This window comes from Macaca fascicularis, chromosome 1, assembly GCF_037993035.2.
Source record: "Macaca fascicularis isolate 582-1 chromosome 1, T2T-MFA8v1.1".
In the NCBI taxonomy this organism is placed as follows: domain Eukaryota; kingdom Metazoa; phylum Chordata; class Mammalia; order Primates; family Cercopithecidae; genus Macaca; species Macaca fascicularis.
In genome coordinates this window covers 114876162-114948250 of record NC_088375.1, presented here as the reverse complement: position 1 = coordinate 114948250, position 72089 = coordinate 114876162, and the positions used below count along the sequence as shown (strand labels likewise).

General features: G+C 41.7%; 2 protein-coding genes and 2 pseudogenes across 2 annotated transcripts in view; 2 read left to right on the top strand and 2 right to left on the bottom strand.

Moving 5' to 3' along the window:
• LOC102133592 (3 beta-hydroxysteroid dehydrogenase/Delta 5-->4-isomerase type 1) overlaps positions 1-5968 on the top strand; it is a 7908-nt gene extending 1940 nt beyond the window's left edge. Inside the window, exons 3-4 of the mRNA XM_045364633.2 lie at positions 2333-2497; positions 4747-5968. Coding sequence (XP_045220568.2) covers positions 2333-2497; positions 4747-5558 — 977 coding nt within the window. The 3' untranslated portion in view covers positions 5559-5968. The remainder of the gene's footprint in view (positions 1-2332; positions 2498-4746) is intronic.
• A 21568-nt stretch (positions 5969-27536) lies between these two features.
• Positions 27537-28773, bottom strand: LOC135968659 (glyceraldehyde-3-phosphate dehydrogenase pseudogene; annotated as a pseudogene).
• Positions 28774-32371: 3598 nt separating this feature from the next.
• On the bottom strand, positions 32372-53310 carry LOC102123700 (RNA polymerase II subunit A C-terminal domain phosphatase SSU72 like protein 2). The gene has a single exon (XM_065547044.2). The coding sequence runs from the start codon at positions 47469-47471 to the stop codon at positions 46887-46889; it is 585 nt and encodes a 194-aa protein (XP_065403116.1). The 5' UTR covers positions 47472-53310; the 3' UTR covers positions 32372-46886.
• LOC102124084 (3 beta-hydroxysteroid dehydrogenase/Delta 5-->4-isomerase type 1-like) lies at positions 47473-56402 on the top strand (annotated as a pseudogene).
• Positions 56403-72089: the final 15687 nt, after the last annotated feature.

The window sequence follows — 72089 nt, the reverse complement described above, 5'->3', positions numbered from 1 at the left end:
AAACAGAGAGGTTAATTAACTTGTCGAAGGTCCTACAGTCAGAATATGGCAAATCTGGATTTGAACTCAGACAGACTAGTGCAGCATCTGTGCTCTTAAGCGGTAGTTTGTCTTACAGCTTCTTTGGGCCTTCCTCTAGCTCAGCTTAAACCATAAAAGTGACTCCATTTAGTCTACATAAGACACTTGCCAAGTCTACGGTGCCTTGGAGAAGAAGAGCCATGACTTCATCAACAAAGTCCCCTTTCCTAGTCCCTCTAGATCCCTGGGAACTCACTGGGGAAGAGTCCTTTTCTCTCAGCTTTGAACTACTTCCACTTTGACACTCCTTTGAGCCAGTCTGTCTGAAGTGGCAGCAAAGAAGAAGCAGAGGAAGGCAGCAGGAAGGGCAGAGGTGGAAATAGAACCAGAGAACATCCCACTCTCAGGTTGTTACCCACATGGCCACCAGCAGCCTCTTCCCTGACTCCCCCACTCCAGGACCTTCTTGGAGTTGCCTGACAATGGGAAGAGGTTGGGAGTAGACAAAACACGGCAGAGGCATCAGGAGAGCAAGTAGTTCTGCTTGTACCCAGGAAGGAATTTCTCCAGCTTTGAATTTTTCACTCTGAATTTTGCTCTCACTGGTCTTTGGTCTTTGTTGCCAATTTCAGTTAAACTGGCTAATTCTTTGGAAAAGAATGATTAAACAACAGAAAAGTTGGTATTAAACAGCCAGTCCTGCACCTGGCGTACAGGGTACAAGCTTGGAGGCAGGGTGGGCATGTTTAAGCCTTCAAAAGAAACGTGACCTTAGATCTGTCCCTTAACCTCTCTGAGACTCAGTTTCCTCACTGATAAAGTGGGACTCAGAATACCTAACTCATGAGATAGCGGTAAAAAGAAATAAACCTCCTGTAAGTTGCATACAGATTATAAAGCACAAATGAGTGTAGAGTATTTATCTGAGCTCCATGTAAAATGGTGTTCATTTTAGGAGCTAATTCCAGATGATAACCTTACTGGCAGCATCACTTCCTGTGGATTTCAGAGGAACCTGAAGACAATGATGTTGTAACCACTGCCTCTGGCTAGACAGCTGCGATGTTAGTTCATTGGTGGTTAACTCATTTTCAGCTTGGCTACCTGCTTTTGATGATACCTGATAAGAGTTTTTCAGAGAATTTCATCATTGAGGCCCACCCACAATTCCTGAGTAATGGCTCCACTCTCCTCCCAGTTGCCCAAGCAGGAAAGTGTAGGTGTTATTTTATATTATCCTTTTCCTCTCAGCCCAGCTCCAATAGGTACCAGGACCTTCAAGGTAAGGTCTGAAATTCAAACCTGGTGTTTCTCTCCCCTCCTCTGCTTCCACTGCTTCCAGTCCTCACCTAAACTTTGGCACCGACATTCTGATTAATCTCTTGATCACCTGGCTTTCTCATATGCCCTATACCAGTCCATTTTATATCCTCAAGCCAAGATTAACTTCCTACACCACAATCCTGCTTCTGTTTCTTTTTCTTGTTTGTGTTTTTGTTTGTTGGTTGGTTGGTTTGGGGTTTTTTCTTTTTTCTTTTTCTTTTTCTTTTTTTTTTTTTTTTTTTTTTTTTGAGACAAGGTCTTGCTCTACCACCCAGGCTAGAGTGCAGAGCTGTGATCGCGGCTCACTGCCAGAAGCCAGAGACTCCAGCCTCCATTTATCCTCCCACCTCAGCCTGCAGAGTAGCTGGGACTGCAGGCACACGCCACCATGCCCAGTTATTTCATGTATTTTAATAGAGATGGGGTTTCCTCCTGTTGTCCAGGCTGGTCTCAACCTCCTGCACTCCAGTGATCCATCCATCACAGCTTCCCAAACTGTTGGGATAACAGGCATGAGCCATGGGGCTTGGCCTTTTTGTTATCTTATTCCAAATATAAATACAGGGTTTTCTTTAACGTGGTGCTGGTGTCCCAAAATTATGATTCCATACATGATTTCTCATTACTTACAGAATTAACTTCAAATTTTCCCTCATACTCTCTACAATCACCCTACTCTCCTTAGAAAATTTGATGAGCTTCCCATGACTCTAGAATGCTTATATTCTAGGCATACCTGACAGCTCACTGCTCAGATTACTTTTCTAAAATGAGATGGGCAAGAAACAGATGTTTGCTCTTTCCAAATAAATTTATACATATGCTGATTTCTGTGCCTTTTTTACTTGTTCCTTCCAAAGAATGTACACCCTCCTCTTTAACACCCTGCTCTAACCATTCTTGAACACCTGTGTAACATCACCTTTATCAGAAAACTTCTCAGCCAGATACAGAAATCATTCCAATGACCTGACCCGTGTTCACACAGAGCTCCAGAACAAGACCAAGCTGACAGTGCTGGAAGGAGACATTCTGGATGAGCCATTCCTGAAGAGAGCCTGCCAGGACATCTCGGTTGTCATCCACACCGCCTGTATCATTGATGTCTTTGGTGTCACTCACAGAGAGTCCGTCATGAACGTCAATGTGAAAGGTACGGTAGGCTGGGGAGGAGATGAAGCAAGGTGGGGAATTAAGGATCACAAAGAAGGTCAGGAAGGGAAGAGAAGTTCCCTCCACTGAATACCTGCTGTGCTCTGGGCCAAGTGCCTTTGTTGATCACTACCAACTAGGGAGTTTAAGCCTGCTAACTTTAGTTTTTTAGATGATAAAACTAGGACTGAGAGATGGCAAGTAACTTGTCCAAGGTCTCCCAGGCAAGTAAGCAGGTAGGAGAGCTAGACTTTAAACTCACCCCTATGTGACTCCAAAGGCTGTGGAAGCTCTTTCTACTGTGGTTCCAATCAAAAGTCAACTAATCTCTGACTTCAGACTCTCGATATTCAGCCACCCCTTGCCTCCTGGGCAAGAATCAGACCTTGGAGGTGCAACTGTAGTCACCATTTTGAACCTTGTGTGTAGGCTGATGAGAACATTCAGAGCCCTCCTGCCCACTTCAAAAAAGAAGTCCTCTCAAGAGAACTAGCAAAGCTGGTTCAGAGGTCTGTCAGGACAGAATTATCCGGCACATGCCTTCCCACAAAATTTTTTAACAATAAGATTTTTCCAGTATCAAGAATACAATCTCTTCAGCTCACCACAGGGCCCACTATTCCAGAGCCATTTCCAGCCAGGTGCCCAAAGTGCACCCTCATTTAATCCTCATCCCTTAAATGCTTGAGGTTTCCTTTCAAAGTATGGCTTTCCAACTACCTTAAATTCAGACACATTTCCTTAAGGAATCTTCTCATAAAGTCTCACCCTCTGATCTCCAGAGTCCAGCCTCTTCAGCACCATAGCACCCCAAACTCCAATCTGGCCCTCCATATTCAGTCTACTCTGACTCTTTTTCCAAAGCAACCAATTGCTTTTGAGTCTCCAGCACTGAAAGAAAGAAAGGAAGAAAGAAAGAAAGAAAGAAAGAAAGAAAGAAAGAAAGAAAGAAAGAAAGAAAGAAAGAAAGAAAGAAAAAAGAAAGAAAAACAAACAAAAACAACTTCCAGTTTCTACTTACCCATACCTCTAGGTACCCCTACTGTGCAAGGAGGGTGCTAAGAGTAACCAGTTTTTTATTTTAATTACTACCCTTAACAGCTCCCAAAAGGAAGGGATATGAAATGACAGGGGAAGTGTTAGAGGCATCTGTTTGCTAGAACCATTACCACTCCCAGGCTTAGAAAATACTTCAAAATGTTGGTCATTTCCCCCTTGAAAGTAAACTAACTGCAAATTTTCTCTGCCACAAGATTAATTTTTGAAAACATGAGGCTGTCTCTTCAGAAACTCAAATTGCACGGAGACATTAAAATGGCTAAGAATACAAAAATTTGTAAATAAAAATGATCCTTTGCCTGGGAAATCCCTTCCTTCTTCAAGGGAAGGCACTATGGATACCTTCATGAGCTTGGCTTCTACACAACTCAGGAGAGGTTGCAAGCTCCTCCCAGTGCAGGTGTTACCAGCAGAGGGCACACTCCTCTCCCCAGTCCTCCACCAGGCTCCACAGGAAACACCAGGACAGGGTTTAAAAGGAAGGTTTATCACCTCCACTTTACCTAACTGGGTGAACAGAGTCACAGCCAGAATTGGGAAGCAGCTTTCCTAGGGAACACACAATCAGGAAAAGAGTGTGGGTTTCCAGCAGCTCCCCACAACCCACTGTTTGCTCAATGACTCCAGGATGGTCCTTGTGACAAAGTTTTATTAGAGCCCAGCGACATGAGAAAAGTACCAGCAATTTCATATATATTGAAGAGTTTATATTGCCCATATACAATGGTGTACGTGTGTGTGTGTGATGTGAATTCAACTGCCCATTTTTGCCTAAGGACTGGAACTGTCCATATTTGCAGAGTATAGCCTCCCGATTTTTCAGATTTCAAACGATCTGACTTCAATGCTACTGATTACAAATTATAATTTTTCAATACCTTTACTTGGCAAAATAAAAAGTGATAACCCTAGGTCCCTTTGCAAAGTTAAAGTACACACACACACGTCCATGAAACCCAAAAGTCTAGAAATTCTTACCTCCAGAACCCACATGTCAGTTCCTCTTCGTTTCGATGTTTTTCCTATGGCTGTAGTATGACCCGATCTCAGTCAGAGACACAGAAGAATGTGCCCTCAGTCTGTTACAACCATTATATTTGGCAGTAGGGAGTGGGGCACATGGATCTGTGCTTGTGGTTGGACCCTCTTAGGGATATATACTGACACTGACAGTATGCTCTTCGTGGGCAGGTACCCAGCTCCTGTTAGAGGCCTGTGTCCAAGCTAGTGTGCCAGTCTTCATCTACACCAGTAGCATAGAGGTAGCCGGACCCAACTCGTACAAGGAAATCATCCAGAACGGCCACGAAGAAGAGCCTCTGGAAAACACATGGTCTGCTCCATACCCATACAGCAAAAAGCTTGCTGAGAAGGCTGTGCTGGCAGCTGATGGGTGGACTCTGAAAGACGGTGGCACCTTGTACACTTGTGCCTTAAGACCCACGTATATCTATGGGGAAGGAAGCCAATTCCTTTCTGCTGGTATAAATGAGGCACTGAACAACAATGGGATCCTGTCAAGTGTTGGCAAGTTCTCCACTGTTAACCCAGTCTATGTTGGCAACGTGGCCTGGGCCCACATTCTGGCCTTGAGGGCCCTGCGGAACCCCAAGAAGGCCCCAAGTGTCCGAGGACAGTTCTACTACATCTCAGATGACACGCCTCACCAAAGTTATGATAACCTTAGTTACACCCTGAGCAAAGAGTTCGGCCTCCGCCTTGATTCCAGATGGAGCCTTCCTTTAGCCCTGATGTACTGGATTGGTTTCCTGCTGGAAATAGTGAGCTTCCTTCTCAGGCCAATTTACACCTATCGACCACCCTTTAACCGCCACATGGTGACATTGTCAAATAGCGTGTTCACCTTCTCTTACAAGAAGGCTCAGCGAGATCTGGCATATGAGCCACTCTACAGCTGGGAGGAAGCCAAGCAGAAAACCGTGGAGTGGGTTGGTTCCCTTGTGGACTGGCACAAGGAGACCCTGAAGTCCAAGACTCAGTGATTTAAGGATGACAGAGATGTGCATGTGGATGTTGTTAGGAGATGTCATCAAGCTCCACCCTCCTGGCTTCATACAGAAGGTGACAAGGGCACAAGCCCAGGTCCTGCCTCCTCCCTTTCACCCAATGGCCAACTTATTGTCTTCCTCATGTCATCAAAACCTGTGGAGTCACTCGCCCAACAGGAAACTTTCTGTCTTAATCATATACCAGAGGAAAGACCATGTGATTTGCTGTTACCAAATCTCAGTAGCTGATTCTGAACAATTTGGGATCTCTTTTAACTTGACTGTCTCTTTTGACTACCGTAGCTCCATTTCCCCTCTTAAATGAGAAATGATTTCCTTTCTTTTTAATCTTCCATTTCTTCACATAGTGTGACAAAAAGATCAATAAATGTCTGAATGTTTAACATGGAGGGAGGTGTGAGTTATGTTAATACATACTTTCCTCCTTTCTCCTTCTGTTTTAAGGTGTTGCCATCTCCAATTTAGAAGAGTAGAATAAAACCTGGGCTGGGGAGAGGGCAGAGTAGTAGGAGGGCCAGAAAGGGCAGATGAAGACTGAATAAGCTCTACTAACTTTCAGGCATGTACCACATGACCTACATATGACATATATTATCTCATTTAATACTCATCAGAAACCTGTCTGGTGGGGGTGACTAATCCCATTTTACCGCTGAGGAAACTTGTTCACAGTCACACTCTGATTAGCGGCTATAACTGCTACCAGGGAGTTGGCCTTGAAAGTACTTATCTTTCCACGGAATCACGCAGCCTGAACTGGTCTTGTCAGTGGTACAGCAGAGCACTGGAGCATGGGGTACTGATACTTGGAAGAGACCCATCTCCCTTGGGTTACCTCCTTCTTGCCCAATCCCATGCAGGGGACTCTCTGGAACCCAGGAGAATCCCTGGGGAGCATCTGGAAGGGTTTGAATGTCTTACCAAAAGGCCCTGAGCAGGGGTGAGTGAAGCAAAAATGCCTCCAGCCTCCACCTTCAGTGCCGATTTCCTTGAAGGTCTCTAGAACACACCTGGCTATATGTGTGTTAGTCATTCTGATCATACATAACCCTGCATTTCACCCTTTCAAATCACATAGTGAAGCCACACCATGTGTTCCTGAGTAAGTAAAGGGAACAATTTAAAAATTCCCCCAAAATGTGCTTTCTATTCAGCCCAAGAAGTAGAAGTCTACTGTCCCACATCCCCAGATTTAACTGCCTCTCTCTTCTTTCTCCTTCTGTCTTGAGATCACATCCTTTCCTCCTTTATTCTTTCATCTCCTTAGCCTCTTTCCTTCCCTCCAAATCCCCTTAAATCATTGACTCTCTCATTCTTCTCAATTTCCCTGAGGAGAGGAGACCAGTCAAGACAAGCTTAGGGACTTCAATGATGACATAGTCATTAATCAACCAAAGGAGCAACAGTCAAAACAAAAACAAAAACAAAAACAAAACCACTGTCAGGGCATCAGTGACAGAGCTGAACTGAAGCGGGTGAGGAGGTTGCTGTGGGTCCAGAGTGTGGGGAGAGGAAAATTGTCTCCCTCTGGACCTGGGTGTATCACAGTCATGATGAGAGTCATATCCAACTTCAAGATGCCTTCTTTCTCACACACGAAATTTACAGAATATTAATCAGTTGAATTTGATTACTGCAAAGAGATAGTTTCAGTACTCATTCTGAAGGGAAAAGGTAAACACATTCTGGTCCAGAAGAACAGGTTTCCACCACCATTAACATGTCAAGAGTCAGATAATCAGCACCAGCATCGGGGGGAGTGGCCCCAGGCAGTAGGGTAACATGGAAAATGGAACACCATCCTTCCCCAGTGCTGCACAAAATGCAAGAGCCAGCATCTGTCCAGCTCTTGAAACGTATGCACACCGTCTATATGTTAATGCAAAATAGCAGTGGAAGGAAAGGAGGGTGGCGGAATTTTGGAAAAGGGCCCCTTTGGGTCCCTTTTCTCCACCTGGGTGGCTCTGCAAGGCAGCTGGCAAAGGAATGAATGAAAGCACCAGCCAGCACAGCCTGAGCTTTTGCTGAATGTACCATCTTGCCCTAGCATAACATGGGAAACCTTGATATGAAGACATTTCCCCTGTCCACCTCCCACCCCCTGCAGCCCCCAGCCCAAAATTCCTAAAGTCATACTTACAGTTGGCAAAATAATTCACCACAAGCAGGTTGGGCAGGCAGGGAACAAAATCAGCCTTCACCTTCACCCTTAAATGGTGTTGAAATGTGTAAGCATTTCTATCTCTCTCATGCCTGTCTCCCTAGCACTGAGCACTATGCCCGGCACTTGCCCACTCAGCTGAGGGGTGAACTTCCTAGGAGCTCTGCTCCTACTGAGACATAGCCTTGGTTCCCGGGGAAGGCCAGCCATTCACAGATGGTATCAGAACACCCAGGCAGAACCACTCCCTACTTCAGCTATAGTAGGTCCAGAAAGGCATCTCAGTGGACTGTCTTCAGTGAATAAAAAGAATGCATGGAACTACTTTCAATGAATCCCCGGTCTCCAGGAACTGAACTCTGTCAATCCTTTTACTTGTGTTGAACGTTCTTGAAATAGATGTATGGGAATGCCAGCTTGAACGCAGCATGTACAATGATACCTTTTTCAAACTTCTTAAACAGAGGGAAACATGGGATATGGAACAACTTGCTGCCCACCTCATTGACTTCCAAAGCTGAGCACTCCCAGCTCCGGAATGAGGCAGGGCACCAGCTGGGTATAGAGGGCACTGAGAACTGTGGCCTGGATCTCAGGGGAGCAGATGGAAATTGAAATACATTGGAATGTGCTTTGGGTTAGTAGAGGTGACCTTGACAACACAGTCTGGCAGCAGAAAACTGCAATCTGCGTGGCACTTGAGATTGTGACAGGGAGACAGGGGAACAAGCATTAACAGCAAAGTTAGAGATAGCTGGGCACTAAGGCTCATGTCTATAATCCCAGAATTCTGGAAGGCCAAGGCAGAAGGATCACTTGACCCTAGGATTTCAAGATCACCCTGGGCAACATAGAGGAGACTCCATCTTTACAAAATTAAAAATGTGTTAAAAGCCAGTTAGGGCTCGGTGGTGTGCACCTGTGGTCCCAGCCACTCCCAAGGCTGAGGTAGTAGAATCACTTGGCCTGGGAAGTTGAGGATCACGCCACTGCACTCCAGTACTCTGGGTGACAGAGAAAGACCCTGTCAGAAAATAAGAAAACAATAAAGAAGAAAAAATGGTTAGAGGAAAAAAAGAATGTCTGAATGAATAATGTCAGCACTGGATTCCCCATGATCTTTTGCTACTTGCCACACTCTGTTCTCCATACAGAGATGTTTTTAAGTAAATTCAAATCCTATGTCCCACCTATATAAAACCTTTCTGGGGCTTCTCATTCCATTTACTATAGACTCTAAACTGATCTCCAGCTCTCCCGGACACTACATGATCTGCTCATCCTTCCAACTCGTGTCCTCATCACTCTCCCTTTTACTCATGATGCCTCAGCCAGATTGGCCTTCCTTCTATTCCACAAACAAGCAAATCTTTCTTGCTTTTGGATGTTCACATTTATTATTCCCTTACATAAAATGGTGTTCCTCATCTTCTCATGGTTGGCTCTCTGTTGACATGTGGATCTCAGCTGAACTGTCACGGCCCTGATGAAGTGAGACGTCCCTGTCCATCCTCTCCCGAATAGGCTCTGCTTCACTCATCACATCACACTGTTTCTCCCCTCCTGGCTGTTACCACAGCCTACAGCTAACTTACCTGTTGTCTGTCTTATTGTTTATCTGTACCTGCATAGAGACCTTAGACAGTCTTGCTCCCTGCTACATTCCCAAGAACCTAGAACCATGCCCAATGTCATAGAAAGTTCCATAAATATTTATTAAATAAATTAATCCACGAAGGCAAAGCTGGATCAAATACATCAGCACATCTGGAGAATTATAGCAGTCAGAGGAGGAAAACAGTGAGTTAGGATGGAACGCAGCAGAATGGGTCACTACCTAAGCCAACAGACATGAAAAGTCTTCTATCATTCCTCGACTGGACACTTTCCTGCATGAACCCATGCCATAGTGCAGGTCCACTTTTGCCCAGATTAACCCACAGAGCCAAGAGTTGGGTCAAGGAAACATTCGCATGGAAAACACCAAAAGAGAAAGCAGTCCCACGAGGAGTTGCTCTGGTAGTAACTTTTAAGGCCTATTTGTTTAACCCAAATATATGTATAGGACATATACCACCCACATATTTGTACAGGAAAAATAAACTACCATTGTACAGCTCTGCTTTCACATGACTGCGATTCAGAACACAGAATTCAGGAAAGGGAACATCAAACTTTCAAATCAGCAGTCACTTAAAAAATTGTTCTTCATAAAGTGTCTGATTCAAAGCAGCTCCTTTGATTCCTCTCAGAACAAAAGATCTTAAAAGAGCAGATCAGTAATGACTGAAACAGCCAGTGGATTATAATTTTTTTCACATCCTTTCTATGGCTAGGAGATAACTATGGAACGTTGCACTCTGGACAGAAGAGCAACACTTATAAAATATTCCCCAACAAAAATCATACTCTCTATCTATTTTTTATGTTATTTTATTTTTTTATTATACTTGAAGTTATGGAATACATGTGCAGAATGTGCAGGTTTGTTACACAGGTATGTATACACGTGCCGTCGTGGTTTGCTGCGCCCATCAACCTGTCATCTACATTAGGTATTTCTCCTAATGCTATCCCTCCCCTTGCCCCCATCCCCCAATAGGCCCTGGTGTGTGATGTTCCCCTCCCCGGGTCCATGTGTTCTCCTTGTTCAACTCCCACTTATAAGTGAGAACATGCTGTGCTTGGTTTTCTGTTTCTGTGTTAGTTTGCTGAGAATGATGGTTTTCAGTTTCATCCATGTCCCTGCAAAGTACATAAACTCATTCTTTTTTATGGCTGTATAGTATTCCATGGTATATATGTGCCACATTTTCTTTATTCAAGCTATCACTGATGGGCATTTGGGTTGGTTCCAAGTCTTTGCTGTTGTAAATAGTGCTGCAGTAAACATACATATGCATGGGTCTTTATAGTAGAATGATTTATAATCCTTTGGGTATATACCCAGTAATGGGCTTGCTGCATCAAATGGTATTTCTTGTTCTAGATCCTTGAGGAATCGCCACACTGTCTTCCACAATGGTTGAACTAGTTTACAGTCCCACCAACAGTGTAAAAGGGTTCCTATTTCTCCACATCCTCTCCAGCATCTGCTGTTTCCTGACTTTTTAATGATCACCATTCTAGCTGGAATGAGATGGTGTTGCGTTGTGATTTTGATTTGCATTTCTCTAATGACCAGCAATGATCAGCATTTTTTTTCTTATGTTTATTGGCCATATAAATATCTTCTTTTGAGAAGTATCTGTTCATCTCCTTTGCCCACTGTTTGATGGGGTCATTTATTTTTTTCTTGTAAATTTTTTTAAGTTTCTTGTAGATTCTGGATATTAGCTCTTTGTCAGATGGATAGACTGCAAAAATTTTATTCCATTGCCTGTTCACTCTGATGCTAGTTTCTTTTGCTGTGCAGAAACTCTTTAGTTTAATTAGATCCCATTTATCAATTTTGGCTTTTGTCACAGTTGCTTTTGGTGTTGTAGTCATGACATCTTTGCCCATGCCTATGTCCTGATTAGTACTGCCTAGGTTTTCTTCTAGGGTTTTTATTGTTTTAGGTCTTACATTTAAGTCTTTAATCCATCTTGAGTTAATTTTTGTATGAGGTATAAGGAAGGTGTCCAGTTTCAGTTTTCTGTATATGATTGACCTGTTTTCCCAACACCATTTATTAAATAGGGAATCCTTTCCCCGCTGCTTGTTTTTGTCAGGTTTGTCAAAGATCAGATGGGTGTAGACGTATGCTGTTATTTCTGAGGCCTCTGTTGTGTTCCACTGGTCTATATACCTTTTTTGGTACCAGTAGCATGCTGTTTTGGTTACTGTAGCCTTGCAGTATAGTTTGAAGTCAGATAGTGTGATGCCCCCAGCTTTGTTCTTTTTGCTTAGGATTGTCTTTGCTATATGGGTTCTTTGTTGGTTCCATATAAAATTTAAAGTAGTTTTTTATAATTCTTTGAAGAAAGTCAATGGTAGCCTGATGGGAATAGCATTGAATCTATAAATTACTTTGGGTAGTATCACCATTTTCACGATATTGATTCTTTCTATCCATGAGCATAGAATGTTTTTCCATTTGTTTGTGCCCTCTCATTTCTTTAAGCAGTGGGTTGTAGTTCTCCTTGAACAGGTCCTTCACATCCCTTGTAAGTTGTATTCTTAGATATTTTATTCTCTTTATAGCAATTGTGAATGGGAGTTCACTCATGATTTGGCTCTCTGCTTGCCTATTATTAATGTGTAGAAATGCTCATAATTTTGCACATCGATTTTGTATCCTGACACTTTGCTGAAGTTGCTTATCAGCTTAAGGAGTTTTTGGACTGAGATGATGGGGTTTTCTACATATACAATGATGTCACAAACAGAGAGAATTTGACTTCCTCTCTTCCAATTTGAATGCCCTTTATTCCTTTCTCTTTCCTGCTTGCCCTAGCCAGAACTTCCAATACTGTGTTGAATGTGAGTGGTAAGAGAAGGCATCCTCATCTTTTGCCAGTTTTCAAAGGGAATACTTCCAGCTTCTTTCCGTTCAGTATGATATTGGCTGTGGGTTTGTCATAAATTTCTCCTATTATTTTGAGATGTGTTCCATCAATACCTAGTTTATTAAGTGTTTTTAACATGAAGGGATGTTGAATTTTATCGAAGGCCTTTTCTGTATCTATTGAGATAATCATGTGTTTTTGTCATTGGTTCTGTCTATGCGATGAATTACATTTATTGATTTGTGTATGATGAACCACCCTTGCATCCCAGGGATGAAGCCAACTTGATCATGGTGCATAAGCTTTTGGATGTGCTGCTGGATTCGGTTTGCCAGTATTTTATCGATGATTTTCGCATTGATGTTCATCAGGGATTTTGGCCTGAAATTTTCTTTTTTATTGTTGTATCTCTGCCAGGTTTTCATATCAGGATGATGCTGGCCTCAAAAAACTAGTTACGGAGAAGCCCCTCTTTTTCTGTTGTTTGAAATAGTTTCAAAAGGAATGGTACCAGCTCCTCTTTGTACCTCCAGTAGAATTCGGCTGTCAATCTGTCAGGTCCTGGGCTTTTTTTGGTTAGTAGGCTATTAATTACTGCCTCACATTCAAAACTTGTTATTGGCTTATTCAGGAATCGGAATTTTTCCTGGTTTAGTCTTGGGAGGGTGAATGTGTCCAGGAATTTATCCATTTCTTCTAGATTTTCTAGTTTATTTGCACAGAGGTGTTTAGAGTATTCTCTGATGGTAGTTTGTATTCCTGTGGGATCAGTGGTGATATCCCCGTTATCATTTTTTTATTGTGTCTATTTGATTCTTATCTCTTTTCTTCATTTGTCTGGCTAGAAGTCTATCTATTTTGTTAATCTTTTCAAAAAACAAGTTCCTGGGTTTATTTATTTTTTGAAGGGCATTTCATGTCTCTATATCCTTCAGTTCTGTTCTGATCTTAGTTATTTCTTGTCTTCTGCCAGCTTTCGAATTTGTTTACTTTTGCTTCTCTAGTTCTTTTAATTGTGATATTAGGGTGCTGACTTTATATCTTTCCAGCTTTCTCATGTGGGCATTTAGTGTTATAAATTTCCCTCTAAACACTGCTTTAACTGTGTCCCAGAGTGTCTAGTATGCTGTGTCTTTGTTCTTATTGGTTTCTAAAAACTTATCTATTTCTGTCTTGATTTTGTTATTTACCCAGTAGTCATTCAGGAGCAGGTTGTTCAGTTTCCATGTAGTTGTGCGGTTTTGAGTGAGTTTCTTAATCCTGAGTTCTAATTTGATTGCAGTGTGGTCTGAGACACTGTTTGTTATGATTTCAGTTCTTTTGCATCTGCTGAGGAGTGTTTTGGTTCCAATTATGTGGTCAGTTTTAGAATAAGTGCTTTGTGGTGCTGAGAAGAATGTATATTCTGTTAAGAGTGGAGATTTCTGTAGATGTCTATCAGGTCCATTTGGTCCAGAGCTGAGTTCAAGTCTTGAATATCGTTATTAATTTTCTGTCTTGTTGATCTTGCTGATATTGACAGTGGGGTGTTAACATCTCCCACTATTATTCCGTGGGAGTCTAAATCTCTTTGTAGGCCTCTAAGAACTTGCCTTATGAATCTGGGCGCTCTTGTATTGGGTACATATATATTTAGGATAGTTAAGTCTTCTTGTTGCATTGATCCCTTTACTATTATGTAATACCCTTCTTTGTTGTTGTTGTTTTTATCTTTGTTGGTTTAAAGTCTCTTTTATGAGGGACTAGGATTGCACCCCCATGCCCCCCATCTTTTTGTGTGTGTGTGCTTTCCATTTGCTTGGTATATATCCCTCCACACCTTTATTGTGAGCCTATATGTGTCTTTGCACATAAGATGGATCTCCTGAATACAGCACCCCAATGGGTCTTGAATCTTTATCCAATTTGCCATTCTGTGTCTTTTAATTGGGACATTTAGCCTATTTACATTTAAGGTTCATATTGTCATGTGTGAATTTTATCCTGTTATCATGATGCTAGTTGGTTATTTTGCGCATTAGTTGATGCAGTTTCTTCATAGTGTCATTGTTCTTTATATTTTGGTACCTTTTTGCAGTGGCAGGTGCTGGTTTTTTCTTTCCATTTTTAGTGCTTCCTTCAGGAGTTCTTGTAAGGCAAGCCTTGTGGTGACAAAATCCCTCAGCATTTGCTTGTTCGTAAAGGATTTTATTTCTCCTTCACTTATGAAGCCTAGTTTGACTAGACACGAAATTCTGGGTTGAAAATTCTTTTCTTTAAGAATGTTGAATATTGGCCCCCACTCTCTTCTGGCTTGTAGGGTTTCTGCTGAGATATCTGCTGTTAGTCTGATGGGCTTCCCTTTGTGGGTAACCTGACCTTTCTCTCTGGCTGCCCTTAACATTTTTTCCTTCATTTCAACCTTGGTAAATCTGATGATTATATGTCTTGGGGTTGCTCTTCTCGAGGAGCATCTTAGTGGTGTTCTCTGTATTTCCTAAATTTGAATGCTGGCCTCTCTTGCTAGGTTGGGGAAGTTCTCCTGGATAATAAACCGATGTGTGCATTCCAACTTGGTTCCATTCTCCCCATCACTTTCAAGTACACCAGTCAATCGTAGTTTTGGTCTTTTCATATAGTCCCATATTTCTTGGAAGCTTTGTTCATTCCTTTTCATTCTTTTTTCTCTAATCTTGTTTTCATGCTTTATTTCATTAAGTCGATCTTCAATCTCTGATATCCTTCCTTCTGCTTGATCCATTCGGCTCTTGATACTTGTGTATGCTTCACAAAATTCTCATGCTGTGTTTTTCAGTGCCTGCCGGGGTCATTTATGTTCTTCTCTAAACTGGTTATTCTAGTTAGCAGTTTCTCTAACTTTTTATCAAGGTTCTTAGCTTCCTTGCTTTGGGTTAGAACATGCTCCTTTAGTGTGGTTCCAAGATGGCTGAATAAGAATAGCTCCAGTCTGGCCGGGCGCAGTGGCTCAAGCCTGTAATCCCAGCACTTTGGGAGGCCGAGACGGGTGGATCACGAGGTCAGGAGATCGAGATCATCCTGGCTAACATGGTGAAACCCCATCTCTACTAAGAAATACAAAAAACTAGCCGGGCAAGGTGGTGGACGCCTGTAGTCCCAGCTACTCGGGAGGCTGAGGCCGGAGAACCCGGGAGGTGGAGCTTGCAGTGAGCTGAGATCCGGCCACTGCACTCCAGCCTGGGAGACAGAGCGAGACTCCATCTCAAAAAAAAAAAAAAAGAATAGCTCCAGTCTACAGTTCCCAGTGTGAATGATGCAGAAGACGGGTGATTTCTGCATTTCCAACTGAGGTACTGGGTTCATCTCACTGGGGCTTGTCAGACAGTGGGTGCAGGACAGTGGGTGCAGCCCACAGACTGGGAGCTGAAGCAGGGCAAGGCATTGCCTCACCTGGGAAGTGCAAGAAGTCAGGGAATTCCCTTTCCTAGCCAAGGGAAGCTGTGACAGATAGCACCTGGAAAATCGGGTCACTCCCACCCTAATACTATGCTTTTCCAATGGTCTTAGCAAACAGCACACCAGGAGATTATATCCTGCACCTGGTTTAGAGGGTCCCACACCCACAAAGCCTTGCTCACTGCTAGCACAGCAGTCTGAGATCGAACTGCAAGGCAGCAGCAAGGCTGGGGGAAGGTCGCCCACCATTGCTGAGGCTTGAGTAGGTGAACAAAGCGGCCAGGAAGCTCAAACTGGGTGGAGCCCACCACAGCTCAAGGAGGCCTGTCTGCCTCTGTAGACTCCACCTCTGGTGGCAGGGCATAGCTGAACAAAAGGCAACAGAAACTTCTGCAGACTTAAACGTCCCTGTCAGACAGCTTTGAAGAGAGTAGTGGTTCTCCCAGGACAGAGTTTGAGATCTGAGAATGGACAGACTGCCTCCTCAAGTGGGTCCCTGACCCCTGAGTAGCCTAACTGGGAGGCATCTCCCAGTAGGGGCCAACTAACACCTCATACGGCCAGGTGCCCCTCAGAGATAAAGCTTACAGAGAATGATAAGGCAGCAACATTTGCCATTCTGCAATATTTGTGGTTCTACAGCCTCTGCTGGTGATACCCAGGCAAACAGGGTCTGGAGTGGACCTCCAGCAAACTCCAACAGACCTGCAGCTAAGGGTCCTGACTGTTAGAAGGAAAACTAACAAACAGAAAGGGCATCCACACCAAAATGTAAAGACCATCGATGCTAGGAAGAAACTGTGTCAACAAGAGAAAGCAGGAAAGATCTAAAATTGACACCCTAACATCACAATTAAAAGAATTAGAGAAACAAGAGCAAACACATTCAAAAGCTAGCAGAAGGCAAGAAATAACTAAGATCAGAGCAGAACTGAAGGAGATAGAAACACAAAAAACCCTTCAAAAAATCAATGAATCCAGGAGCTGGTTTTTTGAAAAGATCAACAAAATTGATAGACAGCTAGCAAGATTAATAAAGAAGAAAAGAGAGAAGAATCAAACAGATGAATTAAAAAATGATAAAGGGGATATCACCACCGATCCCACAGAAATACAAACTACCATCAGAGAATACTATAAACACCTCTACACAAATAAACTAGAAAATCTAGAAGAAATGGATAAATTCCTGGACACATACACCCTCCCAAGACTAAACTAGGAAGAAGTTGAATCCCTGAATAGACCAATAACAGGCTGTGAAATTGAGGCAATAATTAAGAGGCTACCAATCAAAAACAGTCCAGGACCAGATGGATTCACAGCTGAATTCTACCAGAGGTACAAAGAGGAGCTGGTGCCATTCCTTCTGAAACTATTCCAATCAATAGAAAAATAAGGAATCCTCCCTAACTCATTTTATGAGGCCAACATCATCCTGATACCAAAGCCTGGCAGAGATACAACAAAAAAAGAAAATTTCAGACCAATATCCCTGATGAACATCGATGTGAAAATCCTCAATAAAATACCGGCAAACTGAATCCAGCAGCATATGAAAAAGCTTATCCACCATGATCAAGTGGGCTCCATCCCTGGGATGCAAGTCTGGTTCAACATATGCAAATCAATAAATGTAATCCATTACATAAAGAGAACCAAAGACAAAAACCACATGATTTTCTCAATAGATGCAGAAAAGGCCTTTGACAAAGTTCAACAACCCTTCATGCTAAAAACTCTCAAAAACTAGGTATTGATGGGATGTATCTCAAAATAATAAGAGCTGTTTATGACAAACCCACAGCCAATATCATACTGAATAGGCAAAAATTGGAAGCATTCCCTTTGAAAACTGGCACAAGACAGGGATGCCCTCTCTCACCACTCCTATTCAACATAATGTTGGAAGTTCTGGCCAGGACAATCAGGCGGGAGAAGGAAATAAAGGGTATTCAATTAGGAAAAGAGGAAGTCAAATCGTCCCTGTTTGCAGATGACATGACTGTATATTTAGAAAACCCCATCATCTCAGCCCCAAATCTCCTTAGGCTGATAAGCAACTTCAGCAAAGTCTCAGGATACAAAATCAATGTGCAAAAGTCACAAGCCTTCCTATACACCAATAACAGACAAACAGAGAGCCAAATTATGAGTGAACTCCCATTCACAATTGTTTCAAAGAGAATAAAATACCTAGGAATCCAACTTATAAGGAATGTGAAGGACCTCTTCAAGGAGAACTACAAACGACTGCTCAGCAAAATAAAAGAGGACACAAACAAATGGAAGAACATTCCATGCTCATGGATAGAAGAATCAATATCATGAAAATGGCCATACTACCCAAGATAATTTATAGATTCAATGCCATCCCCATCAAGCTACCAATGACGTTCTTCACAGAATTGGAAAAAACTAGTTTAAAGTTCATATGGAATGAAAAAAGAGCCCGCATTGCCAAGACAATCCTAAGCAAAGAGAACAAAGCTGGAGGCATCACGCTACCTGACTTCAAACTATACTACAAGGCTACAGTAACCAAAACAGCATGGTACTGGTACCAAAACAGAGATACAGACCAATGGAACAGAAGAGAGGCCTCAGAAATAATACCACACATCTACAACCATCTGATCTATGACAAACCTGACAAAAACAAGAAATGGGAAAGGATTCCCTATTTAATAAATGGTGCTGGAAAACTGGCTAGCCATATGTAGAAAACTGAAACTCGATCCCTTCCTTACACCTTATACAAAAATTAATTCAAGATGGATTAAAGATTTAAATGTCAGACACGAAACCATAAAAACCCTAGAAGAAAACCTAGGCAATACCATTCAGGACACAGGCATGGGTAAGGACTTCATGTCTAAAACACCAAGAGCAATGTCAACAAAAGCCAAAATTGAGAAATGGGATCTAATTAAACTAAAGAGCTTCTGCAAAGCAAAAGAAACTAACATCAGAGTGAACAGGCAATCTACAAAATGGGAGAAAGTTTTTGCAATCCACCTATCTGACAAAGGGCTAATATCCAGAATCTACAAAGAACTTAAACAAATTTACAAGAAAAAATCAAACAACCCCATCAAAAAGTGGGCAAAGGATATGAACAGACACTTCTCAAAAGAAGACATTTATGCAGCCAACAGACATATGAAAAAATGGTCATCATCACTGGCCATCAGAAAAATGCAAATCAAAACCACAATGAGATACCATCTCACACCAGTTAGAATGGCAATCATTAAACAGTCAGGAAACATCAGGTGCTGAAGAGGATATGGAGAAGAGGCAACACTTCTACACTGTTGGTGAGACTGTAAACTAATTCAACCATTGTGGAAGATAGTGTGGCGATTCCTCAAGGATCTAGAACTAGAAATACCATTTGACCCAGTCATCCCATTACTGGGTATATACCCAAAGGATTATAAATCATGCTGTTATAAAGACCCATGCATATGTATGTTTATTGTGGCGCTATTCACAATAGCAAAGACTTGGAATCAACCCAAATGTCCATCAATGATAGACTGGATTAAGAAAATGTGGCACATATACACCATGAAATACTATGCAGCCATAAAAATGAATGAGTTCATGTCCTTTGTAGGGACACGGATGAAGTTGGAAACCATCATTCTAAGCAAACTATCGCAAGGACAGAAAACCAAACACTGCATGTTCTCACTCAAAGGTGGGAATTGAACAATGAGAACACTTGGACACAGGGCGGGGAACACCACACACCAGGGCCTGTCATGAGGTGGGGGGAGGGGGGAGGGATAGCATTAGGAGATATACCTAATGTAAATGATGAGTTGATGGGTGCAGCACACCAACATGGCACATGTATACATATGTAACAAACCTGCACGTTGTGCACATGTATCCTAGAATTTAAAGTATAATAATAATGATAAAAAGAACACGCTCCTTTAGTTCAGAGGAGTTTGTTATTACCCACCTTCTGAAACCTACTTCTGTCAATTTGTCAAACTCATTCTCCATCCTGTTTTGTTCCCTTGCTGGTGAGGAGTTGTGATGCTTTAGAGGAGAAGAGGCATTCTGGTTTTGGGAATTTTCAGCATTTTTGCACTGGTTTTACTTCATCTTCATGGATTTATCTACCTTTGATCTTTGATGCTGATGACCTTCATGGATTTATCTACCTTTGATCTTCATGGATTTATCTACCTTTGATCTTTGATGCTGATGACCTTCATGGATTTATCTACCTTTGATCTTCATGGATTTATCTACCTTTGATCTTTGATGCTGATGACCTTCATGGATTTATCTACCTTTGATCTTCATGGATTTATCTACCTTTGATCTTTGATGCTGATGACCTTCACATGGGGTTTTTGTGTGGGTGTCCTTTTTGATGATGTTGATGTTATTGCTTTCTGTTTGTTAGTTTTTCTTCTAACAGTCAGGCCCCTCTTTTGCAGGTCTGCTGGAGTTTGCTAGAGGTCTACTCCAAACCCTGTTTGCCTGGGTATCACCAGCGGAGGCTGCAGAACAGTAAAGATTGCGGCCTTCTCCTTCCTCTGGAAGCTTCATCCCAGAGGGGCACCTGCCAGATGCCAGTCAGAGCTCTCCTGTATGAGCTGCCTGTTGACCCATGCTGGGACGTGTCTCCCAGTCAGGAGGCATGGGGGTCAGGGACCCACTTGAGGAGGCAGTCTGTCCCTTAGCAAAGCTCGAGCGCTGTGCTGGGAGATCCTCTGCTCTCTTCAGAGCTGGCAAGCAGGAATGTTTAATTCTGCTGAAACTGCGCCCACAACCACCCCTTCCCCCAGTGCTCTGTCCCTGGGAGATGGGAGTTTTATTTATGACCTTCTGACTGGGGCTGCTGCCTTTCTCTCAGAGATGCCTTGCCAAGAGAGGAGGAATCTAGAGAGGTAGTCTGGCTATAGTAGCTTTGCTGTGCTGTGGAGGGTTCCACCCAGTCCGAACTTCCCAGTGGCTTTGTTTACACTGTGAAGGAAAATCACCTACGCAAGCCTCATTGATGGCAGACACCCCTCCCTCCACCAGGCTCTAGCTTCCCTGGTTGACTTCAGAATGTTGTGCTGGCAGTGGGAATGTTAAGCTATTGGTTCTTAGTTTGCTGGGCTCCATGGTGGTGGGGCCCACTGAGCAAGACCACTTGGCTCCCTGGCTTCAGCCCCTTTCAAGGGAGTAAATGGTTCTGTCTTGCTGGTGTTCCAGGCACCACTGGGGTACAAAAAATAACTACTGCAGCTAGCTCGATGTCTGCCCAAATGGCCGCCCAGTTTTGTGCATGAAACCCAGTGCCCTGGTGGTGTAGGCACCAAAGGGAATATCCTGGTTTGCAGGTTGCAAATTCTGGGGAAAAAGCGTGGTATCCTGGCCAGATAGCACAGTCCCTCATGGCTTCCCTTGGCTAGGAGAGGTAGTTTCCTGACCCCTTGTGCTGCCTGGGTGAGGCGACACCCCACCCTGCTTCTGCTTACCCTCCGTGGGCTGTGCCCACTGTCTAACCAGTCCCAATGAGATGAACCGGGTACCTCATTTGGAAATGCAGAAATCACCCGCCTTCTGCATTGATCTCACTGGGAGCTGCAGATTGGAGCTGTTCTTATTTGGCCATCTTGCCAGATCCCTATACTCTCTATCTATTAAACAGTGCAGCAGAGGAAAATCAGAGGAAAGGAAAAAAAGCAGGTGTCAATAGGATACTTGGAAGAACAGTGGATACTTTGGAGAATTGTGGTCATTTAAAAGAAGCTCAGAAGTTTAAATTAGATGTCATTGTAAATGGACTGATAAAAAGAAAAGGGAAATTGACCATGATTCCACTGTTAGGCCTTCACGTTTTATTCGCATCTCAAATTGACTGCCGCTTTGGTGGACTGATAATTTCAGGACACGGAATGGGGGGTCTTTAATCTGGCAGCAAAGATGCAGTGCTTGTGCTGAAAGTTCAGGGACATACTAAGAAAGAACATGACTATGGGTGACTATCTGGCTGATGCAGCAGTAACAGTGCCATTGTGGGACAGGATGCCTAGATGACCATGGGCCTTGAAGATGACCTCAAATACCCTGATTTATGTGGCAATATGTGACTTGGAAAAAAATGGAACCTTCATGATTTAGTCTGTTTGTGCTAGTATAACAAAATATATGAGCTCGGGTAACTTACAAACAATTGAAACTTATTTCTCATGTTCTAGAGGCAGAGAAATCAATAATGAAAGTTCTGTTATATTCCATGTGTGGTGAGAGCCCAGCATCTCCTTCCAAGACAGCATCTTGTTGCTGCATTCCCTGCAAGAGATGGACACTGTGTCCTCACATGGCAGAAGAATGGAAAGAGCCACCTAGTTCTTTCAAACCCTCTTACAAGGTCACAATCCCATTCATGAGGGCCCTGTCATCATATGTTAATCACTTCCTAAAGGAACCAGCTTTAAATCCAATCACATTGGCAATTAAAATTCTACCTATGAATCTGGAAGAGATACATTCAGACCATACGATTTCACAAGATCAAGAAGGAATATGGGACAAAGGTAATCTTGGTATAGCCTAACTCATGCACTGCTGTGAGGTACTTTGGGAATATTTTTTACTTCAAGTCACAGAGCCAAGGCCAGAGACAAGAAAAATCGCAGGAGAGAAGGAAAGCGTAAAATATTCACTGTCAACACCTAGGATATCACAGGATTGTATGGCCCGTTGACTAACATTTATTCTGTGCAATGCACTGACCTCCAAGAAAAGTAGCAGAAAGAGAGTTTTCAGATAAGGGGTTCAGGAGCTCTAGAAACAAATTAAAATTGACTAATTCAGTTCTTCAAGAGTAAATAAGAAAGGAGATATGTTTATTTTGCTCATATTGGATAGCTTTAGTAGATAGATGGAGGCTTTCTCAATAAAGTACTACAGAGCTAAACAAATGGCAGAGACTTAAGTCTAAGAAATCTCCTCTTACTCAGGGGTCCTCAAGAACATGACCTCAGACATTGGGCAGACTCGTTAGAGAGCTCTCCCACCAGCTACATCCTACAGCATATGACCAAACCTAGGCAGATTTTGCTCTCTTCTGGCCTGTTCCCCAACCTTCATACCCTTGTCCTCCATCAGGAATCTGCCTTACAGACAGTGGGACTTGGTGCCCTTTCTAGATATTTACTCTTTGGAAGTTCACATCTAGATTATAGAACTCTTTCTCACATACAACTTTTCTCACTGTTTTTTTATCTGTGTTCAACTCATAACCATGGTCTCATGATTCTCCTCACATCAGAAAAAGATAAAAACATCTCAGTACTAAAATGTTCTTTGTGGTTAAATAAATAAATAAGTAAAACCTTGAAGATAAGACTTGAAATCAGAGAAAGCATTAGTAGGATAACATCCACCTCTCCAAATACCCAATCACAGTCTCATAAATCAATTTTTTTTTCATGCTTTCATGCTAGCTAGTAATCATGTTACAAAATTTCCCAAAGTTTCTTTTTATTACAGGGACTTCAAAGCAGGCATAATGGCCTGCTTAAGGTCATCCCTTCAACACTGAAATCACCAACTGAGGACTTGTGGGAGTCAACAGAGATTGATTTGTGGTAAGATTGAAACAAATCACATGAGCATATGGTATTAAAGCAATGTGGTATACAGACAATGATGTTAGCTTACTTTGTAAGAGAATGTAGTAGAAACTCTCTTTGAATACATCCACCTGGTGATAACTGCGCTGCTGGACACATGTGTGTAATTTTTAAAGTTGTGTTTGTACTCAGAGGACAAGATCCAAAATTCTAAGGGAAATGGCAAGAATATTAAGATAATGCCAAAATAGTTTTCTCCATTGCTCAGAAACAGGGAAAAATGAATGTCCACAGTAAACTGAAGAGGTGCATAGAAAAATCTCAAAAGGAATCTCTTAACTCCTAGAAATTCTTACATTTGGAATGCAATCTGATACAAAGATAGGCAAAAGACCTGAACAGACACCTTGCCAAAGAAGATGTATAGAATGCAAAAATGCATGTAAAAAGATATTCAACATCATACGTCTTTAGAGAATTGCAAACTAAAATGAAAATGAGATAACACTGCACACCCACTAGAATGGTGAAAATCCACAACACTGACAACAACCAATGCTAGCAAGAATGTGGAGCATCAAGAATGCTCATCCATTGCTGGTGGGGATGCAAAATGGTACAGGCACTTTGTAAGGCAGTTTGACAGTTTCTCATAAAACTAAACATTCTTACCATATGACCCAGCAATCGTGCTTTATTGAATTTACACAAATAAATTGGAAACTTATTTCTTAAAACCTACTTTTCAGTTAGATCTTCTTTATTTTCTTTCTTTCTTTTTTTTTTTTTTTTTTGAGATGGAGGGGTTTTTTTTTGTTTTTTTGTTTTGTTTTGTTTTTGTTTTTTGGTTGGTTGGTTTGTTTTGTTTGTTTTTGTTTTTGCCTTTTTTTTTTTTTTTTTTTTTTTTTTTTTGATGGAGTTTCACTCTTATTGCCCATGATGGAGAGGAATGGCATGATCTGGGCTCACTGAAACCTTTGCCTCCAGGGTTCAAGTGATTATCCTGCCTCAGGCTCCCAAGTAGCTGGGATTACAGACATGCGCCACCATGCCTGGCTAATTTTGTATTTTTATTAGACACGGGGTTTCTCCATTTTGGTCAGGCTGGTCTCAAACTCCCGACCTCAGATGATACGCCCACCTCGGCCTCCCAAAGTGCTATGATTACAGGTGTGAGCCATCATGCCTGGCTGGTTAGATCTTTATAGGGGTTTTATTCATGATTATCAAAACTTGGAAGAAGTCAAATTGTCTTTTGGGAAGTGAATGCATAAACAAACTGTGGTACATCCAGACAATGATATATTATTCAGTGCTAAAGAATAAAAAAGCTATCAAGCCACAAAAAGACATGAAGGAAACTAAATGCAAGAAGCCAAGTGAATGGGCTACGTGCAGTGTGATTCCACCCATATGACATTCTAGAAAAGGCAAAACCTTGGAGACAGTAAAAAGATCAATGGCTGTCAGGGTCAGAGTGCACAGAGGAATGAATAGGTAGAGGATAGAGGATTTTAGGGCAGATGGTACTAAAATGGTGGTGATATGCCATTATACATTTGTCAAAACTCTGAGAATGTAGAAGACCAAGAGTAAACTTGGACTTTGAGTGATAAAGATGTGTCAATGCAGGTCAATTCATTGTAATAAATGTACCATTCTGGTGGAGGGTGTTGATAGTGGGGGAGGTTATGTACGTTTGGGTGTGGGAGTATACGAGAACTCTCTGCTGTTTCCCTTAATCTTGTTGTGAAGTTAAAACTATTATAGAAAATAAGGCCCATTTTAAAACTTAAATGAGATAATATATGTAAAGCACCTGATATATAGTAAAGGGCTCAATTAATATATTATTAGAGCTCATATGTGGAGCTTTCTATGTGCAAGAAGTCCCATATGACCTCTTGGTCTGATCTTAACTGATTAGTCTTTAAAATAAAGTTCTAAAGTGGACTTGCTGGGTCAAGTGTGTGAAAGTTTACAATATTTTGTCAGATACTCACTAGAAATTTGCATCAACTTATACTTCCAAAAATAACATGCCTGTTTCCCCACATCTTCACTAACACTTAGTAACTTGAGTTATTTTAATATTTGCTAAACTACTTGTGGCTTTCATACTGGGTTCAATGAAGGGTTCATGTTCTTTGTAATGCAAGAGAAATTCCCACAGAAAAAGGCACCTCACTGGAAGTATGACAATCTACCTTTTATTTTGTTCTTAAACATTAGAATTTCCAGAACTCTTGCATCAGCATAAAGTTTGATTTCATCTGAAAACTCAACTGGGGAAAGATCTAATTTCAAGTTCCCTTGCAGAGTTGTTGGGAGATTCAGTTCATTGCAGGTTATTAAACTGAAAACCTCAGTTCCGCCTTGACTGTTGGATGCCTTCAGTCCCTTGCTATATTTTCCCCCTCTCCAGCATGGCACCTTGCTTCATCAAAGCCAATGAGAAAGTGGAAGTGTAAAAGCAAGATGGAAGTCACAATACTTTCTAATCTAATCATGGAAGTAACATTTCATCACTTTTGTCCTATTATACTGGCTAAAACAAGTCACTAGTTTCAGCCCACATACAAGGGAATGAATACCAGGAGGTAGAGATCACTGGAGTCACCTTAGAGTCTGGCTACTATACCATCATTGTCAACACCTAGACCACCTGGTTGAATGCCATCTATGTGACCTCCCACCTCCCAAGATAATTGGCAGACAGAGTAATAAGTAGAAGATGGAAATCAGATTTTTCCAAAGCCTATGCCTTCCTCACTTCGAAGGCCTTCTGGGAAAGACAGCAAAGTTGAGCTCATATAAACCAAAAGCTCAGGTCCCAGCTCTCCCTGTATGGTGGGGAGAATTGCCCATTCTTTCTTACTTCTAACAACTGGCTCTTCAAGTATACTTCAAATACCTGGGAACCTACTCATATCCATTCTCTGAATGGGAAGAAAATTGCTTCTCCTTGGCAAACATCTTTGGCCTGGGCAAAAGTCCCAGGCTCTCATTAGTATGGGAAACTCACTTTTTTCATTTTTGTGGTCACTATTCTCTTCTATATCCTTTTATGTATTAGTCCATAAGCACTAACTTTCCAAAGCACTAAGACATTCTACAGTCCTTGATTGTTCACTCATCCTTCCATTCCTTTGTTCAATAAACATGTATTAAGTTTCTATTATGTCAGATGTGCAATTCTTATGGTAATAAAAAGATGTAAGAGATATAGTCAGTTTATTTAGTCCAACACTCAACAATATTTGAACATCTACTCTGTACAAGGTGCTAAGGATCAATAAAGGAGTAGTGCAGTTTAAGACAACACAACAAAAACAAACTCTTGACTCCACTGGCTGTAACACCTTTTTACTGAGATCTTCATGGCACAACTTCTTGAACAAGTGTTGTTTTTAATAGTCACTCTCTCCACATTTTTCTTCTATTCCTCAACACACAGAAGAAACATGGGTTGGACTTTGCAGTTGAACTTTCAATGTGTGGAAATTGCTCTTACCAAATTACTTACGATGTTGCCAAACCCAATGATCAATTCTCTTCCTATTGCATTCATGCATCAGCAGCATCCACTGTAGTGGACCACATTCTTCTTGAAATACTTTCTTCACTTGACTTTTACAATGCCATCCCCTCCTAATTTTCCTTCTACCTGCCACCAACTCATACTCAGTATCTTTAGCTGGCCCCTCCTCCTCTGTTCAACCTTTAAATGTTGATATGTCTATTCCAGGATTCAGTCTAGAAACTTTTCCTTTTATACCTGAATATTCTTACACTAGCTTATTTCATATAGTCCTAGGATTTTAAAAACTATTTTATGCTACTCATGTCCAAGCTGACCTCTCTAAGACTATCACACAAGGGATATAATTATTCTAAAGTAACCCAGAAGTTTAATAAGCTGGCCAAGAAGAGGGATTTTCTTTTTCCCAGCATGAGGTACTCTACCTAGTATAGGTCTCTGTAGAATGGGTGGCTTTCTCCCCTAAGAAAAGGAAAACCCTTTGCACGAGCCCCAAAAACTCTAGGTTCTGGGCAGTTGATTTTCCCAGACAATGTTGTGAACAGCTGGCATCTAAATCTAGACTGTTTCACACCAGAAGACTGTGTGTTCCTTCATTGATAAAGCTGTGTCCTTGTGCTAACATGATAAAAAATTATAGTAAGGGAAACTAGTCTTCCTACACTGAAATGCAGACTCACATTGTGAACCCAGATATTTCCTGACCATTTATGCATCAGTGTAAGATACATCTATTCTTTTGTTGATTAATAATCTTTGTGAGTTTTCCTAATATGGCATTTTTTTTTTTTGGCTGAATGCAGAAGAATGTATTGATGGTACACAGCAAGGTGGGGCTCCCTAGGCCTCTCCCTCTTCAGAGGGTCTGCATGGAAACTGTGAGGAGGGGAGATTCTCATTGTGGCATGGGACTGAGTGTGGCAGGGACTCCCCAGCAGCTGAGGGCCTCTGTTTTCCTCTCATGCTCTTGCTGGGGCTGGTGGTCCAGGGATCTTACTCTTTGAAGGCCATGTGGGCAATGAGGTCGACCACCCTTTTGCTATAGCCAAATTCATTGTCATACCAGAAAATAAGTTTGAGAAAGTGGTCGTTGAGGGCAATACCAGTCCCAGGATCGAAGGTGGAGGAGTGGGTGTCGCAGTTAAAGTCAGAGGAGACAACCTGGTTCTCAGTGTAGCCCAGGATGCCCTTGAAGGGACGCTCCGATGCTGCTTCAACACTTTCGTGATGTCATCATATGTGGCAGGATTTACATATGGCAGGTCAGGTCCACAACCACCATGTTGGCAGTGGGGACACGAAAGGCCATGCCAGTAAGCCTCCTGTTCAGCTCAGGGATGACATTTCCCATAGCCTTGACAGTGCCAGGAGATGCAGGGATGACATTCTGCAGAGCCCCGTGACTGTCATGGCACAGTTTCCTGGAGGGGCTATCTACAGTCTTCTGGGTGGCAGTGATGATGTGGACCATGGCCATAAGTCCTTCCACGACACCAAAGTTGCCATGGATGACCTTGTCCAGGGGTGCTAAGCAGTTAGTGGTACAGGTGGCATTGCTGATGATCTTGAGGCTGTTGTCATACCTCTCACAGTTCATGCACATCACAGATATGGGGGCGTCAGCAGATGGGCAGAGATAACGACCCTTTTGGATCCCTCCTGCAAGTGAACCACAGCCTTCTCTATGGTGATGAAGATGCCGGTGGACTCTATGATGCACTCAAGGCCAACACCAGCCTATTTGATTTTGGTGGGATCTAGCTTTGGGAAGATGGTGGTGAAATTTGTATTCATGACAAGCTTCCCGTTTTCAGCCTTGACGGTGCCATAGAAATTGCCATGGGTGGAATCATAATGGAACATGTAACCCATGTAGTTTAGGTCAATGAAGGGGTCATTGATGGCAACGGTATCCACTTTAACAGAGTTAAAAGCAGCCCTGGAGACCAGGCACCCAATACAGCCAAACCCATTGACTCCAGGCTTCACTTTCACTGTGGTGTCTCAGGGATGCGGCTGGCGCTGCACAAGAAAATGTGGCTGTCTGTCGAATGGGAGAAGCAGAGAGCTACAGCTTATTATTTAACCCATAATTATTTAACCCATAATTATCATATTGAGAAATTCTTTGTGAACCCTGATGCCAATAGGTGTTGAGTCAGATGGGCATCACTTGACATAGCAGGCTGACCTTCCCTGAGCATGTGGACAATTCAGTTGTCTCAGTGTTACTTGTTTAAAAGACTATCATTTTGCCCCATTGAATTTACTTTTGTGAAAATCAGTTGGTCCTATGATTTTGGCCATTAACTAACACATAAGCAAGAATTTCCTCAAAATGGATTATAGGCCTAAATTTAAAGGCCAAACTATATACGTCTTAGGAGAAAACATAGATTAACATACTCAGAAACTTGAGTTAGGCAAAATTCCAATGTTTACTGGTAGAAGAAAAAAGTTGAAATATGAGTCATGATCAAAACTAAAAATGTTTGCATTTTCAAAGACATCAATAAGATAATGGAAACATAACTCAGAGACTGAGAAAAAAATTTCGAATCATACATACATTTGCTAAAAGATTTGCATCCAAAATATAAAATACACTGACAATTAAATAGCAAAAAGACAAATAAACCAATTTTAAATTGGGCAAAATATTTGAATAGCCACTGAACCAAAAAGGTACGGGAATATCTAACAAAGCACATGAAAAGATGGTCAGCATCATTGAAATGCAAATCAAAACTACAATGAGACACCACTTCTTACCTACTAGAATGCTATAATAAAAATGAAGGACACTAACAATTGAGGAAGTGAAATAACAATGATGTGGAAAAACTGAAATACTCATGCATTGTTGATGGGATATGCAGCCATGCTGGAAACCAGTTTGGCAGTTTCTTAAAATGTTGACAATACATTTACCATATGACCTAGCACTTTCACTCCTAGCTGTCTACCCCAAAGGAAAAAAACCTATGTCCACACAACACATGAATGTGAATATTCATAGCAGCTTTATCCATAATAGTCCATAGAGTGGAAACACATCAAATATCTATCAATTGATGGGAGAATTAAAAACTGGGAGTGATCCATACAATTTAATAGAATTTAGCACCTAAAAAAATTAAATATTGATACATGCTACAACATAGACGACAAAAGCATATTAAGCTAAGTGAAAGAAGACAGATACAAAAAAACCACAGGTTGTATGATTCCGTTTTTATAACATCCAGAAAAGACAAATCTGTAGAGTCAGTAAGTCAATTAGGTGTTGCCTGGAGTTGGGGAGTGGGAATAAGGGGTGGTATTGATGAGCATGAGGGATTTCTTAGGAATTATAGAAATGTTCCAAAACAAGATTGTGATGATGGTCACACAAGTCTAAAATTTTACTAAACATAATTGAACTGTACACTTAAAACAGGTGAATGTTACGATATGTCAATTACACCTCAGTAAAGCTGTTTAAAAACAAAAGAATGTTAGCGGTGTGGCCTTACTGGCCCCTAATCAGTCTTGTTCTTTGTTTTATTTATTGCTTCCTTTAGTGCTTACACTTATCAGTTCCACTCAGAGACTCCAAGAGACACTGGCTGAAATCTACCAGACTCCAGAACTCTCAACAGCTGAGGGAAAGAGTGACCCTCTCCTGAAGGCAATGGGGATTCTTAAGGTGCACTCCAGCATCTGCTATAGGAGGTACACGCATGTGATGCACCTGAGTGATTTCAGGTAGTGCTCCACACATCTCAGCAAGACCCAGGGCCTGCAGCTAGTTCTGATAGCTTCAGAGAACAAGCTGCTGCATCCTGGGTCACAGGGCCAAGTGCGTTTGAAGCATTGATAGTCAGATCCCAAGTAGAAGGTGAGTCTACAACACGGGATGAGGTAAAGACCCAGAGTGGGGTTTCAGACCAAATCATTTCTGGAGTACTACTTCCAACAATTGCAGAAAGCATTCTGTTAAGTGTTTATGGTATGTTCACCAACATACACCATATGCTGCACCATAAAACAAGTCTCAGTATATATCCAAAGATCAAAATCATACAGAGTATATGCTCTGGCCACAATAGTATTTAATTATAAAGGCATAACAATAAGATATCTAGAAAATCCACAACTTTAGAAAACAGGCAACATGCTTCTGATGAACACTTGGGTCAAAGAAGAAATCACAAGGAAATATTTTAAACATCATTAACTGAATGATGATAATCCAGCATTAAAAGGTTGGATACAGCTAACATAGTGTTTACAGAGAAATTTACAACTTTAAATGTCTGTAGTGGAAATGAACAAAGGAGTAAAGTTAATTATCTATGATTTTATCATAAGAATCCTGAAAAAGAAGAGTAAAATAAACCCAAAGTTAATAAATGTAAGTCAATGAAAAAATAATGAAAATCATGAAATAGAAAAATGAACAAACAACAGAGACAATCAATGGTCAATTTTTCTGTACTCCATGCACAATAGTTATGAGGTAGATTCAGGGAAGGGCAGAAAGATAACAGAGAGCAGGCAGAAAATCTTTCTGGAGTGAAGGAAATGATCTATATCTTCTTTTGGGTGGTACTTAAATGGGCATATATGACTGTCAAGGTTCACTGACACTGAACACTTGAGATCTGGGCATTGTAATGCATATAAATTACCTCTCGATTTTTTAAAATAGAAGAAAGTGTCTTGGGGAGCTTATGATGGAGATATTTGGGCAGTTCTGGGGCATAGGCTTCAAAAGCACTTACAGCATCTTCAGTTCAGGAATTTGCTGAGAATTGCTTTGCAGGCAAAAATATGGGATAAGTTCAAACATCTATGATAAAAGTCATTGTGGCATGCAACTAAAAATCCCTACTCTTGTGGTACAGGCCATATCATTAACTGGTTATCACTAGAGAGATTTCCTTCAATGATGTTCTTCATCTAGGAACCCAGAGCTCTCCAGGGGAAAATGGCAATTGAAGTTTTGGATATACTGAGTTCGAAAGAAAGTCATCTCCATGAAGCTTAGTGATTGGAGCTGTCACCATTGCAAATTTCTAAATTTTGCAAGATAGCAGCAACATTTCAAACGATACTCTGACAGAGGAGATAATGGGCTAACATAGATTTCCCTCCAAATGTATTTATTGTACAAGAACAAAATTCACATTTCGCTGGGAGATTTCTCCCAGTCTAGATTAAGATCACAGGTTGCAGATCCCAGACAGCTGGTATCAACTGGCCAGTGTCCTGTTAAGGCTAAACCCAAGACTCTTTATCACACTGCAGCATTAAGATTGGATTTCTCCTACTGTTCCTGGGAAGAACTAGATATAGCCTAAAGGTCAGTATTCTTCTGAGATAAGGGATCCTGCAGGAGGAGAGAGCAATGAGTATGTGGCCAGAGTACAAACTGATATGACCTGGGCCAGAAGCCACAGTGCATAAAGCTTCAGACCTGCCACAGGGGATGAGGTGACCAGCACCCTGATTACTCTTTCCACTTTTTAACAATCTAACAAATGGCTAGAGCTTTTGCATTTTTTTTTTCAACTACCACTGGCAGTGGTGGGGACATGGAATTTTTGCAAAACAGAGGGTGGAAGAAAATAAGGGATCTGTGTGAATACATAAGCATTTGACCACCCTTCTTAGTCCCCTCCTGGATCACCCTAATCAGATCTGCTCTCCAGCATCTTCTGTTTCCTGGCGAGTGATTCCTGCTACTTTGGATTGGCCATGACGGGCTGGAGCTGCCTTGTGACAGGAGCAGGAGGGTTTCTGGGTCAGAGGATCGTCCGCCTGTTGGTGGAGAAGAAGGAGCTGAAGAAGATCAGGGCGTTGGACAAGGCCTTCAGACCAGAGCTGAGGGAGGAATTTTCCAGTAAGTAAACTTGAGTCATGGGTGAGTGGCTCCATCTTAAACCCTCCATGCATGCTGGGAGGTGGACCTTGTCTAGCAAGTTATGGAACATTGTAGTCAAATCAAAGCCAATCCCACATCCACAGTAATCAAAAAAGAAATATTAAATAGTATAAAATGGCATAGTGGGAAAGATACTGGATGTGATGTCCGGAGACTGGATTCTGGCCCTGACCCAGAACTTGAGAGGCAGCTGCCTCAGCCTCCACGCATTTTTTTCTTCTCATCTAAAAACAATCCCACATCAGTTCTCTTTCTTGTCTTCGTTTGTTCTGAAGCATTTTGTCTTGCCAATTGCTGTGCAACATTCACAAAAACCACTATTTACCTGGAGACCTCACCAGTGAGTCCCTGTCTGTCTAGACTTCCCCAGGCTTTGTTTTGTTTTGTAGCATCCTTAGCATCTTTAGTGAAAGCAACATAAAAGGAAATGGAAAAAAAAAAAAGATGAGTATATAAGTGTGTGTGTGTGTGACAGAGAGAGACAAATGAGGGGGAGAATCACAAAGAGAGAATGAGAAAGACAGAGTGAGAGAGAGACAGCATCAGTGAGAGAGAGAGAGAGTGCGCACAAGTGCACAGCACAGAGCAGAAACAGAGTAAGACGCAGTATGAGGCCAGACTTGCCTCATTTTGATTTCACATATATGGCTTTTTTTTTTAAACCATTTGTCTCTGTTATCACCAAAATAAACTGACAGCAGAATTTGAAGGAGCAACTTCTTGTGCAAATAGACCCAAGAGGGAGTTAGAAGAGGGGTCACAGGCCAGACGCGGTGGCTCATGCCTGTAATCCCAGCACTTTGGGAGGCCAAGGTGGACAGATCACGAGGCCAGATGTTTGAGACCAGCTTGGCCAACATGGTGAAACCCTGTCTCTACTAAAAATACAAAAATTAGCCGGGCGTGGTGGCGTGCCCCTATAATCTCAGCTACTCAGGAAGCTGAGGCAGGAGAATCACTTGAACCCGGGATGTGGAGGTAGCAGTGAGCCAAGATCACGCCACTGCACTCCAGCCTGGGTGACAGAGCGTGACTCCATCTCAAAAAAAAAAAAAAAGAAAAGAAAAGAAAAAGAAGTGGGGTAACATCCAACTGAACTAAGAACCCATCAAGGTACAGAAACGTGGCGTGACTTGCCAAGAACATCTGCTTAATGTGTCACAGAGCTCAGACGAGAGCTTCATCCAGAGGCTTCATCACTTGGCCCTGGAGCTAATACTTGGCAAAACGGGTCTTCAGTCTCTTCCTTTGCCTCCATGTGTATCCCAAACCAATTCCCTGTCATCTTCCCCAACCCAAAGGATTGGGGGGACGGTGTGTCTACATGTGGGCTCTGGCTGCCCAGAGGGTCCTGCCCTGTGCACAGAGAAGCCCCCCATTGACCGCACTCTGGGACCACACCCAACAATCTACTCTTCTTTCACTCTTCTCTGACCTCTGCAATCCCATTTCCTCCACTCTCTGTTTTAATGGTGTCTTTGATAAACAAATATTAACGCACAACCAATATTAAATGTTTGTAATCCTTGTGTCTCAGCAATATTTGCAATCTAGCATCTGATATCAGGAAAAAAGCAATGCTCAGCCTAGAGGAACAGTTACCCTATAGTGAAAATGCAAGGGGCATAATGGATGGGCAGGGGTCTGTATGAAGATAAAACAGAGAATCATTTCAGTGTTCTTTCTGTGCCAGGTACTGTGCTAAAGGTTTTGCATGTGCTGACTCATTTACTGTTCATAACAACCTTATGAGATTGGTAATATTATTGGCCTTATTTCTTACAGATGACGAGACAGAGAGGTTAATCAACTTGTCCAAGGTGCCTCAGTCAGATTATGGCAAAGCTGGATTTGAACCTAGACAGTCTAGTGCAGCTTCTGTGCTCTTAAGCTGTAGTTGTCTAGCAGCTTCTCTAGACCTCCCTCTAGCTCAAGTCATGCCATAAAAGCAACTGCATTTAGTCTACATAAAACACTTGCCAAGTCCACAGTGCCTTGGAGAAGGAGGAAGCTATGGCTTCATCAACAAAGTCCCCTTTCCTGGTCCTTCTAGATCCCTGCAAACTCATTGGGGAAGAGTCCTTTTCTCTCTGCTTTGGAGTTCTTCTGCTTTGACATAGCAATTCCTTTGAACCAGTCTTTCTGAAGTTGACAGCAAAGAAGCAGAGGAAGGGAGTAGGAAGAGCAGAGGTGGAAAAACAACCAGAGAAAATTCCACTCTCAGGCTGTCACCCACGTCCTCCCCAGCAGCCTCTTCCCTGCCTCCCCCCACTGCAGGGCCTTCTTAGAGTTGCCTGACAAAGGGAAGGGTCTGGAAGTAGACAAAACATGGCAGAGGCATCAGGAGAGCAAATAGTCCTGCGTGTACCCCAGGAAGGAATTTCTCCAACCTTGAATTTTTCACTCTGAATTTTACTATCACTGTTCTTTAGCCTTTGTTGCCAGTTTCAGTTAAACTGGCTTATTCTTACTCTTTCTCAGAAAAGTTGATTCTAAACAGCCGGTCCTGCACCTGGGGTACAGGGTACAAAAATGACAGGTGGGATGGGCAGATTTGAGCCTTCACTAGAAGCCTGACCTTAGGTCTCTCCTTAACCTCTCTCAGCCTCAGTTTCTTCACCAATAAAGTGGGACTCAGAATAGCTACCTCATGAGATAGAGATAAAAGGAAAGAAGCAAGCTGTGGGCTGTATGCAGATTATAAAGCACAAATGAGTATAGAGTATTTATCTGAGCTCCTTGTAGCATGGTGTTCATTTTGTGACTAATTCCAGGTGACAACTTTGCTGGCAGCATCACTACCTGTGGATTTCAGAGGAGCCTGAAAACATTGATGTTGTAACCACTGCCCCTGGCTAGACAGCTGGGATGTTAGTTCATCGGTGGCTAACTCATGGTCAGCATCTCTATCTGCTTTTGATGCTATTTAATAAGAGTTTTTAACAAAATTAATCATTTCAATGAAATTCATTCATTCATAATTCATCACTTTATCATTTTATCTGTAATTCCTAAGTCATGGCTCCACTCTCCTCCCAGTTGCTCAAGCAGGAAACTGTGGGGGTAATTTTATCTTCCCCTTTTCCTCTCAGCCCAGCTCCAATAGGTACCAGGACCTTCAAGGTAAGGTCTGAAATTCCAATCTGGTGTATCTCTCCTCTCCTCTGCTTCCACTGCTGGACCCTGCCTCCAGCCCTCATCTAAACCTTGGCACAGACATTCTGATTAATCTCTTGATCACCTGGCTTTCTCATATTCCCTATACCGGTCCATTTTATATCCTCAAGCCAAGGTTAACTTCCTACACCACAACTCTGCCTCTGTTTCTCTTTTTTTTTTTTTTTTTTTTCTTGAAACAGTGTTTTGCTCTGCTATCCAGGCTGGAGTACAGAACCATAATCTTGGCTCACTGCCACCTTCACCTCCTGGGCTCCATCCATCCTCCTGCCTCAGCCTCCCAAGTAGCTGAGACTATAGGCACTATAGCCCGGGTAATTTTTGTACTGTTAGTAGAGACAGGGTTTCACCACATTGTCCAGACTGGTCTCAACTTCCTGGGCTCAAGCGATCCACCCGCCTCAACCTCCCAAAGTGCTGGCTGGAATTACAGGGGTGAGCCACCATGGCCAGTCTGTTTTTCTACTTCTTTTACGTATAATTAATAGCTTTTATTTGGTATGATGCCAGAGACCCAAAATCATTATTCCTGGTTACATATAGAATTAAATTAAAATATTTTCCTCTTATACCCAACTCTCTATAATCACCTTACTCCCCTTAAGAAATATGGTGAGCTTCCCATGGCTCTAGCAATGCTTATATTCCAAGCACACTTGACAACGCACTGTTCAGATTAGTTTCCTGGAATGAGGTGAGGTACAAACAAATATTTGCTCTTTCCCAATCAACCGCTACGCATGCTGATTTCTGTGCCTTTGTTTACTTGTTCCTTTTATGGAATGTACACCCTCCACTCTAACACCCCTACTCTAACCATCCTTGAACACCTATGAAACATCACCTTTATCAGAAAACTTCCTAGCCAGATCCAGAAATCCTTGCAATGACCTGACCCATGTTGATACGAAGCTCCAGAACACGACCAAGCTGACAGTGCTGGAAGGAGACGTTCTGGATGAGTCATGCCTTAAAAGAGCCTGCCAGGACGTCTTGGTCGTCATCCACACCACCTCTATCATTGATGAATTCTGTGTCACTCACAGAGAGTCTATCATGAAAGTCAATGTGAAAGGTATAGTATCCTGGGGAGGCGATGGAGCAATGTGGGAAAATGCGAATCAGAAAGAAGGACAGGATGGAAAGAGAAGTTTCTCCACTGAACACCTGCTGTACTCTGGGCCAAGTGCCTTTGCTGATCACTACCAACTAGGGAGTTCAAGACTGCTAACTTTAGTTTTTTAGATGATAAAACTAGGGCTAAGAGATGACAAGTAACTTGTTCCAGGTTCCCCAGGTAAGTAAGTAAGTAGGAGAGTTAGACTTTAAACTCACTGCTGTGTGACTCCAAAGACTGTGGAAGCTCTTTCAACTGTGGGTAGAAGTGCGAAGGGGAGTGAGAGTGATGGAGGAGGACAAAGTGGGCCTTTCATGCTTTATTCTGTATACCCCTGTACCACTGGTTTAAAGAAATAAGCATGCAGGCCTGGCGCGGTGGCTCACGCTGTAATCCCAGCACTTTGGGAGGCCGAGGTGGGCGGATCACTTGAGGTCAGGTGTTCGAGACCAGCCTGGCTAACACGGTGAAACCCAGTCTCTACTAAAAATACAAAAAATTAGCCTGGCATGGTGGTGGGTGCCTGTAGTCCCAGCTACCTGGGAGGCTGAGGCAGGAGAACCGCTTGATCCCGGGAGGCAGAGCTTGCAGTGAGCTGAGATCACACCATTGCACTCCAGCCTGGGCAAAAAGAGCGAAATTCCGTCCAAGAAAAAAACAAACAAACAAACAAACAAAAAACTTTCTCCTGAGAAGCAACATTTTTAGATTTATTTTATTTTCCTACTGTTGTCATGGATACCTGGTAGCTCCGAGTTCAATATTATGTATAATCATAGAAGACAACTTTTCTGTTACAGAACAATTATTTCTGTGATTCCAGCCTTCCCATATGTGGTATCAGATTTGTATTTTACTTTTTTGTCCTATACATTCTATTATTTCTGGCTATTGCCTTAAACACCTTTCAGAAGTAGGATATGTTTGAGTTATAACAAAAAAAATCACATTTCTCTCCACAAGAGATAACCTACTTCTGGTGATGTTGAACCTTTCCTGCTGGAAAGAATGGAGTATTCAAAAGGTGACAATCTGACCAGAGATAAGCACATGAGCTTTCAACACAGACTGGGGATGAAGTCCTGGCTTTGCCCCCATGATTTGGGGGTAATTTAACTCACCTTGGTAAGCCTCAATCTCTAGTTCTACAAAACGGTGATAATAGAACTAAGATATCATTGCAAAGTTGAGAGAGTGAAATGAGAGCTATGTAAGGCACTGTTCCTATTTGGCTCAATAAACATCACTTCTTAGAAACGGTGTCCATATCATGTGGTCAAAGGACCACCCCGTTCTCCCCGCCACCTAATTCCTTGTAAGGCCACCCGGATAGTACAAATTTCAGCTCAGGGCTCTTTCCATATTGCAGTGCTTTCTCTAAACTGACTGTGAAGATCATCAGATTTAGAGATGAAAGGGCTTTGTAGGTTGCAAAGAGAGATAAAGACAAACATAGGCCATCTCCAGCTAAGCGGAGCAGAAATAGGGTTCTCATGTTCACCTTCTGCTTGTGCCTCTCCCTATAACCTCTGCAGCCCCCATGACGATCCTTGGGATGACCTGTCTTCAAGCAGTCCTCCAGCCCCAGAAGCGGGGCAGTAACAGAGCATTATCTTCAAAGGGATATTTATGAGAACACCTTGAAAGAGCAGAGGGACTGTTCAGAGCAGGCTCTCAGGTAGAACTCTACTGCTGGCCTCTCTTGTTCCAGGGCCATGGCTGTGACGGTCAGCACCTCACCAAAGCACAGGCACCTGCTGCATGTGGAGCCTTTCCCAATGTCTGAGGGGCTTACACTCATTTGAGGGGCCACAGAGGGAGACGGACACATACCATCCCCCATTTTCATTCCTCTTGAGCTTCCCCCTATCAAGGTACCAACCAGATGCTGCAAAATGTATAAGTTCCAGACACTTTAATATATCCTTGGTTAAAACTTTAGTTGAAAACACAGCATGCGGCCAGGCATGCTGGCTCACACCTGTAATCTCAGCACTTTGGGAGGTCGAGGCGGGTGGATCACCTGAGTCCAGGAGTTCAAGATCAGCCTGGGCAACATGGCGAAACCCTGTCTCTACTAAAAATACAGAAATTAGCCAGGCAAGGTGGCGGGCGCCTATAATCCCAGCTACTCGAGAGGCTGAGGCAGGAGAATCGCTTGAACCCGGGAAGCAGAGGTTTCAGTGAGCCAAGATTGTGACACTGCACTCCAGCCTAGGTGACAGAGTGAGACTCTGTCTCAAAACAACAAACAAACAAAAAAGAAAACAGCATACAAAATAAGATCATGAAAAACCTAAAAAGGAGCAGTCGACATAAGCAGCTTTGAAATGCAATCTCCTGGGCTAACATTATCCTTTGTTGTGACAAAAAGGAAGTTACAGATTAATTAAAAAATTGTAACAATGGCTACAACATTCCTGAGGTGGGGCAAAGACCGCATTTGTATTAGATATACGCATATTCTCATTCTTGTTAGCTTAAGATTTATTCCTAGATTCATTTTTTCTGCAAGAAGTTTTCTGAAATATTTCACTAAATTTAAAAATAATTGTTGTGAAATGTAACACTTCATCTCAGGATTCACAGCTTGTATGTACATTTGTAGTAGTAAACGACACTTACTAAAAAGGTATGTTAGAGAAAATAGACTGTCCTAGAAAACAGACTTTTCTCATCAGTCTTACATATTTTTTGCTTTGATTACTTTGACCTTGTTAAAAACAATCCAGCTAGCCTGTAAGTTCTGGACATAAGGTTTTTTTTTTTTAATTTTTTATTTTTTTACTTTTTATTTTTTAGCTTTCATCACTTTATTGTTAACCAATGAATATTAGAATATTATCCAAAATTAGAGATATAATTGTAACTTAATTGTACAATACAAAATTATGCTAAAGGTAAAAGCCTACTGGGATTTACCAAATACTCATTAGTGTATTTTTACCTGGACTATGTGAATATGTGCTTGCGACTCCTAATGATAAGTTGTAATTGGTTTGATCTCTATGAAAATCCATATTGCAAATGGTTCTTGTTTAGAAAAATTCACTCAGCCTTAAAAAATGGATTAAGTCCATTTTAATCCTAATCTACAAATAGATCATAAGCAGCAAAATATAACTGATAATTTTTCAATACTGTATCAAACTGATATAGCTATGGTAGTGCACATAATTCAAAATGAGGAAAATTAACAAAAATCCAACGAAAGTTCAGGTTTTTATCTGTTATGGCAATTGCTTTAAAGTGAACATTTATGTTTCAAAACATGAATAGTACGGTCCACCATCCATTCCTTTGATGTACTGCAAGTAGGAACATTCTCTTCCATAGGATTCTGAAGCATGTCCACAAACATGGTACAACAGTCACTTTAAGGTTAATCAGCTATGTTTTGTCCTACAACGTTCAAAAAATATGTTAAACGCAACCTTTCCTTTTCATAATGTCTGTCCAGATTAATCCTTTTAAAGTCAGCAAAATCAAAAAAGCACAAGAGACAATTTCAGACACAAGTTGAATCTACTATGCATAAAAACGTTTAATAAAATGGCAATTTTAATAGATAAATGTAAATTTGAGTGCGTAATACCAAATGGAAAGTAGCTGAACCACACAGAGAAAACAAGGCTTTACATATCTCCAAATTTAGTTGTTTTACAATAAACAACGTATTAGAACATGTGACTATTAGAACCTCCTCCCAATTGGAAAGATTTCTTCAGTAAGATATAAATGAAATTAATATAAACTAAAAATTATAATTTCTAAAATAGAATTAACAAACCAAATTTAAGCATCTTTAATTAGAGATTGAAAAAAAAGAAGCACAGTGATCTAGAAACCAAATATACTGAGTATGTAACTATCATATCAGCGTACAGACATTCTTCATATGCTACAAGGTTAGCATCTCTCTCTCTCACACACACACACACACACACACACTCTCTCTCTCACACACACACACTCTCTCTCTCATTCTCTCTCTCACTCTTCCTCAGTCATACAGCACCCCTCCAGGATGATAGTATACCAGTGAGGAACTTACAATCTTAATACAAATCAGAATCCCACGGTTCGACTCAACGAAAAGGCAGTTAAAAATTTAGCACTCTAGATATTCTGAGGGAAAATAAAATATCAAAAGTATTTATTGATGATTGAGGCTATCATTATGAATTATAAAACATATAGCTACACACTCCACTGTGTTTGAAGAACCAGTCATTGCCGGTGTAGTAGTGAGGTAGTATTGTTGTCCCCTCCTCGAGACTGATGTTTTTATATGCTGCCCTTCCAGAAAGGTCCAAGTTTTAAAAAATCATTAAAATCAGTTACCAACAAATGTGTATTTTCTTTTATTAATCATTTGTTTTTTTAAAATAAGTCTAGAAAAGAACGAAACTTAAAATCTTGCAGACGCTGTTTCATCAATAAACTCTCCTAGGGAACTACTACTGCTGTCTGAACCTCTGTGAAATGGTAGGCAAGAAAAAGCCATCAAACGATTACAGGAGATAAAACACCAATCAGTGTAGCTATTAAAGTTGACTGTGATTAAATAACCAAATATCAAATATCCAATAAGGTAATTAAATTTGGATTTAAACAAACTAACCACCAGCTGTACATACATTATTAAATATTCTAATGTCTTTCCTGATTCATAGGCATATTCTACATAATAATCAAAGACTGTCCACTGTGCTACTTCCATCATTTTAAACACTGACTGATCTGTATGATGGCGGAATTATGGCCATTTTAAATTGCCTTTTAAATAAATTCCCTTTTCTTTTTTTGAATTGTATATATATATCTATATATATAATATATATTATATTTTTAAAAATTTATGTTGAGACCAATGAAGTATATTAACTTCAATATTTTTCTTTAATGAGAATATGATATTGCATATTTGAGACAAAGTTTTAACATATAGATTATATCTATTTTACTAATGCTCACTTTAATAGATAAAACCCAAGTTGGATAATAAACCACAGATTATTGTAAAATTTAGAATTATCTACTCAAATAACAAGTCACCAAATAAAATCAAATAAAAAATGTTAATAAAAAGTATATTCTTATTTCTGTTTGGGGGATGGGATGCATTTCACACCACTAAGCCACATGTTTCTGTTTAAGGTTTATAAATTACACTGAAATAAGCAATCTTTCATATTGAGAGATTCAAATTGTATTAAATTTAAAATGTTCATTGATTTGAGCATTGAGAACATCAGGTGATTAACCTAATGATGCTTTCAAGGAGAAACAAGTGAAACACTTCATAATCCTTGGTAGTGGCACTAAACCACATTCATTAATAGGAGAAACATAGATCAGAAGTAGTTGTTCATAGTTGAATTAATTTACATGTTATCTACTGAATTAGACTTATTATGGCAACCTAAAATAACAGCACAGATGAGCTCTCAAAAGACAATGAGTTTATTTAAACAAAGGATTGCAAACAGGAATGCACTGGGTATAGCAAGTCATAGGTACATCTGAGAGGTTGGGGTAGGGGGAAACTTTTAAAGGCAAAAAGAAGTCAAAAGCTTTGAACCGGAAAGGGTAAATAAGTAGGGACAGCTGGAATCCATGGGTTGTGGAACAATGCATGGTGAAACAGCCCTTATCGTTTAAATAAAGAAGCAAAAGTGAATGGCAAGATGTGGTCTTATAGTTGGGGCATGACTATTTCAGATTTTGATCGGGTGGTGAGGTTCTTGATGACTATGGTCATGGGTGTCTCTGGTGGGGTGTAGACAAGTGCAGTTGGAGAAGTGAGAGTGTTGAGGGTGTTGGGTGGATAATCTGTGTGGATGCTAGAATTGCTAAGAACTGTGGCAGTAGTTGGGTGTGGGGAAGCATGAGAGGTGAGAGCTAATATTATCACTAAAAATCAGGGTGTGGGAAGTATGGGGTATGATTATGTGTTGAGCAGATATGGTGAGAAGACTTTCTAGGTTGTTGAACACCTCTAGTGTTGGCTTATTGGATAGAGGGAGGGGAGCACTGATTGGAAGTTGTAATGGTGACCTCCTATATCTGACTATCTACTATGTAGAGTGGGAAATTGAGATTTAGATTTGCTGTATTGAAAATACAATGGTTTCTTGAGGAAGTAGCCAGAGAAAGAGGCAAATGGATGTTCACATGGTTATTGAAGATGAAAACTGACATTTGGATACAAATTTCAGGAAGATTTGAAGATAAATCTTAACTATAAAAGTGAGTTATGCCAGAGAGAATAATATTGTGATAAGGACCGGTCAAATGAACATTGCTTTAGGTGTGTCTGACAAATTTCTATTTCTTGATTACATGATGTATGCCTTATAATATTTTCTTAACCAACTCCTTTATTTTGTTTGGTTTTCTGTATTTGTGTATGTGTGTTTTTTCTTCCATTTTAAAATTACCATAAGAAAACTAATAAAACACTCAAAAAATGAGGGAAATACTTTATATTTCATGAAAAAAACTTAACATTATAAGTATGTTAACAGCTTTATTTGTAATTGTTTTATTTCCTCTCCTTTACTTCCTCTCCCTCCTCACTTCCCATGTCCAATCTTTCCTCCTCCTTCTTCTTCTTCTGTTTTGAAACTGAGTCTCGCTCTGTTGCCCAGGCTGGAGTGCAGTGGTGCCATCTTGGCTCACTGCAACCTCCACCTATCAGGTTCAAGCAATTCTTTTGCCTCAGCCTCCCTAGTAGCTGGGAGTACAGGTACATGGCACCACACTAGGTTAATTTTTGTATTTTGGGTTACTGGTGTGAGCCACTGCTCCCGGCCCCATGTCCAATCTACCCCAAAGTCTGACCTGGATTATGTAATCACCATGTGGCTTGTTTGTGGTTTTACATAAGTCGAATCCATGAAGCAGAGTATGTAATACTTCAAGCTCAGTCTGTTGGTTGAAGTAAGTTGTAAGGCAATGTCCCTGGATAAAAGGGGATGGGTAAGAGACTGCACATCATGATGGGGGAATGGCACATGTGTTCAGCAGAGAGAATGGCTGGAAGCTATTTTTACAGATGCACAACTGTACCTGACAAACTATCAGATTGACAAATGTTCAAAAGCTTGACACTATACCCTGCTGGCAAGTTTGTGAGGGAAAAGGCATGTTTGCCAGTGGTGATGAAAAATGTTACAACCTCTATGGAGGGAATCTTGAATATCTAATAAATTTAAAAACACATTTACTCTGTCTTTCAAGTAGTCTTATAAGTAGCTAGGACTCAGGTGTGTGCCACCACACTTAGTTAATTTCTATTTTTTTTTTATTTTTGTAGAGATAGGGTTTCACTATGTTGCTCAGGCTGGTCTTGAACTCCTGGATTCAAGGCGACTCTCCTGCCTCAGCCTCTCAAGGTGCTGTGATTACAGGCGTGAGCCACTGTTTCTGGCCTATACTTCTCTGTGACCACAGTAATCCTACTTCTAAAAATTAACCATAAGGTCTATCAGCAGAATTATCCAACTGAAGAAGTGAGAAAAAAAGAACAAAAAAGAAAAGAAAGAGATCCTCAGGTACTGGAGGAACAATATCAAAAGGTCTAACAGATGTGTAGTTTGGGTCTCAAAATGAGGTGAGAGAAAGAATGGGACTGATTTTTGTTTTTGAGGCAGTAATTGTGAAATTATTCAATTAGGTAAAAAGCTGAAAAATTACAGATTCAAAAAGCTCATGGAACTTCAAGGAGGCTTAAAAACAAAGAAAGTTATATGTAGATGCCTCACAATCAAACTGAAAATTAGGACAAGGGGAAAAAAATTAAATGTAGCCATAGGATGCAGGACAGAAAACGCTGGTACCTTAGTAGCATCAAGCACACCCGATTTTGATTACTCTCATCGTCCTCCAGTAATACAAACAGGATGATTTGGAGAAATTGTTGATTCTGGGACTGAGGCTGGAAATATATAAGATGAACCTGGGGCATCTCATAATGTCAGAGTGAGTTTCCTTTCCCATGAAAAATGAAGTAAAACAAAACAAACACCACGATGGGGCACGTGAAAGGGTCCAGGAGGCAACTGAAAACGCTTGTGATGGCCAAAACAGCAACAGTTTGAGCAACAAAACAAAGAAGGATCAAACTGTAACCCCACATAGAAAAATAAATATCCAAGATTCCATACTGCTATGAAGAAAAAACTGAACACATACATTCATGAGGGGGAGAATAGACACATCTGTGTGGAGTAAGTCCACATAATTTACATGGATAATCCACCCACAGGGAAGTAGAGCACAAGTCCACACTCCTTAAAGGTGGACAGCACACAGGGACTTTTTCTAAAGAGTCCAGCATGGAAAACGTGAAAAAGGCTGAATTCACAGTGGAGAAGGCTGATGAAGTGGAGCTGGAAGGTCATGAAGGAGGGGAGCCCATGCTTGTATATTTGAGATAAGAACTATCACAAGGACTCCCTAAAACCCACAAGAGATTATGGCACATCCTACATGCTTTACACCATCAGCAGGTCTTACACACTTTGCTCATTCTGCATGGCCATACGTATTTCTATAACTGCATTTTCTTGAAGACTGCAGCATTCCAGATAAAATGTTCTCGCAAGAACATATGCCTAGCAATGGCTGTCTGCACCAATAAGCTAATGCCAACTCCTGCAATCAGCTGCTGTGACCAATACATTTATTACCAAGCAGCTTCTGTGGACTTCTTTTTCCCTTTAAAAGTTTCTCCTTACCCCAACCTCTCAGGATACACCTGTGACTTGTTATACCCAGTGCATTCCTGATTCCAATCCTTCATTCAAATAAACTCATTGTCTTTTGAGAGCTAATCTCTGCTGTTATTTTAGGTTGCCATAATCAGTCTAGTTCAATAGATAACATGTAAATTAATTCAACTATGAACAACTACTTCGGAACTATTTTTCCTCTATGGGTAAACATGGTTTAGTGCCACTACCAAGGATTATGAAGTGTTTCACTTGTTTCTTCTTGAAAACATCATTAGGTTTATCACCTGATGTTCTCAATGCTCAAAGCAATGAACATTTTAAACTTAATAAAATTTTCACTCTGAAAGATCTCTTTTTTTTCAGTGTAATTCATAAGGTTTAAACAAAAGCATGTCACTTAGTAGTTTGAAATCCATCCCCCAAACAGAAATAAGAATATACTTTTTAAAAAAAATTTTATTTCATTTAATTTGATGAACTATTATTTGAGTAGATAACTCCAAATTTTACAATAATATGTAGTTCATTATCCAACTTGGATTTTATCTATTAAAGTGAGCACTAGTAAAAAAGATATAATCTATAGGTAAAAACATTTCTCTCTTTAAACATGTAATATTATACTCTTATTAAAGAAGAACAACATTTAAGTTAATATACCACACTCCATTGGTCTCAACTAACTTAAAAAATTTAAAAATTAAAAAAAATAGCCCTCAAATTGTGAAAAGAAAGTTCATTTAAAAGGTGCTTATCTATACAATGTTATTTATCTGCTGAGTACCCTTAAACAAATCATTTTTCCAGCAGTCCATTATCAACTCTGCTTGCTCATCTGGAAAATGCAGTCATGGTGGGATAGCGTCCTTGTAGAATGATATAAGCACTAAATTCGTTATTCTATGTAATGCACCTAGAACAATGCCAAGCATGTTTCCGTGCTTTTAAAACTGTTAGTCCTTCTCATTTCCCATAAAATATTTCCTTGGTAATCGTCCCTTTCCAGGTGATATGTACAAAAGTAATACAAACAGCACTCAGTGGAAGGTCTTTGCAACTGCTTCTCACAATAAATCTGGACTAAAGTCCCATGCCTAAGTTCTTACTGAGGAAGGGGACAAAGCCAGCCCAGATCTTCAGTAGAAGCAGACGGTGTGAAGAAAGCTTCTTCCTGACTTCTCCTCCATTTGCAACAGCAGCTCCTCCAGACTGTCTTCCATGTCGTCTGACTGCTGCAGGCACTGGCAAAGCTCACAGATGAGGAAAGCTCCCAGGGTGGCATCTTCCAGGGTATCTTTGATGTCCGTGTTGATCACATGCACAGGCTGCAAGGTCTGCTGTTCTCTGGAACACAGATCTTCCACCACTGTGTCATAGACACTCTCCTCACAGGTGAAGATGACATCAAAGAAATCAGTGCACTCCTGAAATCTTTCTGGACCGGGCTTGATTCTCTCATTTCTTCCCAAGATGTGTAAGATTCCATTGCAGGTGTAACATTCTCTATCTTTCCTGAGGAGGTCATTGTACATCTCCTTATATGTTGTTGCAAAATCATAAACTACAGGATGACCGGGTCTTGGTCCTGGTAGCCTCACATGAGATTCCGTTCCGAAAGACCGGACACTCAGCCCTTTTCTCCTGAGGATGCTGTGGGCCTCCATGCTCCTGTTGATGTTGCTCACACACACCACAGCCACCCTGAGTGAGGAGGAGAACATGATGGCGGCCACTGGGAACCAGAGAGACACAGACACCTCAGCTGCAGCACGGACTCTGAGCCAAGGAGACGACCACCTGTAGCCAGGTCTTCCAAATGAGCTAATGTGGACGCACAGGAGGCAGGTTTATATTGAGTCACCTTAATTAGTGGGTGGAGACTTCATGACTTCTGGATTGATTAGGTTGTGATAATGGACTCCTAACTCATCACAAGAACCATCAAGATGATTAAATTACCTCAAGCAGTAACTCTCAACAAAGGTGGCACCACCCAGTCCGGATTCATTTAAAATCTGGAGTTTGCTCTGTTGGTTCTCCTAGTGAATGGGGGCTGCTATTGACAATGGTCAAGACAATTAAGCTTCCTGCAAGCATGTCATAGGACTCTCCAGGGACCTTCAGACATGAAATTGGATGATAAACATGCTGAGAATTTCCAAGGCCGCACCCTATTTAATGATAAATTACAAGTATTGTCGCTTGTTTTAATTTTCATAATGTTCAAGAAGTGCAGTTGCATAAATCATAGGACCACTGTATATAGCCTTGTCCAGAAACTCACAAATTTTTTTCACCAATGCAAAAAGAATCCCATTCTGAACAACACATCTGCTTATGCTATTTTAAGAGTTATTGAACACCACATTTTTCTGCATTCGATATTATTGAACTCATAATGATTCTTCAGGGAATGCAGGAATTGATGCAATCCTCTGCCTCCAAGTACAGCTGTGTTTGAGCTTTTCCACACTTAAATGCAATGTTTAGAATTTTTTTAGTAGTTGTATAATTTATTAAGAAAATAAAGAGATTTTAAAATTATGAATGGGGTTTCAAAAAATAAGATAATCATGTCTCTTTTGAATTGATTAGATTTTGATAATGGACTGCTACTCACAAATACCATCAAAATGATTAAATTCCTAATTCAGTAACTCTCCACACAGGTGGCCCCACCCAGTCAGGACTGATGTATAGGTGAGCTCACCCTCACCTCACCCAGCCCAATTTTACTTGTTTTTATTAATCTTTCTTAAATGTATGTATAGCTCACATTCATTTCAGATCAGGGGTATCACTTTTGTCCCTGGTGCAGGGACAAAATCTATCTTTGAAGCAACATACTGTATTTTTCTACGTCCCTCTTACAGTGATTCTTACATTGCAAATACAGCAGGTTCTCAAATAACATCCTTTTTTTTTTTTTTTTTTTTTTTTTTCCCTTTTTTGAGACACAGTTTCGCTCTGTTAACCTGGCTGGAGTGCAGTGGTGCCATCATGGCTCACTGCAGCCTCAAACTCCTGGGCTCAATCAGTCCTCCCACTTCAGCCTCCTGAGTAGCTGGAACTACAGGTGTGTACCACCATGTCTGGCTAACTTTTTTTTTTTTTTTTTTTATAGAGGATGGGGTTTCACCATGTTACCCAGGCTGGTCTCAAATTCCTGGGCTCAAGTGATCCACCCGCTTCAGCCTCCCAAAGTGCTGGGATTACAGGCATGAGCCACTGTGCCCAGCCTCAAATAATATCATTTTATTATAATATTAATTTAAAAAATTTCTGGCAGACCAATGTCTGCATGGGGTTTGCATATTCTCCCCATGTCGGTGTGGGTTTTCTCTGGATACTCTTGTTTCCTCCCACATCCCAGAGATGTGCAAATTAGATGAACTGACATCTTTACGGTCCCAGTGCGAGGCTGTGCCCTGTGCCCCGGATGGGGTCCTGTCCAACATTGGGTCCTGCCTCGCACCTAGAGCTGCCAAGATAGGTTCCAGCCACCTGCCACTCTGAACTGGAATCATTGGGTTGGAAAATGAGTGAATGAATACAAATTATTGAAAAATAAAAATTCATAAAACATGCAGTAATCATACAAATGCAAGACAATAACGATGAGAGTACAAAATAGATCAGCCAGCCTGTAGTGTCTGTCATTATTGATTTTTTAACTGTGTAGTAGTAGGAGGTGCTCCTTACAATTTTTTCTTTGCAAACATTTATTCCTTGGTTTAACTTAACCACAACTGCGACCACCATCACCCACTGATTCACCAAAAATTAGGTGAATAATAATCTTACTAGGTTTTATTAGGCTTTCTTAATTGTATGTACAGCTCACTTTTGTTTCTAAGTTTAATATTCTAAGTGTGTTGAATCTTTATTTAGAAATTTGGTGATGTTTTTGTGACTCTTGTTCATATCAATTAGCCTATGATAAAATTAATTTTATCATACATATTTCACTTGAAGTCATCGTTTTGGGTTTGGTGGCTCACGCCTGTAATCCCAGCACTTTTGGAGGCTGAGGCGGGGGGATCACCTGAGGTCCAGAGTTCGAGAACAGCCTGGCCAACATGGTGAAACCCTGTCTCTACTAAAGAAATTAAAAAAAATGTGCCGGGCATGGTGGCGGGTGCCTGTAATTCTGGCTACTCCAGAGACTGAGGCAGGAGAATTGCTTGAACCTGGGAGGCAGAGGTTGCAGTGAGCAGACATCATGCCATTGCACTCTAGCCTGGGCAAGAAGAGCCAAACTCCATCTCAAAACAAACAAACAAACACACAAACAAATTAGGAAACACCTTAAAGTTTCTCAAAGTGTGTTCTTAGACTAGCAGCAGTAGCATTAATTGGGAAATTGTAAAAAATGAAAATGTAGACCCCAAACCAGTGAATCACAAAGTCTAGTGGTGAACCTCAGAGGTTTGTGTTCTTTTCTTCCCATTTCCATGAATTGTTCAGGTTCACATAAGTGATAATGTTTGGAAAGTCTTCTCTCTAGTAGGTTTCTCTGTGGGGAACACAGGAGATAAACTGCCTGAATTGCTGTGTATCTTTCCTTCACCCTGACACAGAGGCCACATCGTGGCTGGGTACAGCATTGCTGGGCTGTAGTCCTTTCTCTCAGTAGTCCTTAACTGCCATGCCACTGTCTGTTCCAGCACGGGAGATAAAAAGTCTAATTCCAGCATCATTCTTCTTCTGTAGATAAGATGCTCTTTTTAATTGGATGTTTGTAAAATGTTTCTCTTTCTCCTTAGTGTTCAAAATTTTTACCAGCAGATGCCTCAATGTTTCTTATTTCTCTTCACTCTAGTCCAGTATTTCTCCATTTTTTCATCAATCCCCACTTACGGAGCCTTTTTAGACACTTTTTCCTAATTGCCGTCTCATACAATTTTAATAGCACAGGTATATTTTATATTTGTTTATGTACTGTATTTGTGCTTTGTACATAAAGAGAGTGAGATTTTTATTCACTCCCCCAAGAACCAATATTTGCCCCATTAGGGACACTATCACCTCCTTTTCACCTCTGTTGAGAGAGCATGGTTTAACCTGAAACAGTGAGCCTTTTGTTACACTTCAAGGAATAATCTACTATTCTTGGTTTAATTATTGTCTTCTCTCCATTAATACCTTTTACTGCTTGTGACACTTTGTTATTCTTCATTTATCCTCCAAGTCCCTTATCTTTTCCTCATGGTTTCTTATATTTTTGCTTCTTGTTTTGAAATATTTGTGAAATCAAATTTGGATCTCAAGGAAGACCATCCCTTGTCTCAATTCACTCACTAAATTATTTATTAGTTTGGCCTCAGAAAGGATGGCCCCCTTGAATTTTTTTAATAGGGTTGTTTTTTTCTTGTAAATCTGTTTAAGTTCCTTATAGACGCTGGATATTAGACCTTTGTCACATGTATAGTTTCCAAATATTTTCTCCCATTCTGTAGGTTGTATACTCTGTTGATAGCTTCTTTTGCTGTGTGGACACTCTTACGTTTAACTAGATCCCACTTGTGAATTTTTCCTTTTGTTGTTCCTCTGGTGTCTTTGTAATGAAATACTTGTGCTTTCCCCTGTCCAGGATGGTATTGCCTAGGTTGTCTTCCAGAGTTTTGATAGTTTGGCATTTGACATTTAAATCTTGGATCTACCTTGAGTAGATTTTTGTATATGGTATAAGGAAGGTGTCAAGCAGCAATCTTCTGCATGTGGCTAGCCAGTTATCCCAGCACCATTAATTGAATTAGGGAGTGTTTTCCTCATTGCTTCTTTTTGTCAGGTTTGTCGGAGATCAGATGATCAGGTGTGTGGCCTTATTTCTGGGCTCTCTATTGTACCATCAGTTTATGTGCCTCTTTTTGTACCAGTACCATGCTGTTTTGATTACTGTAGCCCTGTAGTATAGTTTGATATCAGGCAATTTAATGCCTCCAGTTTTGTTCTTTTTTCTTAGGATTGCCTTGGCTATTCAGGCTCTTCTTTGGTTCTTTATACATTTTAAAATAGTTGTTTTTTTGTTCTATAAAGAATGTCATTGGTCAGTTGATAGGAATAGCGTTGAATCTGTAAATTGCTTTAGGCAGTATGGCCATTTTAATGATCCCATCCATGAGCATGAGATTTTTTTTTCCATTTTCTGTGTCTTCTCTGATTTCTCTGAGCAGTTTTTGTAATTTTCATTGTAGAGATCTTTCACATCCCTGGTTAGCTGTATTTCTAGGTATTTTATTCTTTTTGTGGCAGTTATGAATGGGACAACCTTTCTGATTTGGCTCTTGGCTTGGCTGTTGTTGATGTACAGGAATGTTAGTGATTTTTGTGTTTTAATTTTGTATCCTGAAACTTTGCTGAAGTTGTTTATCAGCTGAAGGAGCTTCTGGGCCAAGACTATGGGGGTTTTCTAGATATAAGATCACATCGTCTGGAAATAGAGATAGTTTGTCTTCTTCTCTTCCTAATTTTATTTCTTCCACTTTTTCTTTCTTTCTCTTGCCTGATTTCTCTGGCCAAGACTTCCAATACTATGTTGAATAGGAGTGGTGAGAGAAGGCATCCTTGTTTTGTGCCAGTTTTCAAGGGGAATGCTTCCAGCCTTTGCCCATTTGGTAAAACGTTGGCTGTGGTTTTGTCATAGATGGCTCTTATCATCTTGAAGTATGTTCCTTTAATACCTAGTTTATTGAGAGTTTTTAACATGAAGGGGTTTTGAATTTTATCAAAAGTCTTTTCTGCATCTGTTGAGATAATCATGTGTTTTTATCTTTAGTTCTGTTTATGTGAGGAATTACATTTATTGATTTGCATATGTTGAATCAACCTTGAATCCTGGGGATGAAGCCTACTTGATTGTGGTAGATTAGCTTTTTGATGTGGATTCATTTGCCTACTTGATTGTGGTGGGTTAGCTTTTTGATGCTGGATTCATTTGCAAGTATTTTGTTGAGGATTTCTGCATCGATGTTCATTAAGGATATTGGCCTGACGTTTTCTTTTTTTTGTTGTGTTTCCACCAGGTTTTGGTATCAGATGATGCTGGCCTCATAGAATGAGTTGGGGAGGAGTCCCTTCTCCTTAATTTTTTGGAATAATTTCTGTAGGAATGGTAACAGCTCTTCTTTATACATCTGGTAGAATTCAGCTATGAATCCATCAGGTCCTTGGCTTTTTCTTGTTGGTAGGCTATTTATTACTGACTCATTTTTGGAGCTGATTATTAGTCTGTTCAGGGAATCAATTTCTTCCTGGTTCAGTCTTGGGAGGGTGTATATGTCCCGGAATTTAATCATCTATTCTAGGTTTTCTAGTTTGTGTGCATAGTGGTGTTCATAGTAGTTTCTGATGATTATTTTTATTTCTGTGGGGTCAATGGTAACATTTCGTTTGTCATTTCTAATTGTGTTTATTTGGATCTTCTCTCTTTTCTTCTTTATTAGTCTAGCTAGTGGACTATTTATTTATTTTATCTTTTTTTTTTTTTCAAAAAACCAACTTCTGGATTCACTGATCTTTTAAATGGTTTTTCATGCCTCCATTTCCTTCAGTTTAGCCCCTCTCATTTTGGTTATTTCTTGTTTTCTGCTAGCTTTGGGATTGATTTTTTTCTTGCATCTCTAATTCTTTCAGTTCTTTCAGTTGTGATGTCAGGTTGTTAATTTGAGAACCTTATAACTTTTTGATATGGGCATTCAGTACTATGAATTTCCCTTTTAACACTGCCTTACCTGTGTCACAGAGATTCTGGTATGTTATATCTTTATTTTCATTAGTTTCAAAGAACTTCTTGATTTCTGCCTTAATTTCATTATTTTCCCATAAGTCTTTCAGGAATATGTTGTTTAATTTCTATGTAATTTCATATTTACCCAAAAGTCATTCAAGAACATGTTGTTTAATTTCCATGCAATTTCATGGTTTTGAGCAATTTTCTTGGTCTTGACTTCTATTTTTTATTGTGTCATGGCCTGAGAATGTGTTTGGTTTCATTTTTGTTCTTTTGCATTTGCAGAGGATTATTTTATGTCCAATTATGTGGTTAGTTTTACAGTATGTGCCATATAGTGGTAAGAAAAATGTATCTTTTCTTTTTTTTGTTTCAATATTTTATTCAAGTTTTTTTTTAAGTTATGTTAATTACAGCATTTCAAGGGGAGGATCTAATTCCATACAAAATGGAAGACTCTAAAATGTACCCATTAAACTGCTAAAAGACAAATTGAGTGGTGAGAATACAACAGAAGTCGAATTTAGATTCTGAGTGTCGTCACCATGTGATTGCAATCACACAGACAATTCCATGCTTATAGCTGGAACTCCTGGAAGCTATTTCATATTCTGGTGTCAGGGCAAAAATTACAACACAAGAAGGAATAAGTCCTGAATTATTGGCTTCATCACATTCCTTAAATATTGGGTGGTTTTTGCAAATTGTGGCTTTCCAATCTACTTTAAACCTACAGACACATTGGCTTAAGATATATTGTCATGTAGTCTCAGCCTCTGATTCCCAGAGCCCAGTCTCTTCAGGACCATAGCACCCCACTGCTGGTCTGGCCCTCCACATTCAGTCTACTCTGATGCCTTTTCTAATGCAACTAATTGCTTTTGAGTCTCCAGCACCATCTCAAAAAAAATAAAAAATAAAAAATAAAAAAACCTTTTCAGTTTCTACTTACCCATAACCTGTAAGTCTCCCCTACAGTGCAAGGAGTGTGCTAAGAAAACTAGTTTTTCATTTTAATTCTTACTCTCCACAGCTCCCAACAACAGGGGATGTGAAATGACAGGGGAAGTGTTAGAGGCATCTGTTTCCTAAAACCATTATCACTCGCAGGCTTAGAGAATACTTCACAATGTTGGTCATTTACCACTTGAAGGTAAACTAACTCCATATTTTCTCTGCCACTAGATTAATTTTTGAAAAGATGAGACTGTCTCTCCAGAAACTCAAATTGCACAGAGACTGTAAAAGGAGCCAAGAGTACAAAAATAAGCAAATAAAAATGATCTTTTGCCCAGGATTTTTATTCCTTCTTCAAGGGAAGACGCTCTGGATACCTCCATGAGCTTTGCTTTCACACAGCTCAGGGGAGGCTGCAAGGTCCTCCCCATGCAGGTGTTACCAGCAGAGGGCACACTCCCCCCACCCCCGTCCCCGCCCCGCTTCCTCCACCAGGCTCCACAGGAAACGCCAGTGCAGGGTTTGGAATACTAAGTAGAAGGAAGGTTTATCACCATCACCCCCTCTTTACATAACTGGGTACATGGAGTCACAACCAGAATTGGAAGCAGCTTGCCTGGAGAACACACAGTCAGGAAAAGTGTGTGGGTATCCAGAAGCTCCCCAAACCCACTATTTGCTCAGTGACTCTAGGGATTTAGTTTTACTAGTCAAAGTTTTATTAGTCTTCAACAAAAAAGAAAAAGTTTTATTAGTCTTTAACAAAATGAGAAAAATACTAGCAATTGCATGTATATATTTGAGTGTGTATTGCCTATATACAACTGTGAATGTGTGTGTGTGATGTGAATTCTTCCACTGCCCTTTTGTGCCTAAGGATTGGGACTGTCCATATTCTCAGAGTGTAGTTTCCTGATTTTTTAGTTTTAAATACTCTGTCTTTAATGGTATCAATGAAAAAAATCATAATTTTGCAATATTCTTACTTGTCAAAATATAAATGATAACTCTAGGTTCTTTTCCAAAATTAAAGTATACACACACACACACACACACACATCCACAAAACCCAAAAGTCTAGAAATTCTTCCTCTCTAGAGCCCAAATGTTCATTTCTTTTTATTTTTATGTTTTTCCTATGGCTGTAGCATGGCCCCAATCTCAGTCAGAGCCACAGAAGAATACAACACTCAGTGGTAACCTGAGTGTGTTACAACCACTGCACTTGGGAGTGGAGATGGGGCACATGGATCTGTGCACGTGGCTGTGGCCCCATGGGGATATTTCCTGACACTGACAGCATACTCTTCATGGGCAGGTACCCAACTTCTGTTGGGAACCTGTGTCCAAGCTAGTATGCCAGGCTTCATCCACACCAGCATCATAGAGGTAGCCAGGCCCAACTCCTACAATAAGATCATCCAAAATGGCCACAAATAAGAGCCTCTGGAAAACATATGGTCTGCTCCATACACATAGAGCAAAAAGCTTGCTGAGGAGGCTGTGCTGGCAGCTAATGGGTGAACACTGAAAAATAGCAGTATCTTGTACATTTGTGCCTTAAGACCCACGTATATCTATGAGGAAAGAAGCCCAATCCTTTCTGCCACTACAAATGAGGCCCCATTACAATGGGATCCTGTCAAGTGTCAGCAAGTTATCCACAGTCAACACAGTCTATGTTGGCAATGTGGCCCGGGCCCACATTCTGGTCTTGTGGGCCCTGCAGGACCCCAAGAAGGCCCCAAGAATACGAGGCCAGTTCCACTACATCTCAGACAACACGCCTCACCAAAGCTATGATAACCTTAGTTACACCCTGAGCAAAGAGTTTGGCCTCTGCCTTGATTCCAGATGGAGCCTTCCTTTATCCCTGATAGGCTGCATTGGCTTCCTGCTGGAAATAGTGAGCTTCCTGCTCAGGCCAATTTATACCTTGTGGACCAGCACAAGAAGACCCTGAAGTCCAAGACTTAGTGATTTAAGGATGACAGAGACGTGCATGTGGGTGTTGTTAGGAGATGTCATCAAGCTCCACCCTCCTGGCTTCATACAGAAGGTAACAAGTGCACAAGCCCAGGTCCTGCCTCCTCCCTTTCACACAATGGCCAACTTATTGTCTTCCTTGTGTCATCAAAACCTGTGCAGTCACTGGCCCAACCAGAAGCTTTCTGTGCTAACCATATACCAAAGAACAGACAATGTGATTTGCCGTTACCGAATATCAGTGGCTAATTCTGAACAATTTGGGGTCTCTTTTAACTTGAGAATCTCTTTTGACTACCAGAGCTCCATTTCCCCTCTTAAATGAGAAAGCGTTTCTTTTTTTTTAATCTCCCATTTCTTCACACAGTTCAATGAAAAGAGCAATAAATGCTTTAATGCTTAACCTGGAGGTAGGTGTGGCTTCTGTTAATACATACTTTCCTCCTTTCCCTTTCATTTCCAGGTATCACCACCTCCAATTTAGAAGAGTACCATGAAACCAGGATTTAGGGGTGGGCAGAGTAGTGGGAGGGTCAGGAAGGGTGGATGAAGGCTGAATAAGCTCTAGTATGTTTCAGGCATCTACAACCTGACCTACATATGACATACATTACCTCATTTAATGTGAAACCTCTGATGTGAGGTGACTATTTCCATTTCATCGGGAGGAAACTTGTTCATGGTCACGCTAAGTGATTAGTGACTAGATCTGCTACCAGGGAGTCAGCCTTGAAAGTCCTTATCTTTCCACTGAAACACTCAGCCTGAATTTGTCTTGTCAGTGGCACAGCAGAGCACTGGAGCATGGGGTGCCGTTCCTTGGGAGAGCCCCAACTCCCTTGGGTTACCTCCTTCTTGCCCTATTCCATGCAGGGGACTCCCTAGAACCCAAGAGAATCCCTCAGGGGCACCTGAAAAGGTTTGCATGCCTTACCAAATGGCCCTGAGCAGGGGAGAGAAAAGCAAAAATGCATTTAGCCTCCAGCAGCTTCAGTGCCAATTTCCTTGAAGGTCTGTAGAACACACCTGGCTATGTGTGTGCTGGTCATTCTGGTTATTCATAACCCTGCATTTCACCCTTTCGAATCACACAATGAAGCCATACCATGGGTTCCTGGGCAAGTAAAGAGAATGAGGGTGAGCTTCCCAGAAAATCTGTCTCCTACTCAGCCCAAAAAGTAGAAATCTACTATCCCACATCCCCAGATTTAACTGCCTCTCCCTCCTTTTTTATCCATCTTTCCATTAAATCACATCCTTTCTTCCTTTATTCTTCCATCTCCTTAGCTTTTCCTTCCCTACATCTCCCCTTTTATCGCTGGCCCTCACATTCCTCTCAATTTCCCTGAGGAGGGGAGGCCAACAAAGACAAGTTTGGGGACTTCAGTGATGGCATAGTCATTAACCAACCAAAGAAGCAACGGTCGAAAGAAACACTTTCAGGGGGATTAGGGACAGAGTTTAACTGAAGTGGGTGAAGAGGTTGCTGTGGGTCCAGAGTGTAGGAAGGGAAGCTGTCTCCCTCTGGACCTGGGTATATCACAGCCACAGTGAGGGTCACACTCAACATCAAGATGGCTTCTTTCTTACACAGAAAATTTATGAATGGTTAATCAGTTGAATTTGATTACCACAACGGAGAGTTTCAGAGTTCATTCTGAATGGAAAAAGGGAAAACATTCTGGCCCAGATGAAAAGGCTTCTGCCACCTCAAAACACGAAGGGACAGATGACCAGCACCAGCATCAGGGTGGAATTGCACTAGTCCAGTGGGGTAGAGTGAAAAATGGAACATCCCTCCTGCCCCATCCACTGAACAAAATGCAAGAGCCAGCACCTGTCCTGCTCTTGTAAGCCATGCCCACCATCCATATGTTTATGACAAATAGCATGGGAAGGATAGGAGGGTGGTGGAATCTGGGACAAGAGCCTTTCCCCTTGATTTTTCAGTCGAGTGAAACCCCACTCTTATTGACCAATGAGGGCAATGTTCAAAGAGAAGTGATGGGAAAGGTTATACCTCCAATGGGCAGTGAGCGGTGATCACAGAAAGAGAGGAAGAAATTGGATGGGCCAGCAGTCTCAACTGGAAAAGCACAAAGGACTCGGAGTGTTGCCTCCAACAAAATGCGCCATCCCTTCTCAAAACTGAGGGTGCCAGGTAGGCAGACCTCCTGCACCAAGCAAGCCTCGCTGTACCTCACGCAATGCACCACACGGGGGCAGCAAGTCTCGGAGGGAAGAGCAAGGAAGCCTGACCCAGTGGGGATTTTTGTGTCCCTTTCCTCCACCTAGGTGGCTCTGCAGGGTACCTGTCAAAGGAATGAATGAAAACACAGGCAATTGCTCAGTCATCGGCTTAACGGCTAGGTGTATATGAGTATAGAGAATGGAGCTGAGCTGAAGTCACTGGGAAAAGCCACAGGAACCAGTGGGGCTTGAATGAGGCCTTGAATTCCTCCGTCCAGGCAGGGGGCACAGCCTGGGCAGTGGTGCAGAGAAAGACGAGGGGCATGAGGAGGTCCCCCGCCTGCTAGGAAACATGTATGGACGGCAGATGAGGAACTCAGGTACCAGACTCAGGTTTTCACCACCTGACAGCCAGGCTCTGAGGGCCAGGATGGGGCTGGGAAGCCGTGATGGCCTGCTGAGAACTGGCAGGAAAGCAGCCAGAGGCCAACTCTTACATGAAATCTCTTGATTTCCAAATATCAGCGACTAACTCTAAATTTTAAAAAACAGCTCAAAGACCTGCTCCAAGAGAGGAATGCGTGGGCTAGTATTCAAAATGTATGTGTAATATTTTATTTCTTAAAACGTAGGTGGTGAGGTGTCAGCAGCAAATCTGTTCGTTCTTGGTGATAAGTCCCAAATATACATTATTATATCATATTGTCAGCTTTTCTGTATATTTAACATAGATAATAATTTTTTAATAAATTAAATTTGGTGGGGAAAAAATCATACAAACTAACAAAACACATTCACAGGCTGGACCCAGGACCCAGGATTAAGACCTCCAGTTTTCCATTTCTGCTCCCAATCTAGTGGTCCAGTGGGGGAGATAAAATACAAGATATGTTAGGTGCTCTGCATAGTAAATGTGCAGAGTGCCATAGAAAGGAAAGTGCTTCTGAAGGATCCATTCCCACAGGGGATTCATGGGGTCCTTGCATTTCGGCTGGATATCAAAAGATGGGTAGGATTTCAACAGACAGGAATGTAAGTGAAAGTATTCCGGGAGGAGGCAATGCAGTCTGCAAAGACCCAAGTGAGAAAGGGGTCAATTTTGGGCAACAATGAGACCAGACCCGAAAGCCCAAGGCCAGGGGAGAAGTGGAAGATACACCTGGAAAAAAATGATGGGCACAGGCAGGATCACCTGGGGTCACCCCTGGAGACACCCTGCCTGCTGCCTTCATTGCCCTCAGAGTAGGAATTCCGTGCCCCATCCCTCCTAAAGACGACTTGACATTCAATTACTTCACACATACAGCATGCCTCATGTTCTCTCAAAAATTGGACTCTACGGGAAAAAAAAAAAAGTCTCCTATAGCTATGAATATTGATGGTGATGCAAAAAGCTGGGACATCCTTCACTATGCAATGGGAATTGTTCAGCTGTCCCTGGAAGATTACCTTGGCAGCATTTTGTAGGAGGGACTGAAAGAGATGAACAGGATATTTCAAAAATCTAGGTAAGAAATGAAGGCCTGATTTATATGTTGGTAACAAAACGGAAGACAGGGGCAACTGAGGAAGTCCTGAGGCAGAATGACTGCTAGTTTAGACAGCACTGGATGTGGGCACAGAATTCCCGTGCACCCACATTTTCAATCCGGACACCTGGATGGCAGCCCCAGACTCCTTCCACCTATCATTCAGCTCTACCAACTTTACCTCCACAACACGTCTTGCATGTGTCCTCTTCCTCCCTGGTAACATCATTCTGACTTTTACTCCCCACAGGCCTCCTTGTCTTGGAGAGTCACCCATGAAACCGATCCTCAGCAGTGTTGCCAGAGTGCTCTCCAAACTAGTCTCACCATGTCACTCCCTTCCTTAAAACCAACCACTGAGGGAGCCCCTGGACTGTCAGGATGAGCCTGAGAGCCTTAGCATAACACAGAGGGCCTCTGAAACCCTGGACCCTGCCTGACTCTCCAGACTAATTCTCACCAATCCCTGCCCTATTCCCAGATTCTCCTACTTCGTGCCTCAACAATTTTCCAAACTCAGCGCTTCTGGCATGCAGCATGCTTTTACATCCACCCAGGCCGGTGCATGGTTTTCCTTCTGCTTAAAGGGTGCCCAGCTCTCCTGCCAGCACATCCTTCCCAGCTCCTTATTTACTATCCAATATGTCTCATTTTACAGCCTCTGTGTCTTGTGCATATCGAGTTGCACTCTCACTAGTTTTTCATTTATATATCCTATTCCGCAGCCCTACACTGCCATGTCCTGAGGACAGTAACTCACCATGTCATCTCTTTGTCCCCAGTGACTGACACAAAATAGACACATGGGCTGATGGAGGGATGGATGGATGGATGGATGGATGGAAGGATGAAACACAAGCAAACTCAACTGTTACAATGGAGAGAGGAAGGGATAGAGAGTCAGGGAGTTGAATGCTTTGAATGACATAGTAAGAAAGAATTCACAGACAACTTTTCAAAGTGTCCATGAACCTGAAGAAGCTAGACCATCATAAAGAGATCCAGGAGAAACAGAAGGCGCATGGAGGGTATGCGGCTGAGAATGAACTCATTTGTGTGATATGAAGAGTGAGTGGGGTTGTGAGAGGCCTACCAGCACGGAAAGGGAAAGGCTGATGAAAGCGAAGCCAGCTGCCAAGGTTATAAAGGGACTGGGAATTAGATCCAAAACCTGAAATGGTGCAAGGCCCAGAGCATTTTTATACTATAAAACAAAGAAAATCTGTTTTAAAAATTAAATTCAGAAGAGAATCTCCCATTCTTAGGCAACTCAGGTGAGGATCACTCAACATCTCCGGCTACATGTTCTTCTTGAGACATCAAGAGACTCTGGTGGCAAATTGGAGGGAGTTTTTTGTTTTTTTTTGTTTTGTTTTTGTTTTGTTTTGTTTTTTTATCATGGCCCAAGATGCCACCAAGGCTAATGAGCCGGGAATGGAGTCGGTGATCTGAGGCATGAAGGAGGTTCATTATGAGGAAGTGAAGGTGGAAGGCTAGATGAACAGAAGAAAGTGGCTTGGCCACTCTGTCCCCAAAAGCAGGGGTCAGTGGGGTCAGTTGCAGACTCCAGAACAGTCAGTAATCTGTTCTGGAAACCTGAAGCTCCCTATTGAACTGCGCAATCTTTCCTCAAGAAATGGAAGAACCAGCACTAGCGAAGTCAGTCCTTCTTCCTAAACAGATACTGGCGACAGAGGAGTGGGCATGAGGTGGGCTGTGGGACTACTGTCATCCTAGCATGAGCCCTGGCCACTGAAGTAGGAATACCCTTCTCATGAGCCCGGCCCTAACTCCTTCCTACATCAGCTGGAGTGTCTCGAGTCCCTGGTGTAGCTCTGAGCAGGGCAGTTCTATGGGCACATGGCGTGTGCCAATACACAGGCCCTGCGCTTGGCTTAAGGGGCTGCCATGGGACCCCATATTTTTGTTGCAAAACACCTATTGCCTGACCTATGGTGGGTAAATGGAAAAGTCTCCCTGGTTCCTCCAGGGCAGATCAATGTCTTTGTGGAGTTCGGATGTTAGAGCTAAAGAAAGCTCCATCAGGCATGGTGGGACACACCTGTAGTCCCAGCTACTAGGAGACTGAGGCAGGAGGATCACTAAAATCCAGGAGTTCAAGGCCAGACAAGACCTCATCTCCAAAATTTTTTAATAAATTGAAGTTAAAGAAAGATCTAGAGATCTTTACTCCAGCTTTTAACTGTGGGCTCCTTTCCTTCTTTCATTTTACCAATGAGAAAACTGAGGCCTGGGAAGTGAGATGACTTTCCCAACATTCACCTTGACCACTGTCTGTAATGGTGACCTAGGATTTGCTACTTTTAAGGTGAAAAGGTGGGTGAAGGCATAGAACTAGGAGGTTGCCCTACCAACATATTTATAAAAGGATAAAAAAAAAGACGGGATGGGAGACATTTGAAATGAGGGCAGAGGGCAGGTTTAACCAGAAATCAGCTGTCTAAGCCATTTGTCTGGCCCACAAGCCCAGCCTCCTGGAACAACAGCTTGAGGAACGTGGGTGCTGTATGAATGGAGACAGGCAGGTGCTTCATGGTACAGAAATAAAAGTAGCTGGCAGTGAGAGGGACTAAGGAAAAGGGGAGACAAGGGCAAAAACAAGCAAGTATTCTTTCATTTTAGAAACAGAGTATTTCTACAAATGAGAGTGAGGGGTGCACATCTCGAGTTCTCATTTCAATTTTGCCATCGAAGTGAAGCAAATCTCCTCACCTGCCTGGGTCTGTTTCCTTTCCCGCAAAATGAAGGTTATGGCTCATTTCTAAGGTCTGTTGCCAGTGACTTTGGGCTGTAAAAGTGTAAGATGATTTGCATCCTCTGGCACCTGCCCACTTCCACAGCTGAACTTTATAATAACACAAGCCTCCACGTGCTTATTTGTTTGTGTGAAGCTGAAGCTGTTGAGAAAGTGATTTCCCAGCCTTTCCCTGGCTCTAGTGGCACCTGGCACCTCACTGGGAAAGGGGCATCATACCTCTCATAGGGTTGTAAAGGATCAAGAAGTGGGGGGCCAAGAAGTGTGGCCGATTCCCTCCCTCCCTGATATCTGATGACCACTGAACTGCAGAACTTAGTGATGACTTAAATAAGGCCTTTTTTCTTTACGTTAATCTACGGATGTTTCCCAAGTAGGTTTTAAAACTCTTAGACAATCACTAGACATAAAAGTGTGCAGAGCCAACAGAGACAGTACCTACTGAAGAGGAAACAGAAACCCAGAAAAGGCATGCCTTGCTCAAGACCACTGCCAGTTCATGCCAAAGCTCTGTCCTGCAAACTCCACACACAGCACACCCTCAAAGGAGAAGCAGAACTAGTTCCTTCTTTCTTCCTGTTCTCAGGAAAGGGAGGCCACGCCTTCTCACGCCCTCATCGCCCTGCCCCAGGAGCTGGAAATCCCAGAGGACAGAGGCCACATGCACTGCAACTTCCTCTCCTCCTCCTAGGCTCCTAGGAGCTGGGACACAAGACTTGAAGACGCCCCTCAGCAGCCCCTTCCCTGTAGCACTGCGCACAACCACCTGGTAACCACCTTGCCTCCTAACATTCACACAAGCCCCTGAATCTTACAAGAGCCTTCGTGTTTGTCATTTTGTTCGATTTTCCCACACCTCATACCTGCATCTTTCCACTGCACAGATGAGGACAAGATCAAGAATACCTATAGGGCTTGATCTAGGCTGCAGCAGCACTGAACAGTGGCTGTGCGAGTCCAGGGAATCTCAGGCTGTGAAGTCATGTCTGTGATTTCCACCAAATCTACTAACTTCAACCCAGAAATCAGCAGAGCTACTTCAGCTGAAACCTCGAGGTGACCCTCATTTCAGACAATCGCTAATGCTACTCTTGACAAGAGACATGTCTAGCCAGATCCTTTTCCAGCCCCTTGACAAAGTGAATTAGCTTTTCCAAGGTAACACATTGTTCCTTCCCTCACCCAACAAAGTCAGCTAAAGTGGACATTGCCTGATTTGCAGCAATGGTGGGAACCCTGACTTATAGTCGCAAAGTCCTTGGCAGAGAATCTGCTTAACACTGAGCCTTTGCTGAATGCACCTTTGTGCCCTAGCATAACATGTGAAGCCTTGACATGAAGTTCCCCCCGTCCACCTCCCAGCCCCTGCAGCCCCAGGGGCCAAATCCTTAAAGTCATATTTATAGTTGGCAAAATAATTCACCCCAAGCAGGTTGGGCAGGCAGGAAACAAAATCAGCCTTCACCTTCGCCCTTAAATGATGTTGGAATGTGTAAGCATCTCTACTTCTCTCACATCTGTCTCTCTAGCATTGAGCACTATGCCTGGAACATGCCCACTCAGCTGAGGGGTGAACTTCCCAGGGTCTCTGCTCTTAATGAGTCACAGCCTTGGGGCCGGGGAAGGCCAGCCCTTCACAGATGACATCAGAACACCCAGGCAGAACCACTCCCTACTTCAGCCCTTCATGCTTTCAGAAAAGCATGTCAGTGGAGTGTCTTCAGTGAATACAAAGAATACATGGAATTGCTTCCAGTGCATCCGTGGTCTCCAGGAACAGGAGTCTGTCAATTCTTTTACTTGTGATGAACATACTTCAAATATATGTGTGGGAATGCCAGCCTGAACACCACACAAACACTTATACCTTTTTCAAACTTCTTAAACAGAGGGAAACGTGGTATATGGAACGACTTGCCACCCACCTCACTGGCTTCCAAAGCCGAACATTCCGGGCTGCTAGAATGAGGCAGGGCACTGGCTGGATGCAGACAGCACTGAGAAAAGTGGCCTGGATCTCACAGGAGCAGCTGGAAATTGAAACCCATTGGAACGCGCTTTGGGTTAGTGAACGTGACCTTAAAACCACAGTCTGGCAGCAGAAAACTGCAATCTACAAGGTACTTGCAGCTGTGATAGGGAGACAGTGGAGCAATCACTAGGCAATTCATGCTGGAGACTGGCCAGGTGTGCTCCTTCCCTCCCACCAGGGGCAGAGAGGATGGAAATTATGTGATTGCCAAGGGCAGCTGAGAAAACAAGTCATGCCTGGGGTTTTATTTGTTAAGTGAGCTGAGTTGGGGGAATGAAGATCTGAGAGAAAGGGAAGAAGGCAGACTGTGAGTGGTGAAGACAGTGAAGGCCAGCAGCAGCCTTCCACACCTATTCCATTGTCATCTGATGGACAGCCAAGACAGGTACTTTCCCTGGTTCTTACTTATGGTATTGTCTTCACTATTTGGAGCAGTTATGTGAAAGGTGGGCCTACCAGAAGCAGACAAAGCCTGTTGCCCCTTGCACTGCCCTTTGCCTCCATAATTCTGGGGGAGGAGAGAATTTGAGCCTTATATATTATACTTACTGTAATCCCGAAGAAAGAAAGGGGGTCCCTAATTGGTCCTACAGAGTTCTCTCCCTCTTTGCCCATTAAAATCACCCAGGGAGTTTCTACAAAATTACAGGTACTTAGGCCTCACTTCAACTAATTGCTCTCTACATTTAAAAGACAAACAGAAAAGCTCTCCAAGGTTAAGAAAATCTGTAGCTTAAACTAATCAAACCTCAAGAATTCCACGCAATCAGGTACGGTTTCTTTAATTGAAATGTGGGGCAGAGGCTCACACACGTCAAAGTTAAGAGATAGCTGGGCACAAAGTCTCATGTCTATAATTCCAGCACTCTGGGAGGCTGAGGCAGGAGGATCACTTGAGCCTAAGATTTCAAGACCACCCTGGGCAACATAGGGAGACCCCATCTCTACAGAATTAAAAATTTGTTAAATGCCTAGCCAGGCACAGTGGTGCATACCTGTCATCCTACACACTCCTGAGACTAAGGTGGGAGAATCTCTTGGTCTGGGAAGTTGAGGATTGCGCCACTGCACACCAGGCTCTGGGTGACAGAGCAAGACCCTGTCTCCAAAAAACAAAAAACAAAAGAATGTTAGAGGAAAAAAAAATCTCTCTCTAAATGAACACCAGGAGCACTGGCTTTTCCCATGATCTCTCTTGCTGCTTGCCGCATTCTGTTCTCCATACAACAGCCTGAGAGATGTTTTAAGTAAACTCAAATCCTTTATCTCACGTATATAAAACCTTTCTGGGGCTTCCCATTCCATTTATGACAGACTCTAAACTGATCTCCAGCTCTCCCGGACACTGCATGATCTGCTCACCCTTCCAGCTCGTGTCCTCATCACGCTTCCTTTTACTCACAGTGTCCCAGCCAGATTGGCCTCCCTGCAATTCTATAAACACGCAAGACTTTCTTGCCTCTGGATCTTCACATTTATCACTCCCTTTATATAAAATGATGTTCCTCATCTTCTCATGGTTGGCTCTCTGTTGATACGTAGATCTCAGCTGAACTGTCACCGCTCTAATGAGATGTCCCTGACCATCCTCTCCTGAATAGGCTCTGCTTCATGCATCACATCACACTGTTTCTCTCCTCCTAGCTGTTAAAACTATCATAGAAAATAAAGTCCATTTTAAAAACTAAATGAGATAATATATGTAAAGCACCTGATACATAGTAAACGACTCAATTAACATGTTAGATCTCATATGTAGAGCTTTCTATGTGCAAGGAGATGTCCCATATGACCTCTTGGTCTAATCTCAACTGATTATTCCTTAAAATAAGTATCTGGGTGAACTTGCTGGGTCAAGTGTGTGAAAGTTTAAAATATTTTGTCAGATACTCACCAGATGTTTGTGTTAACTTACACCTCCATGAATAACACACCTGTCTCCCCACATCTTCACCAACACTTAGTAACTTCAGTGAATCTAATATTTGCTAAACCACTCGTAGTTTTCAAACTGAGTTTAATGAAGGGATAGTGTTCTTTGTAATGCAAGAGAAATCCCCAAGAAAAGAAAGCAGCTTGTTAAAAGTATGTCAGTCTACCTTTTTTCTTCTTAAACGTTGGAGTTCCAAGAACTCCTGACTTGATTGGCACAAAGTTCTAGTTTCATCTGAAGACTCAACTGGGGAAATATCTACTTTCAAGCTCACTTACATAGGTGTTGGAAAATTCACTTCCTCGAAGCTTATTGAACTGGGAACCTCAATTCCCCTTTGACTGTTAGCTGCCCTCAGTTCATTACTATATTGTCCTGTCTAGCACGGCAGCTTGTTTCATCTAGCCCAATGAGAAAGAGGAAGTGTAAAACAAGATGGAAGTCACAATCATTTCTAACCTAATCATTGAAGTAACATTCCATCATTTTTGTTCCATTATACTGATTAAAAGCAAGTTACTAGGTTCAGCTCACACACAAGGGAATGAATACCAGGAAGCAGAGATCACTGGACTCACCTTAGAGGCTGGCTACCATACCATCATTGTCAGACTCCAGAGGAAATGGTTGAGTGACATCTATCTGACCTCCCCCCAAAGATAATTGACAAACAGAGGATTCAGTAAGAAATAAAAAAAGAGATTTTGCTAAAACCTTCTCCTTTCTCACTCTGAAGATCTTGCCTGGAAAGACAGCCAAGTTGAGCTCATATAACCCAAAAACTCTGGCCCTAGTTCTCCCTGTATGGTGGAGGGGATGGCCCATTGTTCCTTACTTCTGGAAACTGGCTCTTCAAGTACATTTCAGATACCTGGGATCCTACTCACATCTGTGCTATAGATGGGAAGAAAGTTGCATCTCCTTGGCAAACAGCTTTGGCCTGGGCAATGATCCCAGCCTCTCATTAGCATGGGAAACTTTCCAGTATTTTCTTTTTTGTGGTCACTGTTCTCTTCTATTTCCTTCTATGTATTAGTCCATAAGCACTAAGTTTCAAAAGCACTAAGACATTCTAGAGTCTCGATTGTTCACTCATCCTTCCACTTCTTTATTCAATAAACATGTATTAAGTTCCTATGATGTGTCAGATGTGCAAATGTTTATGGTAATAAAAATATGTATGAGACATAGACACTTTATTTAGTCAAATACTCAACAATGTTTGAACATTTGCTCTGTACAAGATGCTAAGGATCAATAAAGGAGTAGTACAGTTTAAGACAACAAAACAGGCCGGGCGCAGTGGCTCACGCCTGTAATCCCAGCACTTTGGGAGGCTGAGGCGGGTGGATCACAAGGTCAGGAGATCGAGACCATCCTAGCTAATATGGTGAAACCCCGTCTCTACTAAAAATAGAAAAAAATTAGCCGGGCAAGGTGGCGGGACCAGTAGTCCCAGCTACTCGGGAGGCTGAGGCAGGAGAATGGCATGAACCCGGGATGCGGAGCTTGCAGTGAGCCAAGATCGCCCCACTGCACTCCAGCCTGGGCAACAGAGCAGACTCTGTCTCAAAAAACAAAAAAAAAAACAAAAAAAAAAAAAGACAAAACAACAGAAACAAACTCTTCACTCCACTGGCTGTAACACCTTTTTACTGAGAACTTCATGGTACAATTTCTTGAACAGGTGTTGTTTTTGAGGGTCACTCTCTCCACATTTTTCTTCTCTTCCTCAACACACGAATGAATTGTGTGTTGGACTTTCCAGTTGAACTTTCAACCCAACTATTTGTGTAAATTGCTCTTATAAATCACTTACAATTTTGCCAAAACCAATAATCAATTATTTTACTATTGCATTTGATGCGTCAGCAGCATCTGACATAGTGGACAAAACTCTTCTTGAAACACTTTCTTCACCTGACTTTTACAAGGCCATCTCCTTCTAATTTTTCTCCTTCCTGCCACCAACTCCTACTCACCATATTTATCTGGCCCCTCCTTCTCCGTTCAACTTCCAAATGTTGATATGTGTATTCCAGGATTCAGTCCAGAAACTTTCCCTGTTATCCATGAATATTCTTACCCTAGCTTATTTAAACTACTCCTGTGCCTTTAAAACTTATTCTATGCTACTCATGTCCAAATTGACCTCTCTAGGACTCAAGCACAAGGGGTGTAATTATCCTAAAGTAACCCAGGAGTTTAATAAGCTGGCCAAGGAGAGGAATTTTCCTTTTCCCATCATGAGGGGCTGTGCCTACTATAGCTCCCTGTAGAATGGGTGGCTTTCTCCCCTAAGAAAAGGGAAGCCCTTTGCATGAGCCCCAAGGACTTCAGGCGCCGGGTAGTTGATTTTTCCAGGTGATCTTGTGAACAGCTGGCGCCTAAATCTAGACTATTTCACACCAAAAGCCTGTGTGCTCCTCCATTGATAAAGCTGCGTCCTTGTGCTTACATGATAAAAAATTTTAACAAGTGAGACTAATGTTCCCACACTGGAATGCAGACTCCCATTGTGAGCCCAGCATTTCCTGACCATTTATGCATCAGTATTAAATAGGAGGATGGAGAATTCACACTGTCTATTCTTTTTCTGATCAGTAATCTTTGTGAGCTTTCCTAATACTGCATAATTTTTTTCTGAGCACAGATAAGGGACTTTATTGACAATACATGACAAAATGGGGTTCCCTAGGCCCCTCCCTCTTCAAGGGGTCTGCATGGAAACTGTGAGGAGGGGAGATCCTCAGTGTGGTGGGGGACTGAGTGTGGCAGGGACTCCCCAGCAGCTGAGGGCCTCTCTTTTCCTCTCATGTTCTCGCTGGGGGTGGTGGTCCAGAGGTCTTACTCCTTGGAGGCCATGTGAGCCATGAGGCTCACCACCCTATTGCTGTAGCCAAATTCATTTTCATATCAGAAAATGAGCTTAAGAAATGGTCATTGAGGGCAATGCCAGTCCCAGGATCCAAGGTAGAAGAGTGGGTATCAATGATTAAGCTGGAGGAGACAACCTGGTTCTCAGCGTAGCAAAGGATGCCTTTATGGGGACCCTCCGATACCTGCTTCACCGTCTTCTTGATGTTATCATACTTGGCAGGTTTTTCCAGATGGCAGGTCAGGTCCATGACCAACATGTGGGTGGTGGGTACATGGAGTGCCACACCACTGAACTTCCCATGCAGCTTATTGATATACTTGCTTACAGCCTTGACAGTGCCAGGAGATGCAAGGATGATGTTCCTTTGAGCCCTGCAGTTTTCATGCCACATTTTCACAGAGGGGTCATCTACAGTCTTCTGGGTGGCAGTGATAACGTTGACTGTGGTCCTGAGTCTTTCCACCATATCAAAGTTGTCATGGATGATCTTGGTCAGAGTTGCTAAGCATTTGGTGGGAAGCATGTTTTAACACCATCAAGAAGCATAGATGATGATCATGAGGCTGTTGTCATATTTCTTATGGTTCATGCCCATCACAAACATGGGGGTGTCAGCAAAGAGGTTAGAGATAATGACCCTTTTAGCTCTCCACTACAGGTGAGCCACAGCCTTCTTCATGGTAGTGAAGATGCCAGTGTACTCTATGATGTACTTAGGACCAGCATTTCCCTATTTGATTTTGGTGGGATCTAGCTCTTGGAAGATGCTGGTGGGATTTCCATTTATTAAAAGCTTCCTGTTCTCAGCCTTGATGGTGCCATGGAATTTGTCATAGGTGGAATCATACTGGAACATGTAGACCATGTAGCTGAGCTCAATGAAGGGGTCATTGATGGTGACAATATCCACTTACCAGAGTTACGAGTACCCCTGGTGACCAGGTACCCAATGGGGCCAAATCCATTGACTCTGGCCTTCACCTTTACCACGGCGTCTCAGGGATGTGGCTGGTGCTGCACAAGAAGATGTGCTGTCTGTTGAACGGGAGAAGCAGAGAGCTGCAGCATATTATTTAATCCATAGTTATCATATTGAGAAATTCTTCACACACTCTGATGCCAACAGGTGTGGTGACTTGGATGGGCATCACTTGATATAGCAGGCTGACATTCCCTGAGCATGTGGACAGTTCAGTTGTCTCAGTGTCACTTGTTTAAAAGACAATCTTTTTCCCTATGGAATTTACTATTGTCAAAATCAATTGGCCATGTGAATTTAGGCCATTAACTCACACATAGGCAAAAATTCCCTCAAAATAAATTGTAGACCTAAATTTAAGGGCTAAACTATACACTTCTTAGAAGAAAACATAGATTAACATATTCATGTCTTGAATTGGCAAAATCCCAACTTTTCCTGGTTAAAAAATAGTTGAAAAATGAAACAGGATCAAAACTAAAAATGTTGGCATTTAAAAACCACCAATAAGAAAATGAAAAGATAAACCATAGACAGAGAAAAATAATTTCAAATCATATATTTGATAAAGGACTCGTGTTCAGAATATGAAATACTCTTACAACTAAGCAACAAAAAGATAAATAATCCAATTTTAAAATAGGCAAAATATTTATATAACCATTTCATCAAAAAGGTGTAGGAATGGCCAATAAAGTACATGCAAAGATGGTCAGCATCATCAGTCAGCAGGAAAATGTGGATCAAAACTACAGTGTGACACCACTTCTTACCCACTAGAATGCTATAATAAAAAAGGACAGTAACACCTGGAGGAGGTGAAATAACAATGATCTGGAGAAACTTAAATATTCATGCATTGTTGATGGACATGAAACCATGTTGGAAACCAGTTTGACAGTATCTTAAAATGTTGAAGATACATTTACCAAATGTCCTAGCACTTTCACTCCTAGCTATCTACCCAGAAGAAAAAAAACCTATGCCCACACAACACATGAATGTGAATATTCATAGCAGCTTTATCCACAATAGTCCATAAAGTGGAAACACATCAAATATCTATCGACTGATAAATGAATAAACTAATGGGAGCTATCCATACAATTTAATAGGATTTGGCACATAAAAGGAATTAAATATTGATATGTGCTGCCACATACATGAACCGTAAAAGTAAATTAGGCTTAATGAAATAAGACACATACAAAAGACCACACATTACATGATTCCATTTCTATTGTCTCCAGAAAAGGCAAATCTGTAGAGTCAGTAAGTCAATTAGGGATTGCCTGGAGCTGGGGACTGAGAAAAAGTAGTGGTGACTGATGAGCATGAGGGATT

What these genes read in the sequence shown, in the direction of transcription:
- LOC102123700 (XM_065547044.2), bottom strand. Translation starts at nt 47,471, where the DNA reads ATGTTCTCCTCCTCACTCAGGGTGGCTGTGGTGTGTGTGAGCAACATC.